General features: G+C 50.9%; 2 protein-coding genes across 2 annotated transcripts; one reads left to right on the top strand and one right to left on the bottom strand.

Annotated features, from left to right (window-relative positions):
- Positions 1-25037: 25037 nt before the first annotated feature.
- Positions 25038-33262, bottom strand: Mpp1 (membrane palmitoylated protein 1). The gene is made up of 12 exons (XM_032890151.1): positions 33123-33262; positions 31220-31345; positions 30540-30621; positions 29666-29751; positions 28847-28915; positions 28187-28383; positions 27368-27474; positions 27078-27158; positions 26729-26809; positions 26230-26432; positions 25756-25830; positions 25038-25472 (listed from the first exon to the last, which is right to left on the bottom strand). Exons 1-12 carry the CDS (start codon positions 33243-33245, stop codon positions 25296-25298), a joined length of 1407 nt encoding a protein of 468 aa, XP_032746042.1. The 5' UTR covers positions 33246-33262; the 3' UTR covers positions 25038-25295.
- A 6581-nt stretch (positions 33263-39843) lies between these two features.
- Vbp1 (VHL binding protein 1) lies at positions 39844-62032 on the top strand. The gene is made up of 6 exons (XM_032889801.1): positions 39844-39962; positions 57610-57734; positions 58194-58260; positions 59263-59361; positions 60262-60400; positions 61801-62032. Exons 1-6 carry the CDS (start codon positions 39879-39881, stop codon positions 61875-61877), a joined length of 591 nt encoding a protein of 196 aa, XP_032745692.1. The 5' UTR covers positions 39844-39878; the 3' UTR covers positions 61878-62032.
- Positions 62033-72089: the final 10057 nt, after the last annotated feature.

Genomic DNA, 72089 nt, shown 5'->3' with positions numbered 1-72089 from the left:
ACACCCTCCCCACCCCCTGGTGCTCTCACCACTAAGCCACCCACTGCCCCAACGTCGGTGCTGACCCGACCACTGAGCCACCCTCCCCCATTCCCCGGTAGTGCTCTGACCACTGAGCCAGAATCTCCTGTCGCAGGTACTGCAACGACCACTGACCAACCCTCCCCCACCCCCAGGTGCTCTCACCATTGAGCCACCCATCACCCCACAGTCGGTGCTGCCCTGACCACTGAACCACCCTCCCCCAGCCCAAGGTGCTCTCACCACTGAACCACCCATCACTCCTCAGTTGGTGCTTTCCTGACCACTGAGCCACCCTACTCAGCCCCAGGTGCTCTCACCACTGAGCCACCCATCACTCCTCAGTCGGTGCTTCCCTGACCACTGAGCCACCCTACTCAGCCCCGGGTGCTCTGACCACTGAGTCACCCTCTCCAGCCCTAGGAACTGTCCTGACCACTGAGCCTCCCTCCCCAGCCCTGGGTGCTCTGACCACTGAGCCACCCACCACAGGACATTCGGTGCTGCCCCAACCACTGAGCGACGATACCCAGCCCCGGGTGCTCTCACCACTGAGCCACCCACCGCCCTGCAGTCAGTGCTGTTCTCACCACTGAGACACCCTCCCCAGTCCCAGGTACTGTTCTGACCACAGAGCCACCCTCCCCAGGCCCAGGTACCGCTCTCACCACTGAACCAGCCACCGCCCCGCAGTCGGTGCTGCTCTCACCACTGAGCAACCCATCACTCCTCAGTCGGTGCTTCCCTGACCACTGAGCGACCCTACCCAGCCCTGGGTGCTCTGACCACTGTGTCACCCTCCCCAGCGCTAGGAACTGCCCTGACCACTGAGCCTCCCTCCCCAGCCCTGGGTGCTCAGACCACTGAGCCACCCACCACACCACAGTCGGTGCTGCCCCAACCACTGAGCGACGATACCCAGCCCCGGGTGCTCTCACCACTGAGCCACCCACCGCCCTGCAGTCAGTGCTGTTCTCACCACTGAGACACCTTGCCCAGTCCCAGGTACTGCTCTGACCACTGAGCTACCCTCCCCCAGCCCCAGTTGCTCTCACCACTGAGCCACCCATCACTCCACAGTTGGTGTTGCCCTGACCACTGAACCACCCTCCCCCAGCCCCAGGTGCTCCGACCACTGAGCCACCCACCGCCCCGCAGTCAGTGCTGTTGTCACCACTGAGCCACCCTCCCCAGTCCCAGGTACTGCTCTGACCACTGAGCCACCCTCCCCAGTCCCAGGTACTGCTCTGACCACTGAGCGACCCTCCCCAGTCCCAGGTACTGCTCTGACCACTGAGCAAACATCAGCCCTGCAGTCAACGCTGCCCTGAACACTGAGCCACCCTCCCCAACCCCAGCCCGGGGTGCTCTCACCACTGAGCCACCCACCGCAGTGCAGTTGGTGCTGCTCTCACCACTGAGCCACCCATCACTCCTCAGTTGGTGCTGCCCTGACCACTGAGCCACCCTCCTCCAGCCCCAACTACTGCGCTGACCACTGAGCCAGAAACCCCAGCCCCAGGTACTGCTGTGACCACTGAACCACCTCCCCAGCCTCAGCCTAGGGTTTTCTGACCACTGAGCCACCCGTCTCCCTGCTGTCGGTGCTGCTCTCACCACTGAGCCACCGATCTCTCCTCAGTCGGTGCTTCCCTGACCATTGAGCGACCCTACTCAGCCCCGGGGGCTCTGACCACTGAGTCACCCCCCCCCCAGCCCAGGTAGTGCTCTGACCACTGAACCACCATCCCCAGCCCCAGGTAGTGCTCTGACCACTGAACAACCCTCCCCAGCCCCAGGTTCTGCTCTGACCACTGAGCCACGATCCCCAGACCCAGGTACTGCTCTAACCATTGAACCACCCTCCCCAGCCCCAGGTTCTGCTCTGACCATTGAACCACCCACCCCAACCCCATTTTCTGCTGTGACCACTGAGCCACCCACTGCCCCGCAGTTGTTGCTGCTCCGACCACTGAGCCACCTTCCTAAGCCCGACGTGCTCTCACCACTGAGCCACCCACTGCCCTCAGTCGGTGCTGCCCCGACCACTGAGCCAAACTCCCCAGCCCCGGGTGCTCTGACCACTGAGGCACCATCCCCAGCCCCACGTACTGCTCTAACCACTGAACCACGAACCCCATGCCTAGGTGCTGCTCTGACCATTGGGACACCCTTCCCAGCCCCGGGTGTTCTGACCACTGAGGAACCCTCCCCAGCCCCAGGTACTGCTCTGACCACTGAGGAACCATTCCCAGCCCTGGGTGCTCTGACCACTGAGGCAACCTCCCCAGCCGCAAGTACTGCTCTAACCCCTGAAACATGATCCCCATGTCTAGGTACTGCTCTGACCACTGAACCACCTCTCCAGACCCAGGTGCTCCGACCACTGAGGAACCCTCCCCAGCCACAGGTACTTCTCTGACCACTGAGCAACCCTCCCCAGCCCCAGGTAGTTCTCTGACCACTGAGCCACCCTCCCCAGCCCCAGGTACTGTTCTGACCACTGAAACACCCTCCCCAGCCGCAAGTACTGCTCTGACCACTGAGCCACCTCCCCAGGCCAAGGTGCTCTCACCACTGAGCCACGATCCCCAGCCCCAGGTACTGCTCTCACCACTGAGCCTTCCTCCCCAGCCCCAGGTACTTCTCTGACCACTGAGCCACCCTCCCCAGTCCCAGGTACTGCTCTGACCACTGAGCAACCCTCCTCAGCCCTCAGCCCTGCCGTCAACGCTGCCCTGAACACTGAGCCACCCTCCCCAGCCCCAGCCCGGGGTGCTCTCACCATTGAGCCACCCACCGCAGTGCAGTCGGTGCTGCTCTCAGCACTGAGCCACCCACCACTCCTCTGTTGGTGCTGCCCTGACCACTGAGCCACCCTCCCCCAGCCCCAGGTACTGTGCTGACCACTGAGCGAGAATCTCCAGCCCGAGGAACTGCTCTGACCACTGTGCCACAATACCCAGCCCGAGGCACTGCTCTGACCACTGAGCCAGGAACGCCAGCCCCAGGTATTTCTCTGACCACTGAGCCACCCTCCCCAGCCCCAGGTACTGCTCTGACCACTGAACCACCCTCCCCATCCTCAGCCTGGGGTTCTCTGACCACTGAGCCACCCACCGCCCTGCAGTCGGTGCTGCCCAGAAAACTGAGCCACCCTCCCGAGCCCCGGGTTCTGCTCTGACCACTGAGTCACCCTCTCCAGCCCCAGGTACTGCTCTGAGCACTGAGCAACCCACCGCCCCGCAGTCAGTGTTGCACCAACCACTGAGCCACCCTCCGCAGCCACAGGTGCTCTGACCACTGATCCACCCTCCACAGACCCGGGTGCTCTCACCACTGAGCCACTGATTCGTTCACACAACTGAGACACCCACCGCCCTGCAGTTGGTGCTGCCCTGACCACTGAGCCAACCTCCCCAGCCCTGGGTGCTCTGACCACTGAGGCACCATCCCCAGCCCCACGTACTGCTCTGACCACTGAACCACGATCCCCATGCCTAGGTACTGCTCTGACCATTGGGACACCCTTCCCAGCCCCGGGTGCTCTGACCACTGAGCCACCCTCCCCAGCCCCGGGCACTGCTCTCACCACTGAACCACCTACCCAGGCCCAGGTACTGCTCTGACCACTGAGCAACCCTCCCCATCCCCAGGTACTGCTCTGACCACTGAGACACCCTCCATAGCCATGGGTGCTCTGACCACTGAGCAACCCTCCCCTGCCCCAGGTGCTCTCACCACTGAACCACCGGCTGCCCCACCGTCGGTGCTGACCCGACCAATGATCCACCCTCCCCCATCCCCAAGTAGTGCTCTGACCACTGAGACAGAATCCCCTGTCCCAGGTACTGCTCTGACCACTGATCAACCCTCCCCTAGCCCAGGTACTGCTCTGACCACTGCACAACCCTCCCCAACCCTGGGTGCTCTGACCACTGAGCAACCCATCCCAGCCCCTGGTACTGCTCTGACCATTGAGCCACCTTCCCCCAGCCTCAAGTGCTCTCACCACTGAGCCACCCAGCACACCACAGTCGGTGCTTCCCTGACCACTGAACCACCCTTCCCCAGCCCCAGGTACAGCACTGCCCACCGAGCCAGAAACCCCAGCCCCAGGTCCTGCTCTGACCAGTGAGCCACCCTCCCCCGCCCCAGGTACCACTCTTACCACTGAACCACCCACCGCACCGCAGTCCGAGCTGCCCCGACAACTGAGCCACCCTCCCCAGCCGCAGCCTGGGCAGTCGGTGCTGCTCTCACCACTGAGCCACCCATCACTCCTCAGTCGGTGCTTCCCTGACCACTGAGTGACCCTACCCAGCCCCGGGTGCTCTGACCACTGAGTCACCCTCCCCAGCGCTAGGAACTGCCCTGACCACTGAGCCTCCCTCCTCAGCCCTGGGTGCTCAGACTACTGAGCCACCCCCCACACCACAGTCGGTGCTGCCCCAACCACTGAGCCACGATACCCAGCCCCGGGTGCTCTCACCACTGAGCCACCCACTGCCCTCAGTCGGTGCTGCCCCGACCGCTGATCGACCCTACCCAGTCCCGTGTGCTCTGACCACGGAACCACCTATTCCAGTCACAGGTACTGGTCTGACCATTGAGCAATAATTCCTAGCCCCGGGAACTGCTCTGACCAATGAGCCTCCCTCCCCAGCCCCGGGTGCTCTGACCACTGAGGCCCCTTCCCGAGACCGAGGTACTGCTCTGACCACTGAACGCCCCTCCCCCCCCTCCTGTCCCAGGTACTGCTCTGACCACTGAGCCACCCTCCCCCAGTCCCAGGTGCTCTCACCACTGAGCCACCCATCACCCCACAGTTGGGGCTGCCCTGACCACTGAACCACCCTCCTCCAGCCCCAGGTACAGCGCTGACCACTGAGCCACCCTCCCCACCCCAGGTACTGCTCTGACCACTGAGCAACCCACCGCCCCGCAGTCAGTGTTGCACCAACCACTGATCCACCCTTCCCAGCCCCGGGTGCTCTGACCACTGAGCGACCCTCCCCAGCCCCAGGTACTGCTCTCACCACTGAGCCACGATCCCCAGCCCCATTTACTGCTCTGACACTGAGCCTCCCTCCCCAGCCCCAGGTACTGCTCTGACCACTGAGCCACCCTCCCCAACCCCAGGTACTGCTCTGACCACTGAGCAACCCACCGCCTTACAGTCAACGCTGCCCTGAACACTGAGCCAACCTCCCCAGCCCCAGCCCGGGGTGCTCTCACCACTGAGCCACCCACCACAGTGCAGTCGGTGCTGCTCTCACCACTGAGCCACCCATCACTCCTCAGTCGGTGCTGCCCTGACCACTGATCAACCCTCCCCCAGCCCCAGGTACTGCGCTGACCACCGAGCCAGAAACCCCAGCCCCAGGTACTGCGCTGACCACTGAGCCAGAAACCCCAGCCCCAGGTACTGCTCTGACCACTGAACCACCCTCTCCAGCCTCACCCTGGGGTTCTCTGACCACTGAGCCACCCACCTCCCTGCCGTCGGTGCTGCACTCACCACTGAGCCACCCATCACTCCTCAGTCGCTGCTTCCCTGACCACTGAGCGACCCTACTCAGCCCCGGGTGCTCCGACCACTGAGTCACCCTCCCCAGCGCTAGGAACGGCCCTGACCACTGAACCACCCTCCCCAGCCCCAGGTTCTGCTGTGACCACAGAGCCACGCTCCCCAGGTCCAGGTTCTGTTCTGACCACTGAGCCCCGATCCCCAGCCCCAGGTACTGCTCTGACCACTGAGCCACGATCCCCAGCCCCAGGTACTGCTCTGACCACTGATCCACCCTCCCCAGCCCCAGGTACTGCTCTGACCACTGAGCCACCCTCCCCAACCCCATGTTCTGCTCTGACCATTGACCCACCCACCACCCCGCTGTCAGTGCTGCCCCCACCCTCCCAAGCTCCGGGTGCTCTCACCACTGAGCCACCCATTGTCGCGCAGTCGGTGCTGCCCAGAAAAACTGAGCCACCCTCCTGAGCCCCGGGTTCTGCTCTGACCACTGAACCACCCTCCCGAGCCCCGGGTTCTGCTCTGACCACGGAGCCACCCTCCAAAGCCCCAGGTACTGCTCTGACCACTGAACAACCCTCCCCAGCCCCAGGTCCTGCTCTGACCACTGAGCCACCCTCCCCAGCCCCAGGTACTGCTCTGACCACTGAGCCCCCCTCCCCAGCCCCAGGTACTGTGCTAACCACTGAGTCACCCCCCCAGACCCAGGTACTGCGCTAACCACTGATCCACCCTCCCAAGCCCCAGGTTCTGCTCTGACCACTGATCCACCCTCCCCAGCCCCAGGTATTGCTCTAACCATTGAGCCACCCTCCCCAACCCCATGTTCTGCTGTGACCACTGAGACACACTCTGCCCCGCAGTCGATGCTGCTCCGACCACTGAGCCACCTTCCTAAGCCCGACGTGCTCTCACCACTGAGCCTCCCACTGCCCTCAGTCGGTGCTGCCCCGACCACTGATCTACCCTACCCAGTCCCGTGTGCTCTGACCACTGAACCACCAATTCCAGTCACAGGTACTGCTCTGACCATTGAGCAATAATTCCTAGCCCCGGGAACTGCTCTGACCACTGAGCAACCCTCCCCAGCCGGGGGAACTGCTCTGACCGATGAGCCTCCCTGCCCAGCCCGGTGTGCTCTGACCACTGAGGGCCCCTCCCGAAACCGAGGTACTGCCCTGACCACTGAGCCAACCTCCCAAGCCCCAGGTACTGCTCTGACCACTGAGCCACAAGCCCCAGTGCCATGTTCTGCTCTGACCATTGAACCACCCTCCCCAGACCCAGGTGCTCTCACCACTGAGCCACCCACTGCCCCTCAGTCAGTGCTGCTCTCACCACTGAGCAACCCTCCCCACCCCAAGTTAGAGATCTGATCACTGACCCACCCTCCCCAGCCCTAGGTACTACTCTGACCAATGAGCCACAGTCCCCAGCCCTGGGAACTGCTCTGACCACTGAGACACACAACCCAGCCCCAGGTACTTCTCTGATCACTGAGCCACCCTCCCAAGCCCCAGGTACTGCTCTGACCACTCAGCCATCCTCCCCATCCCCGAGGTGCTCTCACCACTGAGCCACGATTCCCAGCCTCTGGTACTGCTCTGACCACTGAACCATGATCCCCACGCCCAGGTACTGGTCTGACCATTGAGCCACCCTACCCAAGATGGGTTCTCTGACCACTGAGAAACCCTCCCCAACCCCAGGTACTGCTATGACCACTGAGCCACCCACTGCCCCGCAGTCAGTGCTGCCCTGACCACTGAGCAACCCTACCCAGCCCCGGGTGCTCTTACCACTGAGCAACCCATCCCAGACCCAGGTACTGCTCTGACCACTGAACCACCCACCGCCCGCAGTCCGTGCTGCCCCGACCACTGAGCCACCCTCCCCAGCCTCAGCCTGGGGTTCTCTGACCACTGAGCCACCCACCTCCCTGCAGTCGGTGCTGCTCTCACCACTGAGCCACCCATCACTCCTCAGTTGGTGCTTCCCTGACCACTGAGCGACCCTACCCAGCCCCGGGTGCTCTGACCACTGAGTCACCCTCCCCAGCGCTAGGAACTGCCCTGACCACTGAGCCTCCCTCCCCAGCCCTGGGTGCTCAGACTACTGAGCCACCCACCACACCACAGTCGGTGCTGCCCCAACCACTGAGCGACGATACCAGTGCCAGGTACTGTTCTCACCACTGAGCCACCCACCGCCCTGCAGTCAGTGGTGTTCTCACCACTGAGCCACACCTCCAATCCCAGGTACTGTTCTGACCACAGAGCCACCCTCCCCAGCCCAAGGTACTGCTCTGACCACTGAGTCACCCTCCCCAACCCAAGGTGCTCTCACCACTGAGCTATGATCCTCAACCCCAGGTACTTCTCTGACCACTGAGCCACCCACCGCCCCGCTGTCAGTGCTGCCCCCACCCTCCCAAGCCCCGGGTGCTCTCACCACTGAGCCACCTACCGCCCCGCAGTCGGTGCTGCCCAGAAAACTGAGCCACCCTCCCCAGCCGCGGGTTCTGCTCTGACCACTGAGCCACCCTCTCCCAGCCCCGGGCACTGCTCTGACCACATGGCCACCCTCCCCTGCCCCTGGTGCTCTCACCACTGAGCCAAGCACTGCCCCAACGTCGGTGCTGACCCGACCACTGAGCCACCCTCCCCCATCCCCAGGTAGTGCTCTGACCACTGAGCCAAAATCTCCTGTCCCAGGTACTGCTCTGACCACTGAGCCACCCTCCCCTAGCCCCAGGTACTACTGTGACCCCTGAGCACCCTCCCCAACCCCGGGTGCTCTGACCACTGAGGAACCCATCCCAGCCCCAGGTACTGCTCTGACCACTGAACCACCCTCCCCAGCCCCAGGTGCTCTCACCACTGAGCCACCCATCACCCCACAGTCAGTGCTGCCCTGACCACTGAGCGACCCTCCCCCAGCCTCAGGTAATGCGCTGACCATTGAGCCAGAAACCCCAGTCCCAGGAACTGCTCTGACCTCTGAGCCACCCTCCCCAGCCCCAGGTACTGCTCTGACCACTGAACCACCCTTTACAGCCTCAGCCTGGGATTCTCTGACCACTGAGCAACCCACCTCCCTGCAGTCGGTGCTGCTCTCACCACTGAGCCACCCATCACTCCTCAGTTGGTGCTGCCCTGACTACTGAGCAACCCTACCCAGCCCCGGGTGCTCTGACCACTGAGTCACCCTCCCCAGCGCTAGGAACTGCCCTGACCACTGAGCCTCCCTCCCCAGCCCTGGGTGCTCAGACCACTGAGCCACCCACCACACCACAGTCGGTGCTGCCCCAACCACTGAGCGACGATACCCAGCCCCGGGTGCTGACGACTGAGCCACCCTCCCCAGCCCCAGGTACTGCTCTGACCACTGAGTCACCCTCCCCAGCCCCAGGTGCTCTCACCACTGAGCCACCCACCGCCCTGCAGTCAGTGCTGTTACCTCCACTGAGCCACCCTCCCCAGTCCCAAGTACTGCTCTGACCACTGAGCAACCCTCCCCAGCCCAAGGTACTGCTCTGACCACTAAGCAACCCTCCCCCAGCCCCAGGTGCTCTCACCACTGAGCCACCCACCACCCCACAGTCGGTGCTGCCCTGACCACTGAACCACCCTCCCCCAGCCCCAGGTACAACGCTGACCACTGAGCCACCCATCACCCCACAGTCGGTGCTGCCCTGACCACTGAACCACCCTCCCCCAGCCCCAGGTGCTCTGACCACTGAACCACCCTCCCCAGCCTCAGGTTCTGCTCTGACCACTGAGTCACCCTTCCAGCCTCAGGTTCTCCTCTGACCACTGAGTCCCGATCCCCAGCTTCAGGTACTGCGCCGACCACTGAGCCAGGAACCCCATACCCGGGTGCTCTGACCACTGAGACACCCTCCCCATCCCCAGGTACTGCTCTAACCACTGTGCTACAATCCACAGGCCCAAGTACTGCTCTGACCATTAAACCATCCTCCCCAGCCCCAGGTTCTGCTCTGACCACTGAGTCACCCTCCCCATCAGCGGGTGCTCTCATCACTGAGGCTCCCTCCAAAGCCCTGGGTACTGCTCTGACCACTGAACCACCCTCCCCAGCCCCAGGTTCTGCTCTGACCACTGAACCACCCTCCCCAGCCCCAGGTTCTGCTCTGACCACTGAACCACCCTCCCCAGCCCCAGGTTCTGCTCTGACCATGAGTCACCACCCCCCAGCCCCAGGTAGTGCTCTGACCACTGAAAAACCCTCCCCAGCCCCAGGTTCTGCTCTGACCACTGATCAACCTTCCCCTAGCCCCAGGTACTGCTCTGACCCCTGAGCAACCCTCCCAACCCTGGGTGCTCTGACCACTGAGCGACCCATCCCAGCCCCAGGCACTGCTCTGATCACTGAGCCACCCTCCCCCAGCCCCAGGTGCTCTCACCACTGAGCCACCCACCGCAGTGCAGTTGGTGCTGCTCTCACCACTGAGCCACCCATCACTGCTCAGTTGGTGCTGCCCTGACCACTGAGCCACACTCCCCAACCCCAGGTACTGCTCTTACCACTGAGCCACCCACGGCACTGAAGTCTGTGCTGCCCTGACAACTGAGCCACCCTCCCCAGCCTCAGCCTGGGGTTCTCTGACCACTGAGCCACCCACCTCCCTGCAGTCGGTGCTGCTCTCACCACTGAGCCACCCATCACTCCTCAGTCGGTGCTTCCCTGACCATTGATCGACCCGACTCAGCCCCGGGTGCTGACCACTGAGTCACCCTCCCAGCCCTAGGAACTGGCCTGACCACTGACCTTCCCTCCCCAGCCCTAGGTGCTCAGACTACTGAGCCACCCTCCACACGAGTCGGTGCTGCCCTGACCACTGAACCACCTTCCCCCAGCCCCAGGTACAGTGCTGACCACTGAGCCACCCACCGCCCTGCCGTCAGTGCTGTGCTCACCACTGAGCAACCCTGCCCAGTCCCAGGTACTGCTCTGACCACTGAGCCACCCTCCCCTGCCCCAGGTGCTCTCACCACTCAGTCACCCACTGCCCCACAGTCGGTGCTGACCCGACCACTGAGCCACCCTCCCGAGCCCCGGGTTCTGCTCTGACCACTGAGCCACACTCCGCCCTGCAGTCAACGCGGCCCTGAACACTGAGCCACCGTCCCCAGCCCCAGCCCCGGGTGCTCTCACCACTGAGCCACCCATCACTCCTCTGTTGGTGCTGCCCTGACCACTGAGCCACCCTCCCCCAGCCCCAGCGACTGCGCTGACCACTGAGCGAGACACCCCAGCCCCAGGTATTGCTCTGACCACTGATCCACCCTCCCCAAGTACTGCTCTTACGACTGAACCACCTACCGCCCGCAGTCCGTGCTGCCCTGACCACTGAGCCACCCTCCCCAGCCTCAGCCTGGGGTTCTCTGACCACTGAGCCACCCACCTCCCTGCAGTCGGTGCTGCTCTCACCACTGAGCCACCCATCACTCCTTAGTCGGTGCTTCCCTGACCACTGAGCCACCCTACTCAGCTTCGAGTGCTCTGACCACTGAGTCACCCACGCCCTGCAGTCAGTGCTGTTCTCACCACTGAACCACCTCCCCAGTCCCAGGTACTGCCCCTCACCACTGAGCCACCCTCCCAGCCCCAGGTACTGCTCTGACCACTGAGCCACCCTCCCGAGCCCCGGGTTCTGCTCTCACCACTGAGCCACCCTCCCAGCCCAAGGGACTGCTCTAACCACTGAGCGACCCACCGCCCCGCAGTCAGTGTTGCACCAACCACTGATCCACCCTCCACAGACCCTGGTGCTCTCACCACTGAGCCGCTGATTCGTTCACACAACTGAGACACCCACCGCCCTGCAGTTGGTGCTGCCCTGACCACTGAGCCAAACTCCCCAGCCCCGGTGCTCTGACCACTGAGGCACCATCCCCAGCCCCACGTACTGCTCTAACCACTGAACCCCGATCCCCATGTCTAGGTACTGCTCTGACCATTGGGACACCCTTCCCAGCCCTGGGTGCTCTGACCACTGAGCAACCCATCCCAGCCCCAGGTACTGCTCTGACCACTGAGCCAGAATCTCCTGTCCCAGGTACTGCTCTGACCACTGAGCCACCCACTACCCCACAGTCGGTGCTGCCCCGACAACTGAGCCACCCTCCCCAGCCTCAGCCTGGGGTTCTCTCACCACTGAGCCACCCACCACCCCGCATTCATTGCTGCTCTCACCACTGAGCAACCCTCCCCAGTCCCTGGTACTGCTCTGACCACTGAGCCACCCTCCCCAACCCAAGGTACTGCTCTGACCACTGAGCCAGGAACCTCAGCCCCAGGTACTGCTCTGACCACTGAGCCACCCACCGCCCCCCAGTCAGTGGTTCCCTGACCAATGAGCAACCCTACCAAGCCCCGGGTGCTCTGACCACTGAACCACCCATCCCAGTCCCAGGTACTGCTCTGACCACAGAGCAACGATCCCCAGCCCCAGGTACTGCTCTGACCACTGACCCACCCATCGCTACTCAGTCGGTGCTGCCCTGACCAATGAGCAAACCTACCCAGTCCTGGGTGCTCTGACCACTGAGCAACCCTTCCCAGCCCCAGGTACTGCTCTGACCACTGAGCCACCCACCGCCCTGGGCTGTCAGTGCTGCCCCACCCTCCCAAGCCCCGGGTGCTCTCACCACTGAGCAACCCACCGCCCCGCAGTCAGTGTTGCACCAACCACTGAGCCACCCTCCGCAGCCACAGGTGCACTGACCACTGAACCACCCTCCACAGACCCGGGTGCTCTCACCACTGAGCCACTTATTCGTTCACACAACTGAGACACCCACCGCCCTGCAGTTGGTTCTGCCCTCACACTGAACCACCCTCCCACAGTCCCCAGGTACTGCGCTGACCACTGAGCCAGAATCTCCAGCCCGAGGAACTGCTCTGACCACTGAGCCACGATCCCCATACCCAGGTAGTGCTCTGACCACTGAACCACCCTCCCCAGCCCCAGGTTCTGCTCTGACCACTGAGCAACCCTCCTCAGCCCCAGGTACTGCTCTAACCACTGAGCCACCACCCAGGACGGGTGATCTGACCACTGAGCAACCCTTCCCAGCCGCAAGTACTGCTCTGACCACTGAGCTACCACCCCAGCCCCAGGTACTTCTCTGACCACGGAGCCACCCTCCCCAGCCCCAGGTACTGCACTGACAACTGAGCCCCGATCCCCAGACCCAGGTACTTCGCTAACCACTGAGTCACCCCGCCCCACCCCCAGGTAGTGCTCCGACCACTGAAGCACCCACCCCAGGCTCAGGTTCTCCTCTGACCACTGAGCCACGATCCCCAGACCCTGGTACTGCTCTAACCACTGAACCACCCTCCCTAGCCCCAGGTTCTGCTCTGACCACTGAGCCACGATCCCCAGACCCAGGTACTGCTCTGACCACTGATCCGCCCTCCCCAGCCCCAGGTACTGCTCTGACCACTCAGCCACCCTCCCCCAGCCCCAGGTGCTCTCACCACTGAGCCACCCATCACCCCACAGTCGGTGCTGCCCTGACCACTGAACCACCCTCCCCAAGCCCCAGGTACAGCGCTAACCACTGAGCCAGAAACCCCGGCCCCAGGTACTGCTCTGACCACTGAACCACCCACCTCCCTGCAGTCAGTGCTGCTCTCACCACTGAGCCACCCATCACTCCTCAGTCGGTGCTTCCCTGACCACTGAGCGACCCTACTCAGCCCAAGGTTTTGCTCTGACCACTGAGCCAGGAACCTCAGCCCCAGGTACTGCTCTGAGCACTGAGCCACCCATCGCCCCACAGTCAGTGTTACACCAACCACTGATCCACCCTCCGCAGCCACAGGTACTGCTCTGACCACTGAGCAACCCTCCTGAGCCCTCAGCCCTGCAGTCAACGCTGCCCTGAACACTGAGCCACCCTCCCCAGCCCCAGCCCGGGGTGCTCTCACCACTGAGCCACCCACCGCAGTGCAGTCGGTGCTGCTCTCACCACTGAGCCACCCATCACTCCTCTGTTGGTGCTGCCCTGACCACTGAGTAACCCTCCTCCAGCCCCAAGTACTGCGCTGACCACTGAGCCACCCTCCTCAGCTCCGGGTTCTCTGACTACTGAGCCACCCATCCCAATCCCAGGTACTGCTTTGACCACTGAGCCACCCTCCCCAGCCCCAGGTAGTGCTCTGACCACTGAACCACGATCCCCAGGCCTAGGTACTGCTCTAACCAGTGTGCCACACTCCCCAGGCCTGGGTGCTCGGACCATTGAGCCACCATCCCCAGCCCCAGGTACTGCTCTGACCACAGAGCCACCCTCCCCAGCCTTGGGTACTGCTCTGACCACTGAGCTATGATCCCCAACCCCAGGTTCTGCTCTGACCACTGAGGCACCCAACGCCCCGCTGTCAGTGCTGCCCCCACCCTCCCAAGCCCCGGGTGCTCTCACCACTGAGCCACCTACTGCCCCGCAGTCGGTGCTGCCCAGAAAACTGAGCCACCCTCCCCAGCCCCGGGTTCTGCTCTGACCACTGAGCCACACTCCGGAGCCGCAGGTACTGCTCTGACCACTGAACCACCCTCCCCCAGCCCCAGGTACTGCTCTGACCACTGAGCTATGTTCCCCAAACCCAGGTTCTGCTCTGACCACTGAGTCACCCTCCTCAGCCCCAGGTACTGCTCTGACCACTGAGCTATGTTCCCCAAACCCAGGTACTGCTCTGACCACTGAGTCACCCTCCTCAGCCACAGGTACTGCTCTGACCACTGAGCCACCACCCAGGCCCAGGTACTGCTCTGACCACTGAGCATCCCACCGCCCCTCAGTCACTGTTGCACCAACCACTGAGCCACCCTCCGCAGCCACATGTGCTCTGACCACTGAACCACCCTCCACAGACCCGGGTGCTCTCACCACTGAGCCCACCCACCGCAGTGCAGTCGGTGCTGCCCTGACCACTGAGCCAAACCCCCCAGCCCCGGTGCTCTGACCACTGAGGCACCATCCCCAGCCCCACGTACTGCTCTAACCCCTGAACCACGAACTCCATGCCTAGGTACTGCTCTGACCATTGGGACACCCTTCCCAGCCCCGTTCTGCTGTGACCACTGAGCCACCCACTGCCCCGCAGTCGTTGCTTCTCCGACCAGTGAGCCACCTTCCTAAGCCCAACGTGCTCTCACCACTGAGCCTCCCACTGCCCTCAGTCGGTGCTGCCCCGACCACTGATCTACCCTACCCAGTCCCGTGTGCTCTGACCACTGAACCACCAATTCCAGTCACAGGTACTGCTCTGACCATTGAGCAATAATTCCTAGCCCCCGGAACTGCTCTGACCACTGAGCAACCCTCCCCAGCCCGGGGAACTGCTCTGACCAATGAGCCTCCCTACCCAGCCACGGGTGTTCTGACCACTGAGCCCCCCTCCCGACTCCGAGGTACTGCCCTGACCACTGAGCCAACCTCCCAAGCCCCAGGTACTGCTCTGACCACTGAACCAGAATCTCCTGTCCCAGGTACTGCTCTGACCACTGAGCACCCCTCCCCCAGCCCCAGGTGCTCTCACCACTGAGCCACCCATCACCCCACAGTCGGTGCTGCCCTGACCACTGAACCACCCTCCCCCAGCCCCAGGTGCTCCGACCACTGAGCCACCCACCGCCCCGCAGTCAGTGCTGTGCTCACCACTGAGCCACCCTCCCCAGTCCCAGGTACTGCTCTGACCACTGATCCACCCTCCCGAGCCCCGTGTTCTGCTCTGACCACTGAGTCATCCTCTCCAGCCCCAGGTACTGCTCTGACCACTGAGCAACCCACCGCCCCGCAGTCAGTGTTGCACCAACCACTGAGCCACCCTCCGCAGCCACAGGTGCACTGACCACTGATCCACCCTCCACAGACCCGGGTGCTCTCACCACTGAGCCGCTGATTCGTTCACACAACTGAGACACCCACCGCCCTGCAGTTGGTGCTGCCCTGACCACTGAGCCAAACTCCCCAGCCCCGGGTGCTCTGACCACTGAGGCACCATGTCTCTTATACACATCTAGATGTGTATAAGAGACAGCCCCAGCCCCAGGTACTGCTCTCACCACTGAGCCACCCTCCCCAGCCCCAGGTACTGCTCTGACTACTGAGCCACCCATCACTCCTCAGTTGGTTCTGCCCTCACCACTGAACCACCCTCCCACAGTCCCCAGGTACTGCGCTGACCACTGAGCCAGAATCTCCAGCCCGAGGAACTGCTCTGACCACTGAGCCACGATTCCCATACCCAGGTACTGCTCTGACCACTGAACCACCCTCCCCAGCCCCAGGTTCTGCTCTGACCACTGAACGACCCTCCCCCATCTCCTGTCCCAGGAACTGCTCTGACCACTGAGCCACCCTCCCGCAGTCCCAGATGCTCTCACCACTGAGCCACCCACCACCCCACAGTTGGGGCTGCCCTGACCACTGAACCACCCTCCTCCAGCCCCAGGTACAGCGCTGACCACTGAGGCACCCTCCCCATCCCCAGGTACTGCTCTGACCACTGAGCTACCCACCGTCCTGCAGTCGGTGCTGCACCAACCACTGATCCACCCTGCCCAGCCCCAGGTGCTCTGACCACTGAGGCACCATCCCCAGCCCCACGTACTGCTCTGACCACTGAGCCACGATCCCCATGCCTAGGTACTGCTCTGACCATTGGAACACCCTTCCCAGCCCCGGGTGCTCTGACCACTGAGCCACCCTCCCCAGCCCCAGGTACTGCTCTGACTACTGAGCCACGATCCCCAGCCCCATTTACTGCTCTGAACACTGAGCCACCCTCCCCAGCCCCAGGTACTGCTCTGACTACTGAGCCACCCTCCGCAGCCCCATGTACTGCTCTGACCACTGAGCCACCCTCCGCCCTGCAGTCAACGCTGCCCTGAACACTGAGCCACCCTCCCCAGCCCCAGCCCGGGGTGCTCTCACCACTGAGCCACCCACCGCAGTGCAGTCGGTGCTGCTCTCACCACTGAGCCACCCATAACTCCACAGTTAGTGCTGCCCTGACCACTGAGCAACCCTCCCCCAGCCCCCGGTACTGCGCTGACCACCGAGCCTGAAACCCCAGCCCCAGATACTGCTCTGACCACTGAACCACCCTCCCCAGCCTCGGCCTGGGGTTCTCTGACCACTGAGCCACCCACCTCCCTGCAGTTGGTGCTGCTCTCACCACTGAGCCACCCATCACTCCTCAGTCGGTGCTTCCCTGACCACTGAGCGACCCTACCCAGCCCCGGGTGCTCTGACCACTGAGTCACCCTCCCCTGCGCTAGGAACTGCCCTGACCACTGAACCACCCTCCCCAGCCCCAGGTCTGCTGTGACCACAGAGCCACCCTCCCCAGGCCCAGGTTCTGCTCTGACCACTGAGCCCCGATCCCCAGCCCCAGGTACTGCTCTAACCACTGAACAACCCTCCACAGCCCCGGGTTCTGCTCTGACCACTGAGCAACCCTCCTCAGCCCCAGGTACTGCTCTAACCACTGAGCCACCACCCAGGACGGGTGATCTGACCACTGAGCCACCCATCCCAATCCCAGGTACTGCTTTGACCACTGAGCCACCCTCCCCAGCTCCGGGCACTGATCTGACCACCGAGCCACCCTCCCCTGCCCCTGGTGCTGTCACCACTGAGCCACCCACTGCCTCACCGTCGGTGCTGACCCGACCACTGAGCCACCCTCCCCCATTCCCAGGTACTGCTCTGACCACTGAGCCACCGACCGCCCCCCAGTCAGTGGTTCCCTGACCAATGAGTAACCCTACCAAGCCCGGGTGCTCTGACCATTGAACCACCCATCCCAGTCCCAGGTAATTCTTTGACCACTGAGCCACGATCCCCAGCCCTAGGTACTGCTCTGACCACTGAGCCACGATCCCCAGCCCCAGGTACTGCTCTGACCACTGAGCCACCTCCCCAGCCCCAGGTACTGCTCTGTCCACTGAGCCACCCTCCCCAACCCTAGGTACTGCTCTGACCACTGAGCCACCCTCCCCAGTCCCAGGTACTGCTCTGACCACTGTGCCACCGTCCCCCAGCTCCAGGTGCTCTCACCACTGAGACACGATCCCCAGCCCCAGGTACTGCTCTGACCACTGAGCCACCCTCCCCAGCCCCAGGTACTGCTCTGACCACTGAGCCACCCTCAGCCCTGTAGTCAACGCTGCCCTGAACACTGAGCCAACCTCTCCAGCCCCAGCCTGGGGTGCTCTCACCACTGAGCCACCCACCGCAGTGCAGTCGGTGCTGCTCTCAGCACTGAGCCACCCACCCCAGTCCCAGGTACTGCTCTAACCATTGAGCCACCCTCCCCAACCCCATGTTCTGCTGTGACCACTGAGCCAACCTCTTCCCCACAGTCGTTGCTGCTCCGACCAATGAGCCACCCTCCTAAGCCCGACGTGCTCTCACCACTGAGCCACCCACTGCCCTCAGTCGGTGCTGCCGCGACCACTGATCTACCCTACCCAGTACCGTGTGCTCTGACCACAGAACCACCAATTCCAGTCCCAGGTACTGCTCTGACCACTGAGCAACCCTCCTCAGCCCGGGGAACTGCTCTGACCACTGAGCCTCCCTCCCCAGCCCGGGGAACTGCTCTGACCACTGAGCCAGAATCTCCTGTCCCAGGTACTGCTCTGACCACTGATTAACCCTCCCCAGCCCCAGGTGCTCTCACCACTGGGCCACCCATCACCCCACAGTTGGTGCTGCCCTGACCACTGAGCAACCCTACTCAGCCCCGGGTGCTCTGACCACTGAGTCACCCTCCCCAGCGCTAGGAACAGCCCTGACCACTGAGCCTCCCTCCCCAGCCCTGGGTGCTCAGACCACTGAGCCACCCACCACACCACAGTCAGTGCTGCCCCAACCACTGAGCGACGATACCCAGCCCCGGGTGCTCTCACCACTGAGCCACCCACCTCCCTGCAGTCAGTGCTGTTCTCACCACTGAGCCACCCTCCCCAGTGCCAGGTACTGTTCTGACCACTGAGCCACCCTCCCCAGCCCCAGGTGCTCTCACCACTGAGCCACCCACTGCCCTCAGTCGGTGCTGCCCCGACCACTGATCGACCCTACCCAGTCCCGTGTGCTCTGACCACTGAACCACCAATTCCAGTCACAGGTACTGGTCTGACCACTGAGCAATAATTCCTAGCCCCGGGAACTGCTCTGACCACTGAGCAACCCTCCCCAGCAAGGGGAAATGCTCTGACCAATGAGCCTCCCTGCCCAGCCCCAGGTGCTCTGACCACTGAGGCCCCCTCCCGAGACCTAGGCACTGCTCTGACCACTGAGCCAACCTCCCAAGCCCCAGGTACTACTCTGACCACTGCGCCACCCTCCAAAGCCCCAGGTACTGCACTGACCACTGAACCACATCCCCAGCGCCACGTTCTTCTCTGACCATTGAGCCACCCTCCCCAGACCCAGGTGCCCTCACCAATGAGCCACCCTCCCCAGCCCTAGGAACTACTCTGACCAATGAGCCACAATCCCCAGCCCAAAGTACTGCCTTGACCACTGAGCAACACAACCCAGCCCCAGGTTCTGCTCTGACCACTGAACCATGATCCCCAGGCTCAGGTACTGGTCTGACCATTGAGCCACCCTCCCCAAGATGAGTGCTCTGACCCCTGAGAAACCCTCCCCAGCCCCAGGTACTGCTCTTACCACTGAACCACCCACCGCCCGCACTCCGTGCTGCCCCGACCACTGAACCACCCTCCCCAGCCTCAGCCTGGGGTTCTCTGACCACTGAGCCACCCACCGCCCTGCAGTCGGTGCTGCTCTCACCACTGAGCCACCCATCACTCCTCAGTTGGTGCTTCCCTGACCACTGAGCGACCCTACCCAACCCCGGGTGCTCTGACCACTGAGTCACCCTCCCCAGCGGTAGGACCTGCCCTGACCACTGAACCTCCCTCCTCAGCCCTGGGTGCTCAGACCACTGAGCCACCCACCACACCACAGTCGGTGCTGCCCCGACCACTGATCGACCCTACCCAGTCCCGTGTGCTCTGACCATGGAACCACCAATTCCAGTCACAGGTACTGGGCTGACCATTGAGCAATAATTCCTAGCCCCGGGAACTGCTCTGACCACTGAGCAACCCTCCCCAGACCCAGGTGCCCTCACCAATGAGCCACCCTCCCCAGCCCTAGGAACTACTCTGACCAATGAGCCACAATCCCCAGCCCAAAGTACTGCCTTGACCACTGAGCAACACAACCCAGCCCCAGGTTCTGCTCTGACCACTGAACCATGATCCCCAGGCTCAGGTACTGGTCTGACCATTGAGCCACCCTCCCCAAGATGAGTGCTCTGACCCCTGAGAAACCCTCCCCAGCCCCAGGTACTGCTCTTACCACTGAACCACCCACCGCCCGCACTCCGTGCTGCCCCGACCACTGAACCACCCTCCCCAGCCTCAGCCTGGGGTTCTCTGACCACTGAGCCACCCACCGCCCTGCAGTCGGTGCTGCTCTCACCACTGAGCCACCCATCACTCCTCAGTTGGTGCTTCCCTGACCACTGAGCGACCCTACCCAACCCCGGGTGCTCTGACCACTGAGTCACCCTCCCCAGCGGTAGGACCTGCCCTGACCACTGAACCTCCCTCCTCAGCCCTGGGTGCTCAGACCACTGAGCCACCCACCACACCACAGTCGGTGCTGCCCCGACCACTGATCGACCCTACCCAGTCCCGTGTGCTCTGACCATGGAACCACCAATTCCAGTCACAGGTACTGGGCTGACCATTGAGCAATAATTCCTAGCCCCGGGAACTGCTCTGACCACTGAGCAACCCTCCCCAGCCCGGGGAACTGCTCTGACCACTGAGCCTCCCTCCCCAGCCCGGGGTGCTCTGACCACTGAGCCACCCTCCCCAGCCCGGGGAACTGCTCTGACGACTGAGCCCCCTCCCGAGACCGAGGTACTGCTCTGACCATTGAGCAACCCTCCCCAGCCCCGGGTGCTCTGACCACTGAGCCACCCTCCCATGCCCCGGGTATTGCTCTGACCACTGAGCCACCCACCGCCCTGCTGTCAGTGCTGCCCCCACCCTCCCAAGCCTCCGGTGCTCTCACCACTGAGCCACCCATCGCCCCGCAGTCGGTGCTGCCCAGAAAACTGAGCCACCCTCCCCAGCCCCGGGTTCTGCTCTGACCACTGAGCCACCCTCCCCAGCCCCAGGTACTGCTCTGAGCACTGAGCAACCCACCGCCCCGCAGTCAGTGTTGCACCAACCACTGAACCACCCTCCGCAGTCACAGGTGCTCTGACCACTGATCCACCCTCCACAGACCCGGGTGCTCTCACCACTGAGACACTGATTCGTTCACACAACTGAGACACCCACCGCCCTGCAGTTGGTGCTGCCCTGACCACTGAGCCAAACTCCCCAGCCCCGGGTGCTCTGACCACTGAGGCACCATCCCCAGCCCCACGTACTGCTCTAACCACTGAACCACGATCCCCATGCCTAGGTACTGCTCTGACCATTGGGACACCCTTCCCAGCCCCGGGTGCTCTGACCACTGAGCCACCCTCCCCAGTCCCAGGTTCTGTTCTGACTACTGAGCCACCTACCCAGGCCCGGGTGCCCTGACCACTGAGCCAAACTCCCCAGCCTCAAGTACTGCTCTGACCACTGAGCCACCTCCCCAAGCCCAGGTGCTCTCACCACTGAGCTACGCTCCCCAGCCCCAGGTACTGCTCTGACCACTGAGCTACCCCCCCCAGCCCCGGTACTTCTCTGACCACTGAGCCACCCTCCCCAGCCTCAGGTACTGCTCTGATCACTGAGCAACCCTCCCCAGCCCCAGGTACTGCTCTGACCACTGAGCCACCCTCCACAGCCATGGGTGCTCTGACCACTGAGCCACCCTCCCCTGCCCCAGGTGCTCTCAGCACTGAGCCACCCACTGCTCAACCGTCGGTGCTGACCTGACCACTGACCCACCCTCCCCCATCCCCAGGTACTGCTCTGACCACTGAGCCAGAATCTCCTGTCCCAGGTACTGCTCTGACCACTGAGCAACCCTCCCCAACCACGGGTGCTTTGACCACTGAGAAACCCATCCCAGCCCCAGGTACTGCTCTGACCACTGAACCACCCTCCCAACCCCGGGGGCTCTGACCATTGAGCCACCCATCCCAGCCCCAGGTACTGCTCTGACCACTGAGTCACCCTCCCCAGCCCCGGGTGCTCTCACCACTGAGCCACCCACCGCCCTGCAGTCAGTGCTGTTATCACCACTGAGCAACCCTCCCCAGCCCCAGGTACTGCTCTGACCACTGAGCCACCCACCGCCCCGCTGTCAGTGCTGCCCAGAAAACTGAGCCACCCTCCCGAGCCCCGGGTTCTGCTCTAACCACTGAGCCACCCTCCCGAGCCCCGGGTTCTGCTCTGACCACTGAGTCACCCTCCCCAGCCCCGGGTACTGCTCTGACCACTGAGCCACCCTCCCCATCCTCAGCCTGGGGTTCTCTGACCACTGAGCCACCCACCGCCCTGCAGTCGGTGCTGCCCAGAAAACTGAGCCACCCTCCCGAGCCCCGGGTTCTGCTCTGACCACTGAGTCACCCTCCCCAGCCCCGGGTACTGCTCTGACCACTGAGCAACCCACCGCCCCGTAGTCAGCGTTGCACCAACCACTGATCCACCCTCTGCAGCCACAGGTGCTCTGACCACTGATCCACCCTCCACAGACCCGGGTGCTCTCACCACTGAGCCACTGATTCGTTCACACAACTGAGACACCCACCGCCCTGCAGTTGGTGCTGCCCTGACCACTGAGCCAAACTCCCCAGCCCCGGGTGCTCTGACCACTGAGGCACCATCCCCAGCCCCACGTACTGCTCTAACCCCTGAACCACGATCCCCATGCCTAGGTACTGCTCTGACCATTGGGACACCCTTCCCAGTCCCCGGTGCTCTGACCACTGAGCCACCCTCCCCAGTCCCAGGTTCTGTTCTGACTACTGAGTCACCTACCCAGGCCCGGGTGCCCTGACCACTGAGCCAAACTCCCCAGCCCCGGGTGCTCTGACCACTGAGGCACCATCCCCAGCCCCACGTACTGCTCTAACCCCTGAACCACGATCCCCATGCCTAGGTACTGCTCTGACCATTGGGACACCCTTCGCAGCCCCGGGTGCTCTGACCACTGAGCCACCCTCCCAAGTCCCAGGTTCTGTTCTGACTACTGAGTCACCTACCCAGGCCCGGGTGCCCTGACCACTGAGCCAAACTCCCCAGCCTCAAGTACTGCTCTGACCACTGAGCCACCTCCCCAAGCCCAGGTGCTCTCACCACTGAGCTACGGTCCCCAGCCCCAGGTACTGCTCTGACCACTGAGCTAGGAACCCCAGCCCAGGTACTTCTCTGACCACTGAGCCACCCTCCCCAGCCCCAGGTACTGCTCTGACCACTGAGCTAGGAACCCCAGCCCAGGTACTTCTCTGACCACTGAGCCACCCTACCCAGCCCCGGGTGCTCTCACCACTGAGCCACCCATCACCCCACAGTCGGTGCTGCTCTCACCACTGAGCCACCCATCACTCCTCAGTCGGTGCTTCCCTGACCACTGAGCCACCCTACCCAGCCCCGGGTGCTCTGACCACTGAGTCACCCTCCCCAGCCCTAGGAACTGCCCTGACCACAGAGCCACCTTCCCCAGCCCGAGGTACTGCTCTGACCACTGAGCCAGGAACCTCAGCCCCAGGTACTGCTCTGACCACTGAGCCACCCACCGCCCTGCAGTCAGTGCTTCCCTGACCAATGAGCAACCCTACCAAGCCCCGGGTGCTCTGACCACTGAACCACCCATCCCAGTCCCAGGTAATGCTTTAACCCCTGAGCCACAATCACCAGCCCCGGGTACTGCTCTGACCACTGAATCTCGATCCCCAGCCCCAGGTACTGCTCTCACCTCTGAGCCAAGATCCCCAGCCCCATGGACTGCTCAGACCACTGAGCCACCCTCCCCATTCCCAGATACTGCTCTGACCACTGAGTCAGGAACCTCAGCCCCAGGTACTGCTCTCACCACTTAGACACCCTCCCCAGCCCCAGGTACTGCTCTGTCCACTGAGCCACCCTCCCCAGCCACTGGAGGAGGAGGAGGAGGAGGAGGAGGAGGAGGAGGAGGACGAAGGAGGAGGAGGAGGAGGAGGAGGAAGGAGGAGGAGTACGAAGGAGGAGGAGGAGGAGGCAAGGGCGGCAGAGGAGCTCAGTGGTTAGCGACTACCCCCAACCCCCACGCGGTGGCCGTCCCGTCCTGTTTTAAGGACGCGAGGCGTAGGAACGGGGTCTCCGCCGCTGACCCCTCCACTCTCTGGAGCCCCCGACGACTGCCCGCGGCGATTCACGGGAGGCCATGCCGCAGACGGCCCCGCCCTGCCCTCCGTTTTTTTAAGAAAATTTTGTAAGAAAAAGGAAAAAAATAAACCTGGTTTTTTTCCGACTCGCGTGGCTGCTCGTGGTTTGGTGTGCAAAGGAGTGTTGTGTGGGTGAGTGTCTGCCAGACTGAGTGAGGCTGAGTGTCAGTGTGAGTCTGAGTGTGTGAGTCTGAGTGTGAATGAGTTTGAGTGTGAGTCTGAATGTGTCAGTGTCTGAGTGTGAGTGTCAGTGTGAGTCTGAACATAAGTGTGTGAGTCTGAGTGCATCAGTGTCTGAGTGTGAGTCTGAATCTGAATATTTGTATGAGTGAGTCTGAGTGTCAGTGAGTCTGAGTCTCACTGCCAGCGTGAGTCTGAACGTAAGTGTATGAGTCTGAGTGATTCTGACTGTGTCTGAGTGTGAGTGTATCAGTGTGTGAGTGTGAACCTGAGTCTGAGCGTGAGAGTGTGAGTGAATATAAGTCTGAGTGTGTGAATCTGAGTGTGAGAGTCTGAGTATGAGTCTGTGTCCTGCGTGGAAGGTCCCAGAAGGTCACGCCGGGCTCTGCAGGGGTCAGGGTCAGAGGGCAGTGGGGGGCGGGTCATAGGGTCGCCCACACCATTGAAACGAGACAATTATCGCCGTGCACATCCGTTTGCACACGCGCCGCATTGCATCACGGGAACCCGTGCTTTTTTTTTTTTTTTTTAAATTTTTTTTTATTCATTTTCTTTCTGCTCTGCACACGGCTCTTGGCGCACGCGCCGCGCGCACTCGGGTGGTTTTTCTCTTGCACTTTGGGAATCTCTAGCGATCGATCGATGGGACGGCCCAGTGGTCAGAGCCCGGTCCAACAGTCACGCCGATCTGTGACTGAGGAAGGACGGTTGGCCCCATCGTGGCCGGGGAGCGAGGCGGCTCAGTGGTTAGAGCGCCAGCCGCCCCCCCTGATTGCTAATGACTTAAAAAGATGGCATCCGGGGTCTGAAGCGAGGGGCGGGGTTGGGGAGGGGGTGCGGCAGCTCAGTGGTCAGAGCTCAATCGAGCAATCGCACCGATTTATGATCGATTAAAGGGGGCGTCGCAGCTGCGAAGGCAGCTCAGTGGTCGGCGCCGCCGCCACCGGATCAAAGATGGCGTCCGCGGCCTGAAGCGAGGAGGGGGACTGGGGAGGCAGCTCAGTGGTTAGCGCTCAATGAAACAATCGTGCCGATTTGTAATCGATTGAAGATGGGGAGGTGGCTCAGTGGTCGGCGTCGGTGCCGAATCCAAGATGGCGCCGGCGGCCTCCGCGAAGCGAGGGGGCGTGGCTCAGTAGACCCAGGACACGGGCACCCACTGCGGGTCGGCGCACGCGCGGTCGAAGGCCTCGCACAGGCGCCCTAGCGTCTCGTCCACGCCGTTGTGCACCAGGCAGAGGTCGAAGAGGTGGGCGTAGCGGCCCCGGATGGCGTCGGAGTCGGCGCGGAGCTGGCGCAGGGCCTCGGTCTGCGGGGGGTGGGTGGGGGGGAAGGGGGGTGGGGAGGAAGGGCCGGCGGTGATTTATTACAATTTTTAAAAGATGGCTCAGTGGTTAGAGCTTCACTGAATAATTTAAGTTGGCTGCCAGAGCTCTTGTGTGGGTGGGCGGGCGGCTCAGTTGGATGGGCGGTGGGGTGGGGTGGGGGAGAGGGCGGGTGGGTGGCTCAGTGGTCAGAGCTTAAGTGAATGATTGGGGGGGGGAACGATGACCCCGTGCGTGACCCGGATGTGAACCTCCCCCTTCCCTCACCTCGGCGCCCTGGTCCGTAGGTGCGATGAAGACGATGAACGGCGAGAGCTCAGCGGTGCGCACTGCCTTCAGGGTCTGGGTGGGGGGAGGGAGGCGTAGCTGACCACCGTGACCCCTGACCCCCTGACCCTAACCCTAACATTGACCACTGACCCCTGACCAATAACCATGACCCAGACCCCTGAACCCTTTCCCCTATCCTCTACCCCTAACCCTGACCCATGACCCCAACCCTGATCTCTGACCCCCGACCCTAACCATAACACTGACCCCTGACCCTGACCCCGTTTTGATCACCCACTTCCCTCATCCCATGGCTGGAACCTGACCCGTGACCCTTGACCCTGACCTCCGACCCCCTGACCCTAACACTAACATTGACCCCTGACCACTAACCGTGACCCAGACCCCTGAACCCTTGACCCTCTACCCCTAACCCCCGATGGCCCCCCTCATCAGCCGCCCCCCCCCAACCTGGGGCTCGATGTCCAGGACGGCGACCTGGCCGCACTCGTGGATGCGGCGCACGGCGTCGAGCCTGGTCCCGAACATGTCGCCCCGGAAGCTGCCGAACTCCAGGAACTCGTTGGCCGCGATGCCCCGCGCCATCTCCTCCGCTGAGACGAAGTGGTACTCGGCGCCGTCCGCCTCGCCCTTCCGCGGGGGCCTCGTGGTGTCTGCGGGGCGGGGTGGGGTGGGGTTCGAGATCGGTGCACCGCCCATCCAGCTCCCCAGCCCCATTTTGTGTCTATTTTGTGGACAGCGCTACCCACTGAACTTCCCAGTCCCGTTCTTGCCCACCCATCTCCCAGGCCCCGTTCTGTATCTATGACATGGAAAGCGCCACCCACCTGGCTTCCCAGCCCCATTTTGTGCCTGTGACACCAGGAAGCGCCACCCACTGAACCCCCCAGCCCCGATTTCTGTGTCTGTGACGCGCCGTGCGCTGCCCACCCAGCTCTCCAGGACTCACGCGGCGCGGGGTAGGCGAACCTCTCCGGGTTCTGGGCGAGCAGCGCATTCTTGATGTGGCTCCGCCCGACCCCGCTGGCCCCTGCGTGAGGACAGGGGTTGGGGGGATGTGAGGGAGGGGCATGGGGCGGGGCATCCGTTCGTGTCGCTCGGGGTGGGATGGGGACCACACACACACTCACACTCGCACTCAGAGGACCGAACACCGGTCGGGTAGGTCAGTGGTCGGAGTCACTTCCCGAGGAAGGCCCAGACCCATTACCCAGGGCGGCAAATAGAGGCCAGGGCCGGGGAGTGAAGGGGGCTAAGGGGGGCAGGGCCTGGGGTTGAAGGGTGCGGGGCACAGGTACCGATGAGCACCAGTGTCTTCCTCTTGAACGCGGGGAGCCGCACGACCTCCTCGTAGGAGACGACGTCCAGGCGGTCGAAGACTGGGGGGGTGGGGGGAGAAAGGAAAGCACATTAGGTGGTGCAGTGGGCAGTGCGGCGCGGTCAGGCGTTGTGAGGCGGGGCGGTGCCCGCAGACCGCTAGGCTTCCTGAGCGCGCACCGGCCATGAAAACTTCGTTACCTGAGGGGTTGGGGTTGGGTTGGGGTTGTGCGCAGACCACTAGGCTCCCCTGCCCGGAAGTCACACTCACTCGCGCTGTGCTTGGCCAGGTACTTGTCCTTGCACTTTTTCTTCTTCCCGAAGGGGCTGCAGCTGGGGGCCTCGGCCGGGGCCGCCTGGGCCGCACTCGCCGCCCTCCTGTGGATGGGGGTGGGGGACAGAGGGTGGGTGCTCAGCGGGGGCTCAGTGTGAAGTGAGTGTGAGAGTCGAAGACTGAGTGTGAGTACAACTGTGAGTGCGAGTCTGACTATGAGTGTGAGTATGAGTGTGTGTGGTATGCAAGTGTGTGAGCGCGTGAGTCTGAGTTTCTGAGTGTGTCAGTGAGAATCTGAGTGTGAGTGTGAGTATGCGAGTGAGTGTGAGCATGAGTGACTAGCTGAGTATTTGAGTGTGAGCGGGTGTGGTGTGCAAGTGTGTGAGGAGTGTGCGTGAGTCTGAGTATCTGAGTGTCTAAGTGTGCGAGTCAGCATGAGTGTCTGTGACTCTGAGTGTGAGCGTGTGTGGGGAGTGTCACTGTGAGTGAGCATGAGTGTGTGTGAGTTTAACTGTGAGTGTGCATGAGTGAGTCTGTGTGTGAGTAAGTGTGAGAGTTAGCGTGTGTGGTGTGCAAGTGTCTGAGTGCGAGTGTGAGACTCTGTGACTATGAGTGTGACTGTGAGAGTGAGCGTGAATGTGTTGGTGAGCATGAGTGTGTGTGAATCTGAGTGTGAGGAGTGAGCGTGTGTGTGAGTCTAACAGTGAGTGTGAGTGTGCGTGTGAGTCTGAGTATCTGAGTGTCTAAGTGTGCCAGTGAGCATGAGTGTCTGTGACTCTGAGTGTGCGAGTGTGAGTGCGGGGCAGGGCCGCTCACCACTCCTGCAGCTCGGGCGAGGGGAGGATCCCCGCCGACCCCCGGGCGTTGCCCTGCACGCGTCCCTGCCACCAGTTGCTGTCGTCCTTGTTGATGACCTGGATGACGTCGCCCGTGGAGAACGCGAGCCCCGCCTCCTTGCAGGGGATGAGGTCGTCCTTCTGGGGGTCATAGTCGAACTGCGCCCGCACGAACATCTGGGAAACATGGCGGACGGGAGGGGGTGTGTGTGCGGGGTGGGGGACGCCGATCACGTCCCACTGTCATTCAAAGTCCTGTCAATCAGATTCCCATCCCCCTGTCAATCACATTCACCAGTCACATCCCAGTGTCAATCAAACTCCTGTCCCACTGTCAATCAAATTCCTGTCCTGCTGTCAAACTCACGTCCTGCTGTCAATCAGACTCCTGTCCAACTGTCAACCAAATTCCTGCCTGTCAATCACATCCTGCTGTCAATCAGACTCCTGTCCAACTGTCAACCAAATTCCTGCCCGCTGTCAATCATATCCTGATGTCAATCAAACTCACATCCTGCTGTCAATCGGATTCACATCCTGCTGTCAAACTTGCTGTCAATCAGACTCCTGTCCCACTGTCAATCACACCCACGCCCCACGCACTCACACCCATGCACAGAAGCCACGCCCCCGTCCGTACCTGCAGCGCGGGAAGGCGGCTCTGCTGGCGGGGAATCACCTTCAGCGAGATCGTCCCCCGTGTCTCCTTCTGCGGGGCGGAGAGAGGGAGAGAGGGGGCCCTGACCACTGAGCAACCTCCTCCCCTGGCCCCCACCCCCCCACCCCGAGTTGACCGTGTGGTCGCTGGGAACCGGACTCCGTACCCCTGACCACTGAGCAACCCAGCCCATCCCACCCCCCAGCCCCATTCTCGTGTTGGTTTGACTAAGGCGGCTCAGTGGTCAGAGCGCCGACCGCCCTCCCTCCTGCAGGCCCCGACTGAGGACGCTGTGTACGGGGTGGAGGGGCGGTGGGTCAGTGGTTAGCGCCCCAGCCAGCTGACCTCCCTCCCGCATGCCCCGCATCTGCGCTGTCCCCGGGGGAGACGATGGAAGTGGGGGTGGCTCAGTGGTTGGGGCGGCACCGAGTATGGGGCGGTGGCTCAGTGGTGAGAGCACCTGGGGCTGGGGCGGTGGCTCAGTGGTCAGAGCACCTCCTGCAGGCCCCATGCCTGCCCTGTCCCGGGGAGATGATGGGAGAGGGGGTAGCTCAGTGGTCAGGGCGGCACCAAGTATTGGGCGGTGGCTCAGTGGTGAGAGCACCTGGGACTGGGGCAGTGGCTCAGTGGTCAGAGAGGCACCGAGTATGGGGCGGTGTCTCAGTGGTGAGAGCACCTGGGGCTGGGACGGTGGCTCAGTGGTCAGGGCACCTCCCGCAGACCCCGCACCGCCCTGTCCCGTGGAGATGATGGGAGAGGGGGTGGCTCAGTGGTCAGCGCGGCTCCCGCCCCCACACCCACCATGGCCCTCTGCAGCTGGTCCACCGAGCGGCCCGTGACGTCCGTGCCGTTGATCTCCAGGATCTCGTCCCCGACGTGCAGGGAGCCTGGCGGGCGGGAGAGGACGTCACGTTGTCATGGTATACATTACATACGTCTCGTGTATCATTATGCCATGTTACTCATGTCGCGCTATATTGTCATGTGATTAAATTGATGTATATGTTATATACACTAATACTATGTCACTATGTTATTTTATTACTATATCATATATCGTTATATTGTTACGGTTTTACACTATTATATGCGTTATGCATATCATTTCATGGTATATATTACATACACCTTATATCATATATATTCTACACATTATATTATGTCGTATTACTTATGTTGCATTATATTAAGTTGTCATGTGATTAAGTTAATGTATACATTATACACGTCTCGTATATCATTATGTTATGTCATATTACTCATGTCGCGCTATATTGTCATGTGATTAAATTGATGTATATGTTATATACATTATACAACACTATGTCACTGTTATACGGTTTTACACTATTATATGCGTTATGCATATCATTATTTCATGGTATATATTACATACACCTTATATCATATAGATTCTACACATTATATTATGTCGTATTACTTATGTTGCATTATATTAAGTTGTCATGTGATTAAGTTAATGTATACATTATACACGTCTCGTATATGTTACGCATGTCGCGCTATATTAAGTTGTCATGTGATTAATGTATATATTATATACATTATATAATACTATGTCACTGTTATTTTATTACATCATATAGATGTTCTATACGATCACACCATCGCGCGCATCGCATACGTCACCTCATCACATTGTTACATACGGTACCTTGCCTGTGGGCGGCGCCGCCGTGCAGGATCCGGGCCACGGTGCAGGACGCGGCCTTGTCGTTCAGCTTCAGGGTGATGCCCTGGGGCGGGGGGGGGGGGACGATGTAAATATTGATGTAAAGAATAATGTAAATATTTATGATATTAAAATACGAATAAATTTATGGAGATCATAATAATAGCAGTGGTTATTATTAATAATTATTTGATAATGTAAATAAATACGTGTAATAATATAAACAACGCAAATGTTACTGGTAATATAAACAATGCAAACAATAATAATAATAAAACGTCAGTATTCATAATGTAAAAAGTAATGTAAGTATTAATATAAACAACAATGTAAACGATAACGGAAATGTTTATAATAAGTAATGTAAACATTAATATAAACAGCAACATAAGCAATAACAATATACGTTAATAACAATAATGTAAACAATAATAATAAACATTAATAAAATAGTAATGAAAGCAATAAGGTCAATATTGATAATGTAAATTATTAATGTAAACATTAACATAATAATGTAAACAATAATGTAAATAAATATTTATAATAATGTAAACATTAACATAAACAACAATGTAAATAATAATAATATACATTAATAACAACACTAATCCCTGCCCCACGCATGGCCAGGCGGCCCGGTGGTCGCTCCCCGCCCTCACCATGGGCTCCGCGCTCTTCTCGAACCGCACGACGCGGACCCCGCGAGCTGCCTCCTCCTCCACCTCCCCGGGGTCCACGGAGCCATTGGTGCGCACGGCCCCATCCTCGGCCCGGTCTGAAGGCGCCTGCGCGGGAGAAGTGGGTGACATAAGCAGGTGACAGGTGACGTAAGCGGGGAGGGGTGGCGTGGGGTTCATCAGACTCGGTGGTGCTCCGACCACTGAGCCACCCTCCCCAGCCCCAGGTACTGCTCTGACCACTGAGCCACCCTCCCCAGCCCTGGGTACTGCTCTGACCACTGAGCCACCCTCCCCAACCCTGGGTGCTCTCACCACTGAGCCATCCTCCCCAGTTCCGTGTGCTCTCACCACTGAGCCATCTTTAATAAATCGCAAAGTAATGGCGGCCGGCGCTCTGACCACTGAGCAACCCCTCCAGTCCCGGTCAAACTTCTTCTCCCCACCCCAGAGGCGGTGGCTCAGTGGTCAGAGCCAGGACTGCGGAGCGGTGGCTCAGTGGTGAGAGCCAAGACTTGGGGGCGGTGGCTCAGTGGTCAGAGCCAGGACTGCAGGGTGGTGGCTCAGTGGTCAGAGCCAGGACTGCGGGCGGTCGCTCAGTGGTCAGAGCCGAACTGGGGTCAGTGCCTCAGTGGTCAGAACTGTGACTGGGGGGCGGTGGCTCAGTGGTCAGAGCCATGACTGGGGGGCGGGGGCTCAGTGTTCGGGGTACCTGGGGCTGGGGAGGTGGCTCAGTGGTCGGAGCGCGAGACTGCGGGGTGGTGGGTGGCTCAGCCATTCTTACTAAGGCTGGTGGGGAGGTGGCTCAGTGGTGAGAGCAGCACCGACTGCGGGGCGATGGGTGGCCCAGTGGTGGGGCAGCTGGGACTGTGGGGTGGTGGCTCAGTGGTGAGAACGAGGTGGTTGCTCAGTGGTCAGAGTCGTGACTGCGGGCCGGTGGCTCAGTGGTCAGAGCGATGACTGCGGGGCACTGGGTGGCTCAGTGGTCGGAGCGCAGCCGAGCAGGGGGCCACCCGGGGGGGGGGGGGCCCTTTAAGTGCGCGGCCTCCCCGGGGTTAATGAGTGACCCGGGGAGAGACCCTGACCCTTGAGCCCTCCGGCCTCTCCTCCACTTATCAAGATCTCTGGGAGCGGCCGGCGGCGGCGCTGACCACTGCGCCGCCCTAACCCTCTCCCACCCCCCCCACCTCTCCCACCCCCAACCCCGGGGCTGACCGCTGTCGCCCTGACCATTGGGCTACACCTGCCCCCTACCTCATTTCCATCTCAAGTGAGGACTGGGGGGGGGGGATCGGGTCGCTAACCACTGAGCTGTTTCTGCCACGGTGTTTACTTCTTATATTTATCGCCTCCGCCCTTTGAACCCCGCCCTTTGACCCGAGGCCGCGGCCCTCTCCTCCCAAGGAGGTGGGGGGCCCGGCCTCTGCTTCTGAAGCGACCCCGGGGGAGGAGGGGCGGGAGAGCGCAGTGGGCAGCGTCGCTCCGTGACGCGGACCCGGGCTGGGGGATCGGGAGTCGGCGCCCAACACAGGGACCGTGAAGCCCGGTGCGCAGTCCCCACCACCCGGGTTCCCTACCACTGCGCTACCCGAACCCCGAACTCCTATCCCCCCATCCCCGACTCTGCGCTAAACAATGCGCTACCCGACCTCGATGCCCCCGGGGCAACTGCGCGCCCCACCCTGGGGCAACTGCGCGCCCCACCCTGGGGCAACTGCGCGCTGTTTGCGTTGCCCGATGCGCCACCCGACCTCTGCGCCACCACCCCGGGGGCAACCCCGGGGTCCGGGCCGGGAGCGGAGGCCTCCTCCGCCCCTGGGGTGGGTGGCCCTGGGGGGACCCCGCGATCCCCGGTGAGGGTGGGGTCAGGGGTCGCCCCGCTGACCTCATCTCCGCGGCCTCCGCGGTTCCGCAGCAGCTGCTCCAGGAAGAGGTCGGAGAGCGCAGTGCGCAGGCCGCTGCCGCTGTCGCCTCCGTCGCCAACGCCGCTGCCGGACTCGAGCGTCATCTCCGGGGCCGGGGCCCGGGCCGGGACCCGGGAGCTCAGTGGTCGGAGCTCGGGGGGCGAACCCCGCGGCCTGGACCTCGGTGGGGTGAGGAGTGGGGACACCGGGGAGCCGGGAAGGTCGGGAGGAGCAGTGGTGACCCGGGCGCCGCGGAGGAACCCGCGCTACGCTCCGCCCCGGACCCGGGGCCCCGCCCAGGCCCCGCCCACCAGGCGCTCGGCGATTGGAGGAGGAGGCGCGGTTCGAACGCCGCCTCTGTGATCCCGGAACTGGGAGGGAAAAAAAATAAAATAAAAATTTATGGAGGCCGCGGTGGGGTTGCTCATTGGTCGGAGGCGGCACGGGTTTGTGACGCGGCTGTGGCTCCCCGGGAGGGTCAGTGGTCAGCGCTCGGCGGTCGGAGGCGGCGCGGGTTTGTGACGCGGCTGTGGCTTCCCCGGGGCTCAGTGGTCGGCGCTGGGCTGTCGCAGGGGGCGCGGGTTTGTGACGCGACTGCGACTCCCCCGGAGGCTCAGTGGTCGGCGCTCGGCCGTTGGAGTGGGGCGCGGGGCTGTGACGCGCTGCGACTCCCCCGGACGCTCAGTGGTCGGCGCTCGGAGGGGGTCGCGGGTTTGTGACGCCGCTGTGACCCCCCTCCCCACCTCCCGCACCGAGGCCGGGAGAGGAGGCTAAGTGGTCAGCGCTCGGCAGTCGGAGGGGCCGCGGGGCTGTGACGCGGCTGTGACCCCGACCCCAACCCCAACCCCGAGGTCGGGAGAGGAGGCTCAGTGGTCGGCGCTCCGTGGAGGCCCCCGGGGGTGGGGTCTGGGCGGGGTTGGATTCTTTACATCCAGGTGGGTGCTGACGTCAGGCGGCGGCCGGGGGCCCTCACCCAGGCGGTGAGGTCGGAGGTCGGGAGTGAGGGGTGTGTGTGGGGGGGAAATGAGTGATGTATGCAAATGTATGGAGATCTATGTAAACACGTGTGGATGTATGCGCATTTATTTAATTGCATGTGAACGCATGCGGGTCTCTGGAAATGTATAGAAATTTATGCAAATTTACCTAAACGTGTGTGAGCTCATTTAGTTCTATGCAAACGCCCGCAGGTTTTTTGGAAATGTATGGAAATCTATGCAATTTTATGGAACGACACGGAAACTTATGTAAATATGTATGCAAATCTATGTAATTTTATGGAAATTTATATAAATATATGCAAATTTGGTAAAGGGAGTTTCGAAGCATTGGTGCGCGCAGCCCAGCAAGGGGAGCTAAGGCTTTGCCCCGGGTGGAGGGGCGGCTATGTAATGTATAGACGAACACATAGAATGTATATGTGCACATATAGAATGCACACACAACCTATAGAACACGGACCAACAGCCATGCATGTGCGTACGTCGTGCGTCTGTAACGTCCACGTATCTGTATGCCTACGCTTGTTCACGTACATATGCGATGTATACGTTCGCACACGCGACGCACACATACACTGCGCCTATGCGGGGCGCGTGGATGCCTATATATCGTGCTCACTCACTATTTCGTTCACCTCGGGGGATGTATACGTGCGCACGCAACGTGTGCCTAAGCAGCGCATATGTATGTACGTGTGTATACGTTGTGTGCGCGTATAATGTATATATATTTGTATACACATGTGTGCGACGTGTTATTTATATATATAATGTATACATACAACACGCATATATATACACATATATACATATATACATACATATACACACACACACACATATATATATATACAGTGCTTACTTGCTGGTTTCATTCCCCTTACGATGTATATATATACATACACACACCCAGGGGCTGGGGTGGGGGTGTAGCTCAGTGGTCAGGACGTATACACACACACGCACACACACACACACACGTATGTATACATAGGACGCAGCCCCATCCCCTCCCCCGGAAACGCCGTGACGTGAGCAGCGACGACGGTGACGAGAGACGCGCTCTGACCACTGACCCACCTCTCCAGCTTTTAATGTTAAAAAATATTAAAAATCCGATGGCTCCGGAAGTCCGGTTCCCCCTTGGAGTCCGTCTCCATCCGTCCATCCCACTTCCGGTTCCTCAGCCTGTCGGTTCCCCCACCAAGAACCTGAGAAGAGAAGCGCTCTAACCACTGGACCACCCCTCCCCTGCCCTCCCCAGCACCCCCCCCCGGGGGTTTCCCACTCCGGGCCCTGACCATTGAGCAACCCTTCCTCTCCCCAGCTCCTGGGGTTTCCCACTCTGTGCCCTGACCACTGGGCCACCCTCCCTTCCCTATCACCCCAGGGTTTCCCACTCCCTGCCCTGACCACTGGACCACCCCTCCCCTCCCTATCATCCCGGGGTTTCCCACTCCATGTCCTGACCACTGAGCCACCCCTCCCCTCCCCAGCCCCTGGGGTTTCCCACTCCATACCCTGATTACTGAACAACCCCTCCCCTCCCTATCACCCCAGGTTTTCCTACACCGTGCCCTGACCACTGGGCCACCCCTCCCCTCCCTATCATCCCGGGGTTTCCCACTCCCTGCCCTGACCACTGCGCCTCCCTCCCTCCTCTCTCACCCAGGTTTCCCACTCCATGTCCTGACCACTGGTCCACCCTTCCCCTCCCTATCACCCCAGGGTGTCCCACTCCGAGCCCTGACCACTGAGCTACCCTTCCCCTCCCTATCACCCTGGGGTTTCCCACTCCATGCCCTGACCACTGAACCACCCCACCCCTCCCTCCCTATCATCCTGGGGTTTCCCACTCCCTGCCTTGACCACTGGGCCACCCCTCCCCTATCACCCCAGGGTTTCCCACTCTGGGCCCTGACCACTGAGCCACCCTTCTCTTCCCTATCATCCTGGGGTTTCCCACTCCATACCCTGACCACTAAGCTACCCTTCCCCTCCCTATCACCCTGGGGTTTCCTACTCCATGCCCTTACCACTGGACCACCCTTCCCCTCCCTATCACCCCAGGGTTTCCCACTCCATGTCCTGACCACTGAGCCACCCCTCCCCTCCCTATCACCCCAGGGTTTCCCATTCTGGGCCCTGACCACTGGGCCACCCCTCCCCGCCCCAGCCCCTGGGGTTTCCCACTCCATGTCCTGACCACTGAGCTACTCTCCCCTCCCTATCACCCCAGGGTTTCCCAATCCATGCCTTGACCACTGAGCAACCCCTACCTTCCCTATCACCTCTGGGTTTCCCACTCCCTGCCTTGACCACTGAGCAACCCCTACCCTCCCTATCACCCTAGGGTTTCCCACTTCATGCCCTGACCACTGCCCACTCCATGCCCTGACCACTGAGCTACCCCTCCCTTCCCCAGCCCCCGGGGTTTCCCAATCCGGGCCCTGACCACTGAAACACCCCACCCTTCCCCTCCCTATCACCCCGGGATTTACCCCTCCGGGCCCTGACCACTGAGCCACCGCTCCCTTCCCCAGCCCCTGGGGTTTCCCAATCCAGGCCCTGACCACTGAACCACCCCGCCCATCGGAAGATGACGGGAGGAGGCAGGGGCTCACGTGAGGCAGCAGAGGACGGACAGGAGGGCGGCGGTGACGTACAGGGCCAAGAGGGAGGACGGAGGCACCGAGGCCAGGAGGGGGAAGAGGTCGGACGGGTGACTTTGAACCCGGTGTTTCCGAGCTCTCCCGGGTCCTACGGGGAGAGGGCGGGTCCTAGATAGAGTGGGTGTGGCCATCTCAGAGTGGGCGTGACCATGTCAGAATGGGCGTGGCCTTGTAGAACAGGGCGTGTCCTGCCGGTGGGCGTGGTGTCGAGGAGAGGAGGTGCCCCGTCAGGGTGGGCGTGGCCATGCTGGTGTGGGAGGGGTCTTACAGGAGAAGGCGTGGCCATGTCAGAGTGGGCGTGGGCATGTTGGGGAGGGCGTGGCCCTGTGGAAGCGGGTGTGGCCCAGTCTGAGAGCCCATGGAACTGCATGGTGGGCGTATCCCGGGGGAAGTGGGCGGGGCTTTGTTTTCCCCTGACCTGAACCCTGCGTTTCCGGTCTCTCGGCATCAGACGCCATCTTCCCAACTGTGAACGCCGACGTCGTGGATGGCATCATTTCCGGTTCAGACTTCACTTCCGGGGTTCCCGGGGGCGTGGCCGGGTCCGTTCTAACTCTCAATTCTGATTCTCTCACTTCCGGGGCGAATGGGGTCGTGGCCAGCTCCGTTCGCCCTGTCAATTCCGGTTCTACTTCCGGGGCGGCCAAGGGCGTGGCCTGCTCCGTTCTCACTCTCAATTCGGGTTCTCTCACTTCCTGGGAGAGCAAAGGCGAGGCCCGGTAAGCTCCCCCTCTTACTTCCTGTCCCTGGCTCCATTCCGAGGAGAGGGGAACCGGTGAGGGCGTGGCCGACTCCGCACCGCCCATCTCTTCAGCTCCTCCCCTCGCTTCTGAGGCGGATGGAGACGTTGGGGGCGTGGCCGAATCCGCACCGCCCATCTCTTCAGCTCCTCCGCACCGCCCCTCTCTTCAGCTCCGCCCCTCTCTTCTGGGGCGGGTGGAGACGTTGGGGGCGTGGCCGAATCCGCACCGCCCATCTCTTCAGCTCCGCCCCTCTCTTCTGGGGCGGGTGGAGACGTTGGGGGCGTGGCCGAACCCGCTCCGCCCCTCACTTCAGCTCCTCCCCTCACTTGCAGTTCGAGCGGCGACGGTGACAGGGGAGTGGCCGGGTCGTCTCCGCCCCGCACTTCCGGTCCTCCTCTCATTTCCGGCGTCAGCGACAGCGAAGAGGGCGTGAACGATAGGAGGCGGAGCACAGCGAAGAAGAGCAGCGCAGCCATAGGGGACCGCGACACGGCGCAGGCGCGTTTCCCCCGCTAACCCCGCGCGGTTCAGTGACGTCACACACCCCGGGGCGCGAGAACGCTGACGTCCACAGACGCTCCCAGAACGTGGAACGTCTCCGGAGGGGGGCGGGGAGAGAACCCGGGGCCGCGCGGGGCAGACGTGGGGCACTGTGCAGGGGCCGGGTGGGGAAGCGCGGTGGTCTGCGCTGACGGGACAGTGACCCGGTAGGGTAGTCCAGTGGCCATTGGATCCGATGCCCATGCCAGCACCTTCGGGGCGGCCCGGGGACGCTTCCCCGGGCCCCGGACGGGATGTGACGTGCGGTCCGTCCCAGCAAGATGGCCGCCGGGAGATGCGAGATCCCGTCCGACCGAGCACAGCCTGCGTCCCGGTCCCACTCCGGAGTAAAACGAGGAAGCGGAAGCGGACAAGAACACCGACCCGACGTTCGCCGCGGCTGAACCGGAAGCGCGAGACGGAGGAAGATGCTCCGGAGCGCGAGGTCAAAGGTCGGAGAACAACGGGGGACCCGCGCTTCCGGTTCCCCAACGTGTGGGCGCTGAAAACCGTGTCGCGACACCGCCCACCAGCGGAAAAGAAGAGTCCGGAGGATGTGGACTCCGACTCCGACGTCATTTCCGGTCCATCGGAGACGCACCGAGCGGAAGAAGGAGCAGCTTCCGGTGACAGCAGAATACTGGGATCGGTGATGTCACTGTACGAGGGATGCTGTTCAGCCCTGTGGGCCGGCCTACCCGAAAGGCCACCCGGCGAGGCCCCAGAAGAGGATGACGACGAGTGGGCCGGGACGTCAGAGGAGAAGCGCGTGATGTGCGTGTCCCTGAAGGATACACCCGGCCGGTGACCCCATGACCCGTGATCCAGTGACCCCATGACCGCGCGAGCCCTGGGGGATTTCCTAATGCATTTCAATTTCTGGAGGTGGGGTGGGGAAAATAAATGGAGATATGCAAAATAGATGGCGTGGTTAAGCACGTGATGGCGAATCGGGGTCGTGAGATTATCCACATAAATTATTTGCGCGAAACGGCCCATACGTTTATGCAAATGACTTTGCATATCTGACTCAGCTGTATATGCAAATTGGCAAACATGCAAATAGCCGGGGACTACATGTAAATGTCCCATTCCAATAAGCAAATGATACACTTGGGTTTTATGCAAATGTACAATATATGCAAATTTCACAGCGCCCGTATGCAAATGAGGGGGCTCCAATATACACAAATGCACGGGTATATGCAAAGCTAAGAAATATGTATGCAAATTTCACGGTTAATTTAGTAGTAAATCAAAAAATATAAGCAAAGATCGGAACTGCGTGCTCAAATGACCCAGCAAACGCTGGGGCTCCCAAGGATCTAAGTGACGCAACTGTTCACTATGCAAATGAGGCGACTGCGTATGCAAATATAAACAGGGAAACACGGACAAGGATAAATGACGTTTAATGTTCGCCAGCCGGCGTCTCCCTGACGTCATCCCCGCCGCACCCGTTACTCACTCGAGGGCGGCCAACGGCAAAGCAAGTCCAACGGAACCGTGGCCGGGTTGCGATCCCGACCGGAAACAGCCTGAGGTCAACCCCTCTGCAGCCATCAATCACGCGCCTGCGATCGATCGCCGCGCGGCCGCGCCGGAAGCCTGGCGGGAACGAGGCGCTGCCAACAACCTCGTTGACATCACTTCCTTCGCGCCCCTGCGTAATGCAGGGCGGCCAATCCCTGCCCTGGCGGCCCCGCCGGAAGTGAGGCGGGACTTGGGCACCGACGGCCGGAAGCTGCGCAGGCCACAGTTCGCTCCGCCTCCTTCCCAAGATGGCGGCGGCTCAGGGAGGGCGCGGCTTGGAGGCGGGCAACGGTCGGCGACTGCACCTGGGGATTCCGGAAGCGGTGTTCGTGGTAAGCAGCCGTTACCCGGCGTCCTCCGCTGCCGGAGAGGGCCGCTTACCCGGGGTCGGGACCGGACAGCGCTTTCCGCTCGCTTCCGGGCCTAGAGTGCTGAGCGGAACCGGGATAAACGGCCCCGGAAGGGAACTGCTTCACCCGGAAGGGAAAGCGAGGTCTGTAAAGGGAACCGTGGGGAGAAACCTAAGTAAACGGTGCCGGAAGTTAACGTCCGGCACAGGATGTGACCGCTCGGCCTCCGGTCGGTTCCCGGGCCTGGTTCGTTGGGAGAAAGCGGGCTAAACGGCTCCGGATGGATACTGCCTGACCCGGAAGGGAACGTGTGGTCCCGGAAGGGAATATCGGGCGATTCACGGGCCTGGGCCGTGGGGAGAAACCTAGCTAAACGGTCCCGGAGGGGAACTTCCGGATCCGGAAGTGAGCGCCGGGTCCCGGAAAGAAAGGTCCGGCCTATAGTCCGTTCCTGGCTCTGAACCGTTGGTAGGAACGGCACTAAACGGTCCCGGAAGGGATCTTCCTGAAACGGAAGGGAACGGTTTGCCCACAAAAGTAAGGTCCGGCCATTCCCAGGCCTCGGTTGTTGGGCGGAACCCTGTTCTAGGGACCCGGAAGGGAAGGTCCGGTCCCGGAAGGGAACGTGTGGTCCCAGATCCAAACGTCCGGGTTGCAGTCGGTTCCCGGGCCTAACTAAACGGTCCCGGAGGGCAACTTCCAGACCCGGAAGTGAGCGCCGGGTCCCGGAATGAAACGTCCGGCCTGTATTCGGTTCCTGGCTCTGAACCGTTGGTAGGAACGGCACTAAACGGTCCCGGGAGGGAACTGCCTGATCCGGAAGGCAATGTGTGGTCCCGGAAGGGAACGTACGGCGATTCCCGGGCCTAGGTCGTCGGGAGGCACCGAGTTCTAGGGAACCGGAAGGGAACGTCCGGCCCCGGAAGGGAATTTTTGGTCCCGAATGCAAACTTCCGGGCTATAGTCGGTTCCCGGACCTGGGTCATTGGGAGAAACCGGGCTAAACAGCACCGGACAGTAACTGCCTGATCCTGAAGGGAACGTGTGGTCCCGGAAGGGAATATCGGGCGATTCATGGGCCTCCACCCTGGGGAGACACCGCATTAAAAGGTCCCGGAAGGGAAATTCCTGACCCGGAAGGGAACGGGCTGTTCCATAAAGGAACGTCCGGCGATTGCCGGGCCTGGGTCGCTGGGAGGAACCGAGTTCTAGGGACTCGGAAGGAAACGTGTGCTCCCGAATGCAAACTTCCGGCCTTCGGTCGGTTCCACGGCCTGGGTTGTTTGGGGAAACCGGGCTAAACGGCGCCGGATGGTAAATGCCTGAACCGGAAGGGAACGTGTGGTCCCGGAAGCGAGCATCCGGCGATTCACGGGCCTCGGTGTAGGGAGAAACGTTCCCGGATGGGAACGTCCCACCCCGGAAGTGAACGACTGATTAAGTCGGTTCCTGGGCCTGGGATTCTGCGCGGAACCAATTTGAGCGGCCCCGGAAAGGAACTGTCTGACCCGGATGGGAACGTGTGGTCCCGAAAGTAAACATCCGGCCTACATTCCGTTCCGGGCCTGGTTCCCGGGGAGGAATCGGGCTAAACGGTCCCGGAAGGGAAGGTCCGGCGATTGCCGGGCCTGGGTCGTTGGGAGGAACCAGGCTCTAGGCACCCGGAAGGGAACTCCGGGCCCCGGAAGTGAACGGCTGTCCGGCGGTCGGCTCCTAGGCCTTGGTACCGGGAAGGACCCGAGTTTAAGGTCCCGGAAGGGAACTCCCGGCCCCGGAAGGGAACGACTGTCCTCCGGTCGGCTCCTAGGCCTGGGTACCGGGAAGGACCCGAGTGTAAGGTCCCGGAAGGGAACTCCCGGCCCCGGAAGGGAACGACTGTCCTCCGGTCGGCTCCTAGGCCTGGGTACTGGGAAGGACCCGAGGTCAAAGGTCCCGGAAGTGAACCCGTGGCCCCGGAAGTGTACGCTCGGCCTGCAGTCGGTTCCTGGGCCTGGGGCGCTCGCCGGAACCGGGCTGCAGGGCCCCGGATGGGAAGGTGTGGTTCCGGCAGGAAACTTATGGCCTGAATTCCGTTCCCCGGCCAGGGTCCTTGGGAAAAACCCAGCTCAAGGGTCTCGGAAGGGAACGCGCGGCCGTTCTCTCCCTCTTTTCTTCTATTTTTGAGTTTTGTTTTCCAAAAAAAAACGTTCATTTTTTTCCCCCAGGAATTTTATTATTTTTTCTTCTCGTTTCTAAGGAATTTTTTTATGTTTTCTGAAAAAATATTTCATATATTTTCTATATTGTGAAAGTTATTTTTCCCGTAAATATTTGTGTGTGTGTGTGTGTAATTTTTTTTTCCCTCTTAATTTCAGGATCATTTTCCTGAAAAAAATTGTACTTTTTGGAAAAATTTTGTGTAATTTTTTTTCTGGAAAACTGTATTTTCTTTATATTTTCAAGCTTATTCTTTGGAAAATATATTCTGTTTTTTGTGTGTGAAACATTTCCTGTGTTTTTTAATTTTAATTTCACGATTATTTACCTGGAAAAATTGTTTTTTGTTTTTTTTTAAATATTGTCAGGACGATTTTTATCCAAAATGGCAATGATTTCCCTCAAATGCTTTCCGCGCCTTTAGGATTTTGAAGAATATTTTCCAAGATTTCTATTTTCATTTTAATGTGTATTCTGCGTGTTTTCTGGGGATTACTTTCAAAAATTAATATATTAATATATATATGTGATATTTAAAAATCAATATTTTAAATTTTATGTCAATTATATTCAGGATCGTTACAGGTGTAGGATTATTCTTCCCCAAAACCAATAATTTCGCTATTAACATTTGCTGTTATACTTTTAGTGTTTCGAGGATTACTCCGTATTTTCAGAACGATGTTCCCAAAAGAGAAAAAAAAATTAAAATAAAATCGTCTGGGTTGGGGATTTATTTAGCTCAGTGGTTAGAGCGCTGGTCTAGCAAGCGCAAGGCCCTGGGTTCGGTCCCCAGCTCCGAAAAAAAGAAAAATAAAGTCGTCCATACTTTTCCTTAAATGTTTCCGGCCTCTTCGACCTTTCAAGGATAATAATTTTCCAAAATTATGTTTAATTTTTTTTTTTTAAAAATCTATTCAGTGTCTCTCATCGAGACGATTTTCCCAAAAATAAACATTTTTTTTCCCCTTCGATATTTGGAGGATTTTTTTTTTTCAGGACTATTTCCCCCACCCAGAGAAGTAAATGTTTTTTTTCCCCTAAGTATTTTACGCGTCTTTAAATTTTGAGGATTATTTTAAGCAAAAAAAAAAAAAAAAATTTTTTTTTAAATCGATCTTTTTCGACATCTATGTCTGCGTCTTTTATGTTTTAAGGACGATTTTTCCCAAACCATTTCCTTAAAAAATTATTCTCCCAGGCTGGAGAGATGTCTCAGTGGTTAGAGCACCGACTGCTCTTCCAGAGGTCCTGAGTTCAATTCCCAGCAACCACATGGTGGCTCACAACCATCTGTAATGGGATCTGGTGCCCTCTTCTGGCCTGCACGTGTCCATGAAGGAAAAAGTTGCATCCATAATAAATAAATAAATCTTTAAAAAAAAAATTATTCTCCCCCTTTACAGGTGAGCGTCCTCATGAGGTCATTTTACGTATGGGAAAAAAAATCATTCTCAAAATGTAAGAGAAACAGAAAAACATTTCAGAAAAAAAAAAGTTTGGTTTTTTTTGGGAAAATGATCCCCAAAATATCAAAGAAGTGGAAAAAAATCTGAGGGAAAAATATACAGGATTTATTTTTCTGAAATAGTTTGTGTCTCTCATATTATCGGGATGATTTTCCCAAAAAAATACATTTTTTCCCTTAAATATTTTCTATCTTCAATACTTTTAAAATGGTTTCCTCCCCGCTCCTAAAAAAATCGCCAGTATTTTTTTTTCTTTTTTCTTTTTTTTTTTTGGCGATGGGGACCGAACCCAGGGACTTGCGCTTGCTAGGCAACAATATTTTTACTTAAATACAAAATACCTTAAATATTTTGAGAATTATCATTATTTTTTTCTACGATGATTTTTCCTCAAAATATTTTACTCGTCTTTAGAGTTTGAGGATTGTTTTAGCAAAAAAATAAAAAAATCCAATCTAATTTTATGTGTAAAACAAACAAAAATATTTTTCGGGAAAATAATCCCCAAAATATTAAAGGGGAGCAAAACATCTGAGGAAAAAATATACGGGGTTTATTTTTCTGAAATAGTTTCTGTGTCTTTATTATCAGGATGATTTTCCCGAAAAAATATACATTTTTCCCTTAAATATTTTCTGTCTTTAATATTTTCAAAATGGTTTCCCCCCACTCCCAAAAAAATCGTCAATATTTTTATTTAAATACAAAATTTTTTCAATATTTTGAGAATTTTTTTTTGCAGGATTTTTACCCCAAAATATTTTACGCGTCTTTACATTTTTACGATTATTTTAGCAAAAAAGAGAAACCCAATCGTATTAATTTTATATATAAAACAAACAAATATTTTTTTGGAAAATAAATAATCCCCAAAATATTAAAGACGCGTAAAATATTTTGGGGAAAAATATACAGGATTTTTCTGAAATAGTTTTTGTCTTTATTTTCAGGATGATTTTCCCGAAAAAATATACATTTTTCCTTAAATATTTTCTGTCTTCAATACTTTCAAAATGGTTTCCCCCCCGCTCCCATAAAAAGTCAATATTTTTACTTAAATACAAGATATGTTCAACATTTTGAGAATTATTTTTCCAGGACGATTTTTACCCCTAAAATATTTTACGCGTCGTCAGATTTTAAGGATTATTTTAGTTTAAAAAAAATCGTATTGATTTTATATATACAACAAAAAAAATTTTTGTAAAATAATCCCGAAAATATGAAATACGCAGAGAACATCTTTGGAAAATATGTACAGGATTTTTTTTTCTTTCTTTTTTTTCGGAGCTGAGGACCGAATCCAGGGCCTTGCGCTCGACCACTGAGCTAAATCCCCAACCCTTATATACAGGATTTATTTTTTCGAGATTTTTTTCTTTTACCGGGATGATTTTCCCAAAAATATACATTTTATTCCCTTACATATTTCCTTTCTATTTTTGTGGATTTTTATTTTACAAAATAATCGTCAAAAAAAGTTTTCCTCTGACCTCTCGGGACGAATTTTTCCCAAAACGTCGCCACGTTTTTTCCTTAGGTATTTCCCTTAAGTGTCTTTAACGTATAGAATTAAATGTATCGTATATTATGTGTTTACTACGTTGAGCTAAATATAATAGTATTGTCCATTAATATGTAATATGCATCAATTATAATTATCATCAATTAATATATAGTGTAGTTTAGGTATTTTCCGTGACTTTAATATATAGAATTAAAAATATATGTTTAATATTTTGAGCGAAATACAACAATATAACATATCATTGATATATAAAATGCATTTATTACGATTAATTACAGTTAATTACAGTTAATATATATAATATATGCTTATTTTCATGCCTTTAATAAATAGAATTAAGTGTATCATATATGATTAATATGTTGAGCTAAATACAGTAATACAGTAACACATCATTAATAAATAATATGTATTAATTATAATATAATTATAATTGACTACAATTAATAACATGAGTATTTTCTGTGTCTTCAATATATAGAATTAAATATATGTTTAATTTTTTGAGCTACATACAATATTACATCATTAATATATAAAATGCATTAATTATAATTAATTACAGTTAATATATATGATATATGCTTATTTCCGTGCCTTTAATATATAGAATTAAATATATCATATATTATATAATTAATATGTTGAGCTAAATACAGTAATAAACATCATTAATATATAATATGTATTAATTGTAATATGATTAACTACAATTAATATAAAACATTTGTTTAATATTTTCTGTGTCTTTAATATATAGAATTAAATATGTTTAATATGTTGACCGAAATACAATAATATAACATATCATTAATATATAAAGTGCATTAGTATGTTTATTTTCCATGCCTTTAATATATAAAATTTAATATATACTATTTTAATAATTTGAGCAAAATACAATAACATATCATTACTGTATAAAATGTATTAATCACACTATAATTACAGTTAATTAATATATAATATATGCTTATTTTCCGTGCCTCTAATATATAGAATTAAATATATCATATATTATAGATTAATAGTTGAGCTAAATACAGTAATATAACATTATTAATATATAATATGTATTAATTATAATATAATTATAATTAACTACAATTAATATATGACATATGTTGAATATTTTCCGAGTCTTTAATATGTAGAATTAAATATGTTTAATATGTTGCGCTAAATAAAACAATATAACATCATTAATATATAAAATGCATTAATATGTTTATTTTCCATGCCTTTAACATGTAGAATTTAATATATACTATGTTTAATATGTTGAACGAAATACAATAACATATCATTCATATATAAAATGCATTAATTAAAATTGATTACAGTTAATTAATATATAATATATTTATTTTCCGTGCCATTTACAGAATTAAATATATCATATATTATATGATTAATATGTTGAGCGAAATACAATAATATAGCAACACATCATTAATATATGTATTAATTATAATATAATTAAAATTAACCGCAATATTTAATATATTTTGAGTATTTTCCGTGTCTTTAATATATAGAATTAAATATATGTTTAATATGTTCAGCTAAATAAAACAATATATCATATCATTAATATATAAATGCATTAATTATAATATAATTAATTACAGTTAATATATATGATTCATGTTTATATTGAGCAAAATACAATAAAATAATAATATAACATATAATTAATTTATAAAAGCATTAATATGTTTATTTTCTGTGCCCTTAATATATATAATTTAATATATACTATGTTTAATATGTTGAGCAAAGTACAATAACATCATTAATATATAATATGTATTAATTATAATTATAATTAGGTACAATTAATATATGACATGTTGAATATTTTCCGAGTCTTTAATATATAGAATTAAATATATGTTTAATATATTGAGCGAAATACAATAATATAACATATCATTAATATATAAAATGCATTAATTACGATTAATTACAGTGAATTCCAGGTAATTAATATATATATAATATATGCTTATTTTCCATGCCTTTAATGAATAGAATTAAGTGTATCATATATGATTAATATGTTGAGCTAAATACAGTAATATATTAACACATTAATAAATAATATGTATTAATTATAATATAATTATAATTGACTACAAATAATAACATGAGTATTTCCTGTGTCTTTAATATATAGGATTAAATATATATGTTTAATTTGTTGAGCTACATACAATAATATAACATCATTAATGTATAAAATGCATTAATTATAATATAATTACAGTTAATTAATATAATATGTTTACTCTCCGTGCCTTCTATACAATTAAATTTATCATATATGATTAATGTGTTGAGCTAAATACAGTAATATAGTAACACATTAATATATAATAGGCATTAATTATAATAAAATAATATAATCAATTATAATAAATTAACTATAGTTAATTAATATACAATTTATGCTTATTTTCCGTGCCTTTAATATATAGGTTTAAATATCATATTACATGATTAATATATTGAACTAAATATACTATTGATGTGTTATAATTAATTACAGCTAATTTACATATAACGTATATTAATACTCCGTAGGATCATACATTGTTACCGTTCTTATTAGCATCATCCTGTGATTCAATATCTATACCCAGTGTAACGTCCGTCTCGGGGGTTGACGCAAATGACGTAAAATCCCAGCGCCGACGTTGGCCTGTGACCGTTGGAGCCGTGCGCAGAGTTTGGCGCTCGGATCCGTGGCGAAAATGGCGGGGCCGCGTTCAGTGCAAAGCGAAGGGGGAGAGGATTAGTAAATAATAATAATGCAAACAATATACATAATAATATAATAATAATGCAAATATCATAAATAATGAGGATGTTAATAATAATGTAAATAATAATAGTAATGTAAATAATACTAATGTAAGCTATAAGATAAATAGTAATGTAAATATAAATAATGAGGATGTTAATAATGTAAATAATAATAATGTAAATATTAATGTAAGCTATAATATAAATAGTAATGTAAATATAAATAATGAGGATGTTAATAATGTAAATAATAATAATGTAAATAATATTAATGTAAGTTATAATATAAATAATAATGTAAATATAAATAATGAGGATGTTAATAATGTAAATAATAATAATGTAAATATTAATGTAAGCTATAATATAAATAATAATGTAAATATAAATAATGAGGATGTTAATAATGTAAATAATAATGTAAATATTAATGTAAGCTATAATATAAATAGTAATGTAAATATAAATAACGAGGATGTTAATAATGTATATAATAATAATGTAAATATTAATGTAAGCTATAATATAAATAGTAATGTAAATATAAATAATGAGGATGTTAATAATGTAAATAATAATAGTGTAAATAATATTAATGTAAGCTATAATATAAATAATGCAAATAATATAAATAATAATGTAAATAATAATGCAAATATTATAAATGAGGATGTTAATAATAATGTAAATAATAATAGTAATGTAAATAATATTAATGTAAGCTATAATATAAATAGTAATGTAAATATAAATAATGAGGATGTTAATAATGTAAATAATAATAATGTAAATATTAATGTAAGCTATAATATAAATAGTAATGTAAATATAAATAATGAGGATGTTAATAATGTAAATAATAATAATGTAAATATTAATGTAAGCTATAATATAAATAGTAATGTAAATATAAATAATGAGGATGTTAATAATAATGTAAATAATAATAGTGTAAATAATATTAATGTAAGCTATAATATAAATAATAATGTAAATAATAATGTAAATATAAATAATGAGGATGTTAATAATGTAAATAATATTAATGTAAGCTATAATATAAATACTAATGTAAATAATAGTATAAGTAATAATGAGGTAAATAATTTTTTTTTTTTTTTGGTTCTTTTTTTCGGAGCTGGGGACCGAACCCAGGGCCTTATGCTTGCTAGGCAAGCGCTCTACCACTGAGCTAAATCCCCAACCCCAGTAAATAATATTAATAATATAAATAATAACGTAAATATAAATAATGTTAATAGTAATGTAAATAATATTAATAACAATGCAAATAATAATGTAAACGATAATATAAATAATAAAGTAAATAATATTTTAAGTAATAATGATGTAAATATTAATAATAATATAAATATAATATAAATAATGGTTTAAATAATAATAGTAATAATAATGTAAATAATCGCGTATACTTTGATTTTTATTCTTTCTTTCAGATTTTTATACTTTTTAATGATTTATTATGTTTTATTTTTTACTTTTTTTGTTTCCTAGTTTGATTCCCGTGTTTTTTCCTGTGTCACATTTTCTAAAAATTGATATATATTTGAGATCTACTTGGAGAGTTAGACATTTTTATCCGATTTGTTAACATTTTATTACAACCATTTATTTGAGAATTTATTCCAAAAGTTAGAAATTTTTTATATTTATTTTATATCTATTTTCTTATTTATTTTTCTTAATTTTTTTGTTTTTTTCTTGTGTGTTTTCCATTTCACTTTTTAAAAACTTACTAAGGTTTTATTAAAACTATTTACTAAAGGTTTTCTTATTTATTTCAAAGATTTGGAATTCTTCAATTTAAAACATTAAAATGTTCTTAAAACGGTTTAAATATTAAAATTTTAAAATTAAAACTGTTAAAATATTTTCACTTAAAATATTAACTGTTTTTAAAACTCACGTATTTATTTGAAAAATTAAAAATTTTTACTTTAAAATGTCTTTTTGAAATATAAGAAATTTTATAACTTAAAACATCTATTAACGTTTCATAAAATTTATCTAAAACCTCGTTTATTTTAAAAATTAAGTTAGTTTAATTGAAAAAATTTACTAACAATAAAATCAAAAATCGAAGGAAGCGCAAGTCGCGATTTTAAATCTCGCGATATTTTCCCTTGTCGTTGCAGGATGTCATGGCCGTTAAAATGTCCCGATATTTAACGGTGTCTCGCGTTAAAATCCCGCGATATCTCCCGCCTTACACTTTAAAATCCTGCCATGTTTCCTGTATGGACGTTAAATCCCGCGATATTAACCGAGTCTCACGATAATTCCCGTCCCCTGTTAAAATCCCGCGGTATTAACTGTCTCACGATATCTCCCATCTGCCACTATATTTCCGGTCCGGACATTAAAATCCCGCGTCATTTCCTGAGTCCCGCGATATTTCTCATCTGCTGCCTGAAAATCCCGCGGTATTAACCGAGTCTCACGATAGTTCCCGTCACCCGCATTAAAAATCCCGCGATAACACTCGTCTGCCACTATATTTCCGGTCCGGACATAAAATGCCGCGTTATTTACTGAGTCCGGTGATATTTCCCGTCTGTTGCCTTAAAATCCCGCGGTATTAACAGTCTCTCACGGTATCTCCCGTCTCCCGCTCTAAAATCTCACAACATTAACTGTCTCTCGGTTATATCTCGCGATATTTCCCCCTCTGGTCCCATGAGGCCGTTAAAATTGTGATATTTCATGTCTCACGGGATATTTTCTCCACTTCTTGCAGGAGGTCCTGGTTGTTAAAATCTCGCGATATCACCCGGCTTTCACTTTAAAATCCTGCCATATTTCCTGTATGGACGTTAAATCCCGCGATAGTAACCGAGTCTCAGGAGAGTTCCCGTGTCCCGCGTTAAAATCCCACGATATCTCCCAGCTCCCACTATATTTCCGGTCCGGACATTAAAATCCCGCAGTATTAACCAAGTCTCTCACGGTATCTCCCGTCTCCTGCTCTAAAATCTCACATTAACCGTTTCTCGGGTTATAACTCGCGATATCTCCCCCTCTCCTCCCATGAGGCCGTTAAAATTGTGAGGTATTTCATGTCTCCAGGGATATTTCTCTCTCTTCTCGCAGGAGGTCATGGTCGTTAAAACCTCGCGATATCTCTGCCTTTCGCTTTAAAATCCTGCCATTTTCCTGTATGGAAGTAAAATCCCGCGATATTAACCGAGTCTCACGATAATTCCCGTCTCCCGTGTTAAAATCCCGCGATATCTCCAGGCTGCCCTTACATTTCCTGTCCGGACATTAAAATCCCGCGTCATTTCCTGAGACCCGCGCTATTTCTCATCTGCTCCCTGAAAATCCCGCAGTATTAACCGTTTCTCGCTTTATAACTCGCGATATCTCCCCCTCTCCTCCCATGAGGCCGTTAAAATTGTGAGGTATTTCATGTCTCCCGGGATATTTCTCTCTCTTCTCGCAGGAGGTCATGGTCGTTAAAACCTCGCGATATCTCTGCCTTTCGCTTTAAAATCCTGCCTTTTTCCTCTATGGAAGTAAAATCCCGCGATATTAACCGAGTCTCACGATAGTTCCCGTCTCCCGCGTTAAAATCCCGCGATATCTCCCGGCTGCCACTATATTTCCGGTCCGGACATTAAAATCCCGCGTCATTTCCTGAGTCCCGCGCTATTTCTCGTCTGCTGCGTTAAAATCCCGCAGTATTAACCGAGTGTCTGGGGTTGTGACTCGCGATATTTCCCCCTCTCGTCTCATGAGTCCGTTAAAATTGTGAGATATTTCCCGTCTCCGGGAATATTTCCCCCTGTTCTCGCAGGAGGTCATGGTCGTTAAAACCTCGCGATATCTCTGCCTTTCGCTTTAAAATCCTGCCATTTTCCTGTATGGAAGTAAAATCCCGCGATATTAACCGAGTCTCACGATAATTCCCGTCTCCCGTGTTAAAATCCCGCGATATCTCCCGGCTGCCACTATATTTTCGGTCCGGACATTAAAATCCCGCGTCATTTCCTGAGTCCCGCGATATTTCTTGTCCCGCCGTGTTAACCGTCTCTCGGGTTATAATTCGCGATATTCCCCGCCCCCCTCAATGCAGGAGGTCGTTAAAATCCCACGGTTTTTCCCGCACGGACGTTAAAATCCCACGGTGTCTTCCTCCTCCCCTGCCACAGGAGGACATGGACGCCTTCGTGGCGCAGCCCTGTGGTTTTTATTTCATTGATTAATAACATTTCTGTAAAATGAAAAGCGAGGGGATATTTCTTTTTAAATATTGAAATGATTTTAATTTCAGATATTCATTAACTTTTCACATACGAATATTTTATCAAAAGTATTTGAAATCCATTTCAAAAATTAGAAATTTTTTAATTTATTTTTTACCTTTTTTTTTTTTTTGTGGTTTTTTTTTCGGAGCTGGGGACCGAACCATGGCCTCCCGCTTCCTAGGTAAGCGCTCTAACCACTGAGCTAAGTCCCCAACCCTCCTTTTGTTTTGTTTTTAAAGAGACACGTGATCTTCCTCTGTCGCTTAGGCTGTCCTAGAACTGTGGACGTCGCCCATGCTGATAAGTTTTGTTTTTTGTTTTTTGTTTTTTTGGGTTTTTTTTTTTTTCCGGAGCTGGGGACCCAACCCAGGGCCTTGCGCTTGGTAGGCAAGCGCTCTAACCACTGAGCTAAGTCCCCAACCCCTCCTTTTGTTTTGTTTTTAAAGAGACACGTGATCTTTCTCTGTCGCTTAGGCTGTCCTAGAACTTAGGACGTCGCCCATGCTGATAAGTTTTTTTGTTTGTTTTTTGTTTTTTGGGTTTTTTTTTTTCCGAGCTGGGGACCCAGACCAGGGGCCTTGCGCTTCCTAGGCAAGCGCGCAGTAACCACTGAGCTAAGACCCCAACCCCGTAAAGAGAGAGAAGTTTGAGGGGCCAGGGAGGTGACTTGCAGAGGACCCAGGTTTGGCTCCAACCACCCACACGTCTGCTTAACAACCTTTATTTTGCATCTCCAGTTCCTGGGGATCTGACACCCTCTCCTGGCCCCTGAGGGCACTGCATGCCTATGGCGTGTAGACACACACGCAGGCAAAACACCTATGTACATAGGAAAGTATGTCCTCCGGTACAAAAGATCCTTGTACCTGTGCGGTAAGATACAGGACAAGAAAATTAATATTTTTTTTTTTTTTTTTTTTTTTTTTGGTTCTTTTTTTTGAGCTGGGATCGAACAGGGCCTTGCGCTTGTTACCAACCCCGGAAGATTCCCTCTTTAATATAGGTAGAAATATTCTTTATCAGAGATTTAGGAGACCATCTTGCTAACTGGTAAATAAAAACAGATGTAAATATGTAAAAAAAAAAAAGATTTATTAACTTTTTTTAATCTATTGATATTTTATCAAAACTGTTTAAAATCTATTTCAAAAACTAGAAGTTTTTCATATATATTTTGTCTTGTTTTCTTCTTACTTTTTGTTTTTTCCCATTTTTAAAATATTAAGATTTTATGAAAACGACATAAAATCCACCTATTTGAAAAATTAAAAAATTTTTAATCTAAAATGTTTAATATTTTTCTTAAAACTATTTGCTTAAAACGTATGTTAAATATTAAAATTCAGTAATTTTAGACACTTATTAAATTTTAGGAAAACTATTTAAGACCTGTTCGTTTGAAAAATTAAATAGTTTTAACGTAAAAGATTAACATTTTATTAAAACAAAAAATGAAAGGATTTTAATTCTCGCGACATTTCTCTCCCTCGCCCCAGGAGGCTGTTAAAGATCCTGAGATATTTCCCGTCTCCCGCATTAAATTCCCGCGATATTTCCCTTGTGGCCGTTAAATTCCCGAGATGTTTCTCATCCTTATATTAGAATCGTGAGATATTGTCCACCTCCCGCCATATTTGCCGCCTCCCGTGTTAAAATCCCGCGATGTTTCCCGTACTCTGTGCTATTTCACGGGTGCACCGTGAAATCTCGCGACATTTCTCCATCTCATCAAAGGAGGCCCTTAAATATGCGCGGTATTTCCCTTCTCCACCGATATTTCCTATCTGGACTTTAAATTCCCGAGATATTTCCCGTCTGGACATTAAAATCCTGCGATATTAACTGCCTCCTGCGTTAAAATCCCGCGATATTTCCCGTCTCTCCCGTGATATTCCCGAGATGTTTCTCGTCCGGATAAAAAAGTCGTGAGATATTTCCCCCCTCCTGCCATGTTCCCGCTTCCAACGTTAAAATCCCATGATGTTTCCCGTACTCTGTGTTATTGCTCAATTGGACATTAAAATCTCGCGATATTTCTCTATCTCATCACAGGAGGCCATTATATATGCGCGGTATTTCTTCTCTCTTATTTCTATCTGGACTTCAAATTCCCGAGATATTTCCCGTTTGGACATTAAAATCCTGGGATATTAACTGCCTCCTGCGTTAAAATCCCGCGATATTTCCCGTCTCTCCCGTGAAATTCCCGAGATGTTTCTCGTCCGGATAAAAAAGTCGTGAGATATTTCCCCCCCTCCCGCCATGTTTCCCGCTTCTAACGTTAAAATCCCGTGATGTTTCCCGTACTCTGTGTTATTTCTCAAGTGGACATTAAAATCTCGTGATATTTCTCCATATCATCACAGGAGGCCGTTACATTCGCGCGATATTTCCCGGCTGGAGGTTAAAATCCTGGGATTTCAACTGCCTCCTGCGTTACAATCCCGCGATATTTCCCGTCTCTCCTTTTAAATTCCCGAGACGTTTCTAGTTTGGACAGTAGAATGTGAGATATTTCCCCCCTCCCGCCATATTTGCCGCCTCCCATGGTAAAATCCCGCATGTCCGCTACTCTGTTATTTCTTGGATGGACAGTGAAATCTCGCGATATTTCTCCATTTCATCACAGGAGGCCGTTAAATTCGCGCGATATTTCCCGTCTGGACGTTAAAATCCTGGTATATTAACTGCCTCCTGCGTTAAATTCCTGCGATATTTCCCATCTGGACATTAAAGTCGTGAAATATTTCCCTTCTCCCGCCTTATTTCCCGACTCTCGCTTTAAAATCCCGCGAGATTAACTGCCTCTCTTAATAAAATCTCGCGATATCTCCTGTGTGTCCTTTAAATTCTCGATATGTTTCTTAACCTTACATTTGAGTTAGATATTGTTCCATTCGCGCCGTATTTCCTGCAAGCCCCCTTTTTTTTTTTGTTTTTGGTTCTTCTTTTTTCGGAGCTGGGGACCGAACCTAGGGCTTTGCGCGTCCTAGGCCAGCGCTCTAACCACTGAGCTAAATCCCCAACCCCTGCATGGCACGTTTTAAAACCGCGATATTTCCTCTTTTTCGTGTTCAATTCCCACCATAGCTCCACGTCTCGTTTAAATCACGAGATATTTCCCGCCCCTCGCGTTAAAATCCCGCATTATCTCCTGTGTGGCTGTCAAATTCCTGAGATATTTCTCATCCGGACATTAAAATCGCGAGATATTTCCCTCCTTTCCGCCATATTTTCTGCCTCCCCTGTTAAAGTCCCGCGATGTTTCCCGTACTCTGTGTTATTTCTCGTTTCACGTTAACACCTCGCGATATTTCTCTCCCTGTTCTCACAGGAGGCCGTTAAATTCTCGCGGCATTTCCGGTGTGGCGGTTAATATCTCGCGATGTTAACCGTCTCTCCCGTAAAATCTCGCGACTTTTTCTACTTTTCTCAGGGCGCCTTTATAATCTTGAGCTATTCCCTGTCTCCCACGTTAAAATCCCGTGATATCTCCCGTGTGGCCATTAAATTCCCGAGACGTTTCTCATCTGGACATTAAAATCGTGAGATATTTCACCCCTCCCGCCATATTTTCCTCCTCCGATGTTAAAATCCCGCGTTATCTCCCGTGTGGCCGAAAATTCCCGAGATGTTTCTCGTTCGGATTTAGAATCGTGAGATATTTCCCTCCTCCCGCCATGTTTTCTGCCTCCTACGTTAAAATTCCGCGAGGTTTCCCGTACTCTGTGATATTTCTCGAGTGGAGAGTAAAATCTCGCGATGTTTCTCCATGTCATCAAAGGAAACCGTTAAATTCCCGCGATAATTCCCGTCTGGACGTTAAAATCATGGGAGATTAACTGTCTCCTGCTTTAAAATCCTGCGCTATCTTGTGTGTGGCTGTTAAATCCCGAGACGTTTCTCGGTTGGACATTAGAATGTGAGATAATTCCCGCCTCCCGCCATATTTTCCTCCTCCGATGTTAAAATCCCGCGTTATCTCCCGTGTGGCCGAAAATTCCCGAGATGTTTCTCGTTCGGATTTAGAATCGTGAGATATTTCCCTCCTCCCGCCATGTTTTCTGCCTCCTACGTTAAAATTCCGCGAGGTTTCCCGTACTCTGTGATATTTCTCGAGTGGAGTGTAAAATCTCGCGATGTTTCTCCATCTCATCAAAGGAAACCGTTAAATTCCCGCGATAATTCCCGTCTGGACGTTAAAATCATGGGAGATTAACTGTCTCCTGCTTTAAAATCCTGCGCTATCTTGCGTGTGGCTGTTAAATCCCGAGATGTTTCTCGTTCGGATATTAGAGTCGTGAGATATTTCTCCCCTCCCGCCATATTTCCCGCATCCCGTGTTAAAATCCCGTGATATTTCCCGTGTTGCCATTAAATTCCCGAGACGTTTATCTTTCGGACATTACAATCGTGAGATATTTCCCCCATCCCGCCATATTTCCTGCCTCTTTAATATCTCGCAACATTAACTGCCTCTCGTGATGAAATCCCGCGATATCTCCCGTGTGGCCATTAAATTCCCGAGACGTTTCTCTTTCGGACATTACAATCGTGAGATATTTCCCCCATTTCGCCATATTTCCTGCCTCTTTAAAATCTCGCAACATTAACCGCCTCTGGTGATGAAATCCCGCGATATCTCCCGTGTGGCCATTAAATTCTCGAGATGTTTCTCGTTCTGACATTACAATCGTGAGATATTTCCCCCATCCCGCCATATTTCTTGCCTCTTTAAAATCTCGCAACATTAACTGCCTCTCATGATGAAATCCCGCGATATCTCCCGTGTGGCCATTAAATTCTCGAGATGTTTCTCGTTCCGACATTACAATCGTGAGATATTTCCCCCTACCCGCCATATTTTCGCCTCCCACGTTAAAATCCCGCGATATTTCCCCCCTCCCGCCATATTTGCTGTCTCCAACGTTAATATCCCGCGATATTTTCCCATTCCTGTCATGGGAGACCGTTATACTCCCGCGATATTTCCCATCTGGACGTTAAAATCCCAGGATATTAACCGCCTCTCGCGTTAAAATCTCGCGACGTTTCACCCTCGGGGCAGGATGCTGTTAAAATCTTGAGATATTCCCCGTCTCCCGCAGTAAATCCCCGAGATATTTCTCGTCTGGCATTAAAATCGTGAGATATTTCCCCCCCCCCGCCATGTTTTCCGCCTCCCGTGTTAAAATCCCGCGATATCTCCCACGTGGCCAATAAAATCCTGAGACGTTTCTCCTTTGGACATTAGAATCGTGAGATATTTCCCCCCTCCCGCCATGTTTTCCGCCTCCTGCTCTAAAATCTCGTGACTTTTCCCGCGTCTCTTGCTAACATCTCGCGATATCTCCCCGCAGGAAGATGTGGACGCCTTTATGGCCCAACCCGGAAATGAGAGCGCGGACGCTGCGCTGCGGAAGCTGGACGAGCGCTACCAGAAATACAAGTTCATGGAGCTCAGCCTCGCACAGCGCAAGCGCAGGTGACCGGAAGTGGGCGGGGCCGCGGCCGGAAGTTTCTCCTGGGGTGGCGTAGAGTGGGCGGGGCTCCGACCGGAAGTGGGCCCGGGGGCAGGCGGGGAAGTGGGCGGGGACGAGCGCTACTGGAAATACAAATACATGGCACTCAGCTAAGCAGAGCGCAAGCGCAGGTGACCGGAAGTGGGCGGTGCCCTGACCAGAAATGGGGTCTGGGGTGGAAGGGGAGTGGGCGTTGATGAGCGCTACAAGAAACACAAGTTCATGGAGCTCCGCCTCGCACAGCGCAAGCGCAAATGAAAGGAAGTGGGCGGGGCCCAGGCCGGAAGTGGGCGATAGTGGGTTGGCCCAGGGTGGGCGGGGACTAGCGCTACCAGAAATGGGGTATATATATGTATATATATATATTTTTTTTGGTCCGTGATGCCATGCTGACCCCTGACCCTTGACCCCCTACCCCGCAGGCTGAAGTCGCAGATCCCCGAGATCAAGCAGACGCTGGAGATCCTCAAATACATGCAGCGGAAGAAGGTGAGGGGCGGGGATATGCAAATGAGGGTCCCGGCATGCAAATTGGCATTCCGTGGATGCCAATGAGAGCTCTGCATGCAAATGAGAGCTCTGTTCAGGCCACTGTATTTTGCATATGCAAATGAAGGCCCTGTCCATGGCAGTGAGCCTCTTGCGTATGCAAATGTTAAATTTCGTGTGGTCCCACATGTGACCTATGTGACCTTAAATTCCCATTACACCTATGTGACCTTTGCATCCCTGTGACCCCATGTGACCTATGTTTTTCTTATATCCCCATGACCCCTGTGTGACCTTTCCATTCCCATGAACCCCATGAGACCTTCATGACCTTCATACCCCTTGTCCCCCATGTGTCCTTTGCATCCTCTTGACCCCCATGTGACTTCTGTGACCCCTATGTGACCTTTGGATCCCGGTGACCCCATGTGACCTATGTTACCCTTGCATCCCGTCACCCCTATGTGACCTTTACATTCCTGTGGCCTCCCATGTGATCTATGTGACCTTTACATTCCCGTGACCTACATGACCTTTATACCCCCCCCGTGGCCCCCATGTCACTTCTGTGACCCTTATGTGATTTTTGCATTACTGTGACCCCCATGAGCCCCATGTGACCTTTGTATCCCCTGACCCCCCCATGTGACCTTTGCATCCCCATGACACCCATCTGACCTTTGCATCCCTGTTACCCCATGTGACCTATGGGACTCTTACATCCCCGTGTCCCCTATGTGACCTTTACATCCCTGTGGCCTCCCATGTGCCCCATGTGACCTTTGCATCCCCATGCCCCCTATGTGACTTCTGTGACCCCTATGTGACCTTTGCATCCCTGTGACCCCCATGTGCCCCATGTGACCTTTGCATCCCCGTGAACCCCCATGTGACATTAGCATTTTTGTGACCCCCCATGTGACCCATGTGACCTACATAACCTTTGCATCCCCGTGACTCCCATGTGACCTTCGTGACCTTTGCACCCTGCCCTCCCCGCAGGGGTCGCCCCACGCCATGGAGACGCGCTTCCTGCTGGCCGACAACCTGTACTGCAAGGCCTTGGTGCCCCCAACGGACAGGGTCTGCCTGTGGCTGGGGGTGAGTGCGGTGGGCGGGGCAGGGCCAGGACCTATGGATGGTGATCAGGGTGGCCCCGACCTATAGGTTAAGCGGTCATGGCCGCGACCGTGACGTATAGATTATGTGACTGTGACGTATGGATTATGTGACATACGTGACCTATATGTGCCCTGACCTATACGTTTTCAACTCTGACTTTTTTACATTGTGGGGTGCCCCAAGCTATAGGTTGTGCAATAATGGCCGTGGCCGTGACCTATAGATTACGGAGTGATCGCTCTGACTGTAATGTATAGGTTATGGAATGGTGGCCGTGAATGTCACCTATAGACCATGGAGGTGTCCCGACAGTGACCTGTGTAGATTACAGGGTCCCCTCACCTATACGTTATTAATTGAGTGTCGTGAGTGCTGCCTACAGACAAATAGGGAAGGGATGTGACCTATAGGTTACGCAGTGACATGATGTATAGATTAAGCAGCCACCATAATGTATAGATTGTTCAGTCATGGATGTGACTGTAACGTATGGGTTATGTAGTTGCCTTAACATGTACATTGTGCAGGAACCATAACGTATAGATTATCCAGTAATGGCCATGGTTGTAGCGTATAGATTATGTATTGAGGTAACAGATTATTACCGTCATGGCCGCAACCATAACATATAGATTGTGCAGCGACCACAATGTGTAGATTAGTCAGCAGACATAACCTATATCTTGCGCAGCGACCACAACCTATTGTACAGCGATGTAATGTATAGATTATATATGTGATATAAAAGTGAATATATTACATAACCTAGATCACACAATGACATGACATATAGATCATGTTGTAACCGTAACCTATAGACTACGCCGTGACGGAACCTATAGATCGCGTGATCGTAACGTATAGACCCCCCCTCCCCAGGCCAACGTGATGCTGGAGTACGACGTGGACGAGGCCCGGGCGCTGCTGGAGAAAAACCTGGCGACAGCGGCGCGGAACCTGGAGGCCCTGGAGGACGACCTGGACTTCCTGCGGGACCAGTTCACCACCACGGAAGTCAGTATCCTGGACGTATGGACGGGGATGGGGGGGACGTGAGGGACGGTAAGAGTTCGTTCCTGGTTTAACGTATAGAAAATAGAGGAAAGGATGAGTTTATTCTCAGCTTAACATACAGAGAAGGGATAATTAATTTATTAATGTAAAGAAGAGAATAGATTTATTCTTAATGTATAGAAAGGAATGGGTTTGTTCTCAAGTTAATGTATAGAAAAGAACTGATTCATTCTTAATGTAACAGAAACGTATAGAAAATAGAGGAAAGGATGAGTTTATCCTCAGGCTAACACATAGAGGAGAAAGTCTGAGTTTATTAATGTAAAGAATACATTTATTCCTAATGTATAGAAAAGGATGGATTTATTCCTAATGTATAGAAAAGAATGGGCTTGTTCTCAAGTTAATGTATAGAAAAGAATCAATCCATTCTTAATGTAAAGGAAAACATAACGAAGAGAATGAATTTAATCTTTAATTAATGTAAAGATTAAATTCATTCCTGTGCGACCAGTTCACCATGGTGGTCAGTATCCTGGATGTATGGATGGGGGTGGGGGGGACGCGTGGGACGGGAAGAATACGTTCCTAAGTTAATGTATAGAAAAGAAAGAATAGATTCATTCTTAATGTAAAGGAAAGAATGAGTTTATTCTGAAATTAATGTATAGAAAAGAATGAATTTATTCTTAACTTAATGTAAAGAATAGATTTGCTCTCAAATGTGAAGAAAAATGTAAAGAACGGATTTATCCCTAAGTTAATGTATACAAAGGAAAGAATGGGTTCGTTCTTAATGTAAAGGAAAGGATTGAGTTTATTCTGAAATTAATGTATAGAAGAGAATGGATTCGTTCTCAAATTATCGAAAAGAATGGGTTTATTCCTAACTTGATGTATAGAAAGGAATGAATTTATTCCTAAGTTAATGTAAAGAATAAATTTACTCTCAAATGTGAAGAAAAATGTAAAGAACGGATTTATCCCTAAGTTAATGTATAGGAAAGAATGGATTTAGTCCTAAGTTAATGTATAGGAAAGAACGGATTTATCCCTAAATAAACGCAAAGAAAAAGAACAAATTCGTTCTTAAACGCAAAGAAAGACGTATATAAAAGGATGGATTTGTTCTCAAATTTTTTAAAAGAATGGGTTTATTCCTAATTTAATGTATAGAAAGGAGTGTATTTATTCTTAATGTAAAGAATAAATTTACTCTCAAATGCGAAGAAAAATGTAAAGAACGGATCCACTCCTAAGTCAACGTATAGGAAACCCAGAACGCGTTCATCCGCGGATGAACCTAAAGCGACCCCAGCCCCTGTGCACGAGTCCCCACCCACCCGTGTGTGTCCTATACGTCCCGGATCCTCTTTACGTTTTCCTTGACCCCCGACCCCGCAGACATGGCGCGCGTTTACAACTGGGACGTGAAGCGCAGGAGCCGGGACGACAGCGGCGCCGCCAAGAGCAAAGCGTAAGGGCGCCCACCACTGCGCTCGCCCGCCCGATGTCCATCTCACGCCTAAACATTAATGTATATGTCACCGGTTTAATGTATATCGCACCCGATTTTTTTTTCCTCCCCAACCCACCCCACCCCCCACAGCAGAATTAAAAACCTGAAGAGACGCCATCTTGTTTACCCTGCTCTGCGGATGTAAACCCCCGTGTCCTCGACGTAAACGAGAACGTATAGATCCCACGTCGTTCGGGTTCTGGGGGCCGGGGACGGTTGCGAGCTTCGTGATTTGCATGGGGGAGGCGCTAACCATTGGACGCCGAGCCCGTGCAGTTTTTGGGTCGGCTGAGCATCGCAGCGAATGGGGGAGGGGGAGGGAGGAGGGGTGGGAGGGTTAGGTGGGGTTTGTAGGGGGTAGGAGGAGGTGGGTGGGGAGAGGGGTAGGAGAGGGGGGATAAGGGGATGGGGGTGGGGGAAGTGAGGGGTGGGGAGGGGGGGGGGGTGGGGTTGCCGTAAAGGAAAGGGAGCGTGAAGCCTCGTCATTGATGTAAAAGAAAAGGAATATAAATCTGTATCATTAACGTAAACAGGAAGCGTAAATCCGCATTAGCATAAATTAGCATAAACGTTAATCTCAGTTATCAGCAAATAGAAATAAATGTAAATAATCTGCATTAACGTAAATAACTAAGTCTACATTATTAATGTTCATAAATATTAATGTAAGTCAGTGTTACTAACATAAATGAACATAGACATAAGTGCATTACCATAAATTAACATAAATATAAAACGTCATTATTAGCTAGAAATAAATGTAAATAATCTGCATCATTAGCGTAAGTAACTAAGTCTGTATCACTAATGTAAATAAATATGAATGTAAATCAGCATTATTAATGTAAATTAACATAGACATAAATCAGCATTAGCATAAATTAACATAAATGTGAACCCACGTTATAAATGAATGGAAATAAACGTAAATAATCTGCATTATTAATGTAAATAACTAAGCCTGCCTTCTTAATGTAAATAAATATTAATGTAAATCAGCATTATTAACATGAATGGACGTAAACTTAAGTCCGCATTAGCATAAATTAGCATAAATATTCATCTTGACTATTAGGAAATAAAAATAAATATAAATCTCCATTATTAACGTAAATGGACATAAATATAAATCTGCGTTATTAGTGTAAATAAATATGAATGTGAATCTGTGTTATTTAAATAAATGAGCAACCACATAAGTCCACATTAGCATAAATTAACATAACTTTAAAACCTCATCATTAATACTTACAAATGTAAATAATCTGCATTAGTGTAAATAACTAAGTGCATTAGTAATGTAAATTAAAATTAAATCTGCATTATTAACATAAATATAAATATAAATCTCCATTATTAACGTAAAGGAACATAAATGTAGATCCACACTCGCAAAAATTATAAATTTTAATCTTAATAAGTGAAATGAATATAATCTGCATCATAAATAAACATAATAAAAATAACAACAAACATAAATAAAAAATAAAAATATTCATTATTAATGTAACAAATATAAATTTGCATTAATATAAATAACTGAGTCTGTGTCAGTAATGTAAATAAATGTTAATGTAAATCAGCATTAAGGTAAATGAACATAGACATAAGTCTGCATGAGCATAAATTAACATAAATATTCATCTTAATTATTAAGAAATAGAAATAAATACAATCTGTATCATTAACATAAATATCTCCTTTACTCACGTAAATGAACATAAATATAATTCTGCATTATTAGTGTAAATAATTATGAATGTAAATCAGCATTATTAACATAAATGAACATAGATTTAAGTCTGCATTAGCATAAATTAACATAAATATTAAACTTAGTTATTAACAAGTAGAAATAAGTGTAAATCTGCATTAATAAGGAGAGATGAATGTAAAGATCTGCATTATTAATGTAAATAAATATGAATGTAGGTCTGTTATTAACGTAAATAAACGTAAATGTAGATTCGCAATTAGAAAAATTAACATAAATATTAATCTCAATCATTACCGAATAGGAATAAATATAGTCTGCATCCTTAACATAAATATAAGTCTACATTATTAACATAAATGAGCATAAATATAAGTCTGAATTAGCTTAAATTAACAATTTTAAAACTGCATTATTAGTGAATAGAAGTAAATGTAAATAACCTGCACTATTAACATAAATACCTAAGTCTGCCTTATTAATGTAAGTAAATATCAATGTAACTCAGCATCATTAATGTAAATTAACATAGACATAAGTCAGCATTCGCATAAATTAACATAAATGTAAACCCACGTTATAAATGAATGGAAATAAATGTAAATAACCTGCATTATTATTGTAAATAACTAAGTCTGCCTTATTAATGAAAATAAACATGAATGTAAATCTGTTATTAACATAAATAAGCATAAGTATGCATTAGCATCACCTAACATAAATATAAAACTACATTATTAATAGAAATAAATGTAAATAATCTGCATTATTAACGTAAATAACTAAACCTGCCTTCTTAATGTAAATAAATATCAATGTAAATCAGCATTATTAACGTAAATGGATGTAAACATAAGTCCGCATTAGCATAAATTAACACAAATATTAATCTTGACTATTAGCAAATAGAAATAAATGTAAATCTGCATTAACAAGGAGAGATGAATATAAATGATCTGCATTATTAACATAAATAAGCGTAAATGTAGGTCCACACTCACAAAAATTAACATATTCATCCTAATCATTAAGAAATAGGCATAAATATAATCTGCATCATTAACATAAATAAAAATAAATATAAATCTATTATTCACTTAAATGGACATAAATATAAATCTGCATCGTTAATGTAAATAACTATGAACATAAATCTGTGTTATTAACGTAAATGGACAGTCATAAGTCCACATTACCATAAATGAACATAAATGTAAAACTACATTATTAGCTAGAAATAAATGTAAAAAACCTGCATTTTTAATGTAAATAAGTAAGTCTGCATCATTAATGAAAATAAATACAAATGTAAATCTGTTATTAACGTAAATAAACATAACTCTGCTTTAGCACAAATTAGCATAAATGTAAACCCACGTTATCAATGAATAGAAATAAATAATCTGCATTAACTAAGTGCATTAATGTAAATAAATACTAATGTAAATCAGCGTTATTAATGTAAATGAACATAGACATAACCCTGCATTAGCATAAATTAACATAAAATATAAACCCATGTTATTGATGAATAGAAATAAATGGAAATCTGCATTATTAACATAAATAAGTCTACATTATTAATGTTAATTCATATTAATGTAAATCAGCATTAGTAACGTAAATGGACGTAAACATAAATCCACGTTAGATTAAATTAACATAAATGTATAACTGCATTATTAATAAATAGAAAAAATGTAAAAATATGCATCATTAACGTAAATAAGTATTAACTTAAATCAGCGTTATTTACATAAATGGACATAGACATAAGTCCACATTACCATAAATTAACATAAACGTAAAACTGCATGATGAATAAGTAGAAGTAAATTTAAATAAACGTAAACATGCAACATTAACGTACGTAACGATGAACGCCCGCCGTCCAGTGGTTAGCGCCCTCGCCCTGCGTCACTCAAGTCCTGACGCTCGGCCCCGGGTCCCGATTTCATTTCCTCTTCGTCTCCGCCCGACGCCATACATTGAGCAACATGGCTTCCAGGGCGCAATTCACTTCCCTGCTCACCTGCTTGGTCCTCGTTGTTCCGTGCGTCCCGGCCACGCGTGGATCCCAAACGTCCTGGCCATTGTATGGATTCCATACATCCAAGTCACACGTGCATTATATACTTCCTGCTCGTACAGGACGTCCCACATGGATGTGGGTGGATTCTATACATTCTGGCCATGCGTGGATCTCATATGTCCTGGCCACTGTATGGATTCCATACGTCCAAGCTACACGTGCATTCTAAACGTCCTGGCCATTTGGACTCCATGCGTCCCAACCTAGTGTGGATTCTCTACATTCAGGGCCCCTGTGGGTCCTGTACGTCGGTAGCATTTGAGCCCGAGTGTTGGACCCTGAGAGCTTCCTCCTGTCAATGTATGGATGCCATACATTCTAGTAACGTGTGGATTCTATACATCCCACTCTTAATGGATTCCATACGTCACAGCCACACGTGCATTCTAAACGTCCCGCTCATACGGGTCCCGCACGTCCTGGACACTGTATGGATTCCATACATCTGGGTCCTGGTCACTGTGTGGATTCCATACACCCGGGTCCTGGTCACTGTGTGGATTCCATACATCCGGGTCCTGGTCACTGTGGATTCCATACATACCATTCGTGTGAATTCTATACATCCGAGTCACGCGTGGATCCTATATGTCCTGGCCAATGTGTGGATTCATATACATCCCACCCATGCATGCATTCTATAGGTCTGGCTCACATGGGTCCCACACGTCATGGTAACTTATGGATTCCACACATCCCAGTCACCACCCCCATTGCACCAACTTCGCCGGGCGCCTCGTCACAGAGCTGGGCGCGGCAATGTATAGAAGGCGTCTCCGTCGAGAAAAAGATGGCAGACGCATATTTTATGTTTTTTATTTTATTTTTATTTTTTTGGTTCATTGGAGCTGAGGACAGGAACCGTCCGCACGGGACCAGGATGTATGGATTTTTTTCTTGTTTTCTATTTTTTTCGGCCTGGGCTGTGATGCGTGGAGGGATTGGAATTGGATGTGAACCGTGGCCGGTTTGTAGGAAGAGAATGAAATAATAACACAATAATAAGAGTAATAATGATAATGATAATATGTACTATATGTAGTATATATGTTATATTAAATAATATGTAATAATAAAAATACATACTATGTGTACTGCATATGTTATGTTAAATAATATGTAATAACAATTATGATTAAATTAGTAATAATAGTAATGATATGTACTATATATAATGTTATATTAAATAATAATGAGTATAATGTAGTAATAAAATAATAAATGTTAAAAGGATAACAAATATTAAGTAAAGTAGTAAATGAGAAAATAGAAAATATTAAAAATAATAAGACACAAATACAATAAACAAAATAATAATGAGCGTTAAATAAATAAAAATAATATAAATATTGCAATATAATAATATAAAATAGGTATAAAACAATATAAATATTAAGTAAATACTAAGTAAAAAGTGGGATACCAAAAAATAAAATAAATTTAGATAAATGAACGAGATAATAAGCATTAAATAAATAAGAATAATAACATGGGACCCGAACAGCAGAGGAGTTAATGAATATTAATATTAAGAAAACAAACGAATCGCTGATTCTTGTGAACAGTAAACATTTAATGATAACAAATAAAGGTAATAAATAATCAATAAATAATAGCAAAAATAGAAATAACAACGATGAGCAGCAATAACATACGTATGTAAATAAGTTAAATAATAATAAATAATGAATGGTAAAGTATTAACAAAAATTATAAATAGTAAATAAGTTAAACGATAAATAGTAATAAATAATAAACAGTAAAGTATTAATAAAAATTATAAATAACAAATAATAATAAAATGAGTAATAAAAATAGTAAAACATCGAGTAACAGTAATCCCACGGGGATCGAACACGCGACGTAAATTAGAGGATATACATTCAGGTGAATAAATAATAAGCAATGGGTGAACAAGTTATGCAGATAATGAGTAATAAGTAACCATCGCGCATAATCGATAATTTAATACGCAGAATATTCAAGTAATCAGCCATAAGTAATGTAAATAAAAATAAAGATACACAAAATATTCAATCAGCCATAAATAATATAATAAAAATACACAGAATATTCAAATAATCAGCCTTAAGTAATATAAATTAATAATAAAGATTAATATGCAGAATATTTAAATAGTTAGCCATAAATAATATCAACTAATAAAAATGAATATGCACAATATTTAAATATGCATGAATAATACAAATAACTCGTATGCAGATTTCTCTAATTAGCGACAATTAACATCATATGCAGAACAAACCATAACAGGGACACTTAATTACTATGCAGAACATTCAAACAATTGACATGAATAATTCATTAATATGCAAATGCCCTAGCGTTAAAGGCCGAGGTCCCTGTGCGTCTGTGCAGAGCGCCGTGGCTCCACCTGCTTTACCCAGGATCCACTGGGTGGCTCTGTAACCATGGCAACAACGATGACAACACAATCCATAGGGGCTGCGATCCATACATCTGGCCATGCCCACGGTGGCCATCAACGAGTCCCAGGCTCCGGGACTCAGGCGTGTTTTTCTCACGGGAAGGTCGAGTTTTTTTTAGGTCGCATATGGATTCCATACATCCCCCCGTCCAATGTATGGATCCTGTACGTTGACGACTGTGACTCCGAGTGGCTGGAGGGTGGGATAGACATGCGCACGTCTCATCCGTGGGCTGGGCTCTTTGGTCACATATGGACTCCATACATCCTGGTCATGTATAGATGGTTTACATGGATGACTTTTAGGTCCGAGTGACCGTGCGTGCAGAGCCCCTCCAGTCCATGCACGGATCCCACACACCCCAGTCAAAAGTATGGATCCTATATGTTGCTGGAATTTTAGGTCTGAGTGGCAGGGTGTGGTGGGCTCCCTCAGGTCAACACATGGATTCTTTACGTCACTGGTCCATATATGGATCCCATACATTGGCTCCATTTTAAGTCCCAAGTGGCCGGTTGCATGGATCCCTACGTTCCCAACCCAACACATGGATCCCATACGTTCCAGTCACTGCATAGGCCCCATATGTCCAGGTCAATGTATGGATTCCGTATGTCGATGACTTATAAGTCCGAGTGGTGGGGCGCGGAGGGCTCCCTCCGGTCACTGCGTGGATCCCGTACATCCCAGTCAAATGTATGGATCCTATAGGTCCCGAATGGGCGTGGGCTATATGGGCACCCCGTGCGGGCTGCGGGCTTCCTCGAGGAGGTCTGATCCCGGGGCGGGCCCGCCCCTGCGCCCTCTCCAGCCACCGGCTCCCGGATTTTTCGCCCATGACGCACGCTGGGTGGTAGATGTCCGGCGAGGGGCGGCAAACGACCTCAGCGTTGACGTCGCCAGCGCGCCGACGCCTCCGAACGCAGCCCGTGGGCGCGCCTCGGCCCGGCCTCCGCGGCGTCACGCGGCGGCCAGGCGACGCCCCGCCCTCCCCTCCTCCCTTCTCGCCCTCCTCCCCTCTGACCCCGACCCCGCGTCGCACTTTGTGTCCCGCGAGCACCAGCGGCGCCCGCTCCTTCCCGGATGCAGCCTCCGCCCGCCAGCAGCCACGCCTCACGTTCAGGAAGGAGCGGCGGTTGGTGACGTCGAAGAGGAGGAGCCCGCCCACCGAGTTCCGGTAGTACGCGCGCGTGATGGACCTGCGGGGGAGGGCGGGGAGAGAGAGAGAGAGAGGCGGGGTTAACCCAGGATGCTTTGCGAAAACAGTGATTTACCCAGAAGCCTTAGGGAATACGATTTTATCCATGACACCTGGGGGTTCATCCAAGATCGTCAGCGTTTACAAGATTTACCCACAATCCCAGTGCCCACCCAGACCCACCCCACCCACCTCAACGCTCAGCTTTACCCACAGTCCTTAGCGCCTGCCCAAAATCCTTTATGGGGAAAAAAACCAACTTTTTTTCCCAGGGTGCCTTTGCGCCTTCACAATCCCCCAACGGCGCCTCTATTCTATACGCTATCCACATGACGTCATTTTATCACCACGGTCATCACCTACATCCCGGACGCCCTCCCATCCTAGCCCCCCGAGGCCCCACCCGCCTGTCCGTCCATCCGTCCTGTGGTGCAGGGACGATGGAATGTGTGCATAAAGGGAGACCCTGGACGTAAATAAAAAGTAAATTTAAGACGGGAAGGAGACAATGCGTTTAGAATGTTCCAGGGGAAAATCCTATATATATATATGTATGTATTTATATATATATATATGATTTACATGTAAGTATATATATATATACGTTGCTACACGTCACGTTGCTTTATTGTGTTATTAAACTTTGTGGTATTTTATATACATACGTTATTATGTTATAATATTTTCTATACTTATGGTATATATTACAGCTTCCTATTATATATTACTATATACATTATTACATGTTATTGTGCGTTATCATGAATACTATTATATACTATGTTTCTTACGTATGTAATACACATTAAGGAACCTTATTACATATATGTTCATTATATGTTATGTTTTTCATATATATGGAGTTATATATTACGGCTTCTCATTATATATATTACTATATACATTGTTACACATTATTTTCCTTTACCATAAATGCTATTATACGCTATGGTTCTTACATACGTAATGTATATTACAGAACCTTATTACATATATATTCAATATATATTATGGTTTATTTATATATATTGAGGTATATATTACGGATTATTATACACATTATTGTATATATTGCACACTACTTTATTACATATACATTGTATACTATTTTGTTTTAATCTGCAGGTAATTAGACATCATGGCTTCTTGTTATGGCCTGTTATGGAGAAAAAATCATAAATATATACATTATATACCCATTATATATGTATATATTATATATAAACTCATATATATACATTGCTACATATTACAGGGCTCTATTGTATGTGTCCTTATATTTTGCAGTATTTTAAACACACTAGTACATGTTATAGGATTTCCTATACATATGGTATAGACTATGGTTTCTCATTATATATATTACTATATACATTGTTACACATTATTTTCCTTTCTCATAAATACTATTATACACTATGGTTCTTACATATGTAATGTATATTACAGAACCTTATTACATATATATTCAATATATATTATGGTTTATTTATATATATATATGGAGGTATAGATTATGGCTTCTTATACACATTATTGCGTGCATTACACACTGTATCTTATTACATATACATTATTGTATACTATTTTGTTTTATTCTGCATGTAATTAGACATCACGGCTTCTTGTTATGGCATGTTATGGAGAAAAAATGATATGTATATATATATATACATTGCTATGTTACAGGGCTCTATTATATATGTTAATATATTTTGCAGTATTTTAAATACATACATTTTTACATGTTATAGTATTTTGTATACTTATGGCATATATTACAGCTTCTCATATATATTACTATATACATTATTACATATTACAGTGTTTTACTGTATGTCATTATGTTTTGCAATATTTTATATACATACATTACTATATGTTACAGTATTTTCTATATTTATGGTATGTATTACGCTTTCTCATTATACGTTACTACATATTATTGTACTTTGTTATAAATACTATTATATACTGCGGTTCTTACACACACATATATTTTACGGTACCTTATTACATGTACATTTATTATACATTATGGTGTTCTTTATATATATGTAATTATGTTACGGTTTTTTGTTGTGATAACTGAGAAAAAATCATATATATGTATGTACATTGCTATATGTTACACTGCTTCACTTTATATATTATGCTTTATGGTGTTTTATGTATATATATGTTATATATCACGGCATTTTCTAATATATATATGGTATCTATTACGGTTTCTCGCCTACGTCACTACACATCATTGTTTTATTATCTGCTATGGTATCTACATGCATACTTTATGGTATTTTATACATATACATTACCATATACTGTGGTATTGTTAATCGGTACCTGATCATATATCACGGTTTCTTATTCTTACACATTGTTGTGTTTGATCATCCATACCATTGTACGCTACGGTGTCCACGTATATGTACATTATTATATATTATATACATTACACACTATATGCAGTTATCATATATTGTTATTAAATATGCTAAGATAGTGCTATATGTTACGGTGCTTTATTCTATTTGTCACTATACTCTGGTATTTTATTTATATTTTTTTTTCTTTTTTCTTTTTTTTTCGGAGCTGGGGACCGAAACCAGGGCCTCACTGAGCTAAACCTCCAACCCCCTGGTATTTTATATATATATATACATTATTATATATTACAATATCTTCTAAATTTACGGTATACATCACGGTTTCTTATA

The sequence above is a fragment of the Rattus rattus genome, chromosome X, assembly GCF_011064425.1.
Source record: "Rattus rattus isolate New Zealand chromosome X, Rrattus_CSIRO_v1, whole genome shotgun sequence".
NCBI lineage: Eukaryota > Metazoa > Chordata > Mammalia > Rodentia > Muridae > Rattus > Rattus rattus.
The sequence above is the reverse complement of the archived record's forward strand: the minus strand, read 5'-3'. Positions and strand labels throughout refer to the sequence as shown.

Bases quoted from the DNA above. Each gene is read 5' to 3' on its own strand.
- Mpp1 (XM_032890151.1), bottom strand. From the start codon at position 33,245: ATGACGCTCGAGTCCGGCAGCGGCGTTGGCGACGGAGGCGACAGCGGC. The intron at 28,916-29,665 runs GTGGGTGTGGGG...TCCGCCCCGCAG, and splicing joins ACCAGCTGCAGAGGGCCATG to AAGGAGACACGGGGGACGAT. The intron at 27,159-27,367 runs GTGAGTGTGACT...CCACCCCCCCAG, and splicing joins CCTGGCCAAGCACAGCGCGA to TCTTCGACCGCCTGGACGTC.
- Vbp1 (XM_032889801.1), top strand. From the start codon at position 39,879: ATGGCGGCGGCTCAGGGAGGGCGCGGCTTGGAGGCGGGCAACGGTCGG. The intron at 58,261-59,262 runs GTGAGGGGCGGG...CCCTCCCCGCAG, and splicing joins AATACATGCAGCGGAAGAAG to GGGTCGCCCCACGCCATGGA. The intron at 60,401-61,800 runs GTATCCTGGACG...CCGACCCCGCAG, and splicing joins GTTCACCACCACGGAAGTCA to ACATGGCGCGCGTTTACAAC.